Raw genomic sequence first — 72,089 nt, forward strand, 5'->3', positions numbered from 1 at the left:
CATGTCTATACAAGTGCCAGGTGCACTGCTAGAAAAAACAATCTGCGTACAGGAGAAGTGCCAGCAAGACTGGCAGCATTCAGGGGGGTGGAGAGCGGGGACCTTCTGCTGCCTCTCCTGAGGAAATGGAGTGAGGTTTCATTCCAAATGAAACGTGAGGAGACTGGCTTTGCAAACTTAATGGGTCACATCTTCTGTCTCGTGAAGTGGTGGGGGTCTCTATGGTGTTTTGACTAGTTTGGCCAAGGAGCAGCTCATGATCACCAAACACAGAACTTGCTTAGCTCAGCTCACTCTCTCTGAAGCAAGTCAAAAAATAGCAGAAAACAGCAAATCATTCCTCTCCTTCTAAACCTGCTGGGTGGAGTACTTCACTCAGTATTCATTCCAATTTCTATTTACACACACAAGAATGTTTCCTTACTCTGGCTCACAGAATTGGTCCTCTCCAGTTCAAATTACAGCACACTTGAAGCTCTTGTTAGATCGTATCATCCATAGCGCCTTGTGAGAACTTACAGCATCCAAAACACATTCAGAATTGGAAAAAACTATGGAACAGGCTTCTCTACAACGATTTTCAGCTTGTATCCATAGAAATAGAGGTTGGATTGGGAAAACTGCGCTCTGTTATTTTAAATAATCAAAATGCAGTGATTACTGTAAAGTATGTGCTTTGTTTTAAGTGGTCTGACACTCATTTCCATAGAAACAGAGAGAGGATAACAGCCCACTTGTTTCAACTGTCCTGTGGGTTCTGTCTGTGTCAGAATGCAGGAATATAAAGCTTTTAAAAATGTGGGAAAGGCCTGGGGTTTTGCTCTCAATTTTTTTTTATGTTTGGTTTTGTTTTGTTTTGTTTTAATCCTCAAAAGCCAAAAAGAACATTAGGAAACTTCTTGGAAATTTTATTCTGGGAGAATAGAATGAAAATGACGAATATCAGCTCTTAAAAAATTACAGGGGAGAAAGCAGGAAGAAGAAGCAGTAGGATGGGGAGAAGTGTACACACACAGACAAGTGAGTGTGTGTGCGCATGTGTGTGTGAAAAAGTATTTCTGAGATATTTTTCTGACAACTCTTGTTATTCTACATTAGATCTAGTGATTTTTTTCACTAATAGAAGATTTTAGGCCATCTAACTGAACTATTTTATTTCAAATTACTATTTTCACATTCACTTTCTTTATTTCACATTGTTTACTTCTTAACTGAAACATTAATTTTATTGGAATTTCCATACACTAAGCAATGATATGAGTTTTGAATTGGCAGTTTGGCTGAAGTTCAGGGGAAAATGAATAACAAGGAGTAAAAGAAGTTAAGTGCTCAAATTTTGGCTTTGATTTTTTAAAATTTCCATGTAGCAACACAATTCCTGCATTTCTGGCACTGTTAAATGATTTCTCCCCAAGTTCAAAAGAGAGAAACTCTCTGAAGCAGGTGTGATATCTCTCTTGGATTCTAACTTCTGGATTTTCAAGTGATTTTTTTCTTTGGGGAAAAAATGAATCCAATTCCTGTTGCTCGTGAGGGAAGGACAAGGCTGAGATTCTGGAATTCTACATGCTGAACATGTCTGGATTAGTTATATTGTCTTCCAGCAACTGAATATTGCCAGCTTGTAGAAGCAGCTTTCAAGGCTGTAGCAAAGAGGTGCATTCTGCACATCGTGATAAACACTTGCTCCCTTCCTGCCTTTGTGTTTTATACTACTGTCTCCAAGTTTTCTATTCACACACCACCCATCACAGGGGATAGCAGAGATTCGCAAAAATACTTTTTATATTTTAGGGTACTTGGTTTTTAGGTTAATGTTGAATAGCAAAGTAGCCCCCATTCAGCGGGAAAAGAAAAAGAAAGTGTATACATATATCTCAGTGCCATTCTACTGAAAGCATGTCTTCAGTTCCTGTCAGCCACAGTGTCCATGAGTTTTCCTTCTCCACAGGAAGGCTTCCCTGGAAGATGTGTACAAGCCGGAGCACCCAGCTGCCTCTTGCGCTGTGCTGTCCTTCAGCCCTCCCCGCTTCACCTCCCTGGAGGTTACCTGCATTTCAAACCTCTCCCAGTTCAGTCATTCCACTTGGAAACTGCCTTTGCCTTCGGGTTATACTTGCACACGGCCAAAAGCATGCCAGGCTCATTCCTGCGCTTTGGGATAGTCTTTTGCTTTCAGCATCACCAGGCTAGAAAAAGTTACGTTATCTCACTGGGAAGATTCACAAATACTCATCAGGCAACAGCCCTGGCAGACCTTCTGATTCAAAGCCTTTCAAGCACAAGAATGGGATACTTCCCAGTGATTTTGGATGCTGTCTATATTCTTCTGCATTGATTGCGCTTCAATGACCCCCCACAAAATTTGTTTGAATTTTAAAACCCCGCTGTGTTAAGAGAATCTTCCCCCACAAAACCGGGGGACAGACAGTAGAAAAGGTTTGACTGCAGCAATTTGCATTAAGTGTCCTTTGCAGGCTTTGACTATTTCCACCCATCCCTGAAAGAGCCTGGGAGACGGGCATTAACGGCCAATCATTAGGCAATGGCTTTTTGAGATAACAATCAGGCTTGCCTAGTATCAATGAGACCTGTTAAAATTAAGTCTTTGCCTTGCAGAGTCACTTTGTGTTGTCATGTGGGATGCGGAGATGTGATACAGCAGGTCCTCTTCCCCTAAGCAGTTTTAATCCCATCTTCTCATAATCTCAAAATTCTGTTTGTCCCTGCCATGGCATCCTGGTTATCAAACCAGCTGTGCTAATTAAAGATGCCTTCCTCTCTGTCTTGCGTGTTCCCACACCCCGGCATTCATTTCTGCCTTTGGCGGGACTGACCTGAGACAGCAAGTGCAGGAAGTGTCCAACTGAATGATCACCCTGAAGGCAAGGTCCAGGGGAAAAAGGAGGAGAGTAGGGGGAGACAACCACAAGTCTCCTTCCAGTTCCCCAGGTGGAAGGCAGAGGGTAACTGGCTGAGTTCAAAGGCAAACACTGTCCTTATCTGAGGCAAGGGTTTCACCTGCAGACCTACTGTTTTCTCTGCCCATCTGTGTTTGCAGTTGCAGATGTTTCAGAGTGATTTTATACTGTTATTTGGGAATCTTTGATCCCATTTATCTCAGTTCAGTAACACTTGATGGAACGTCCCTGACCTCAGACAGGTTCATGTGAAACCTGTTTTGCTCTTATCTGCCCAAGACTACGGAGGCATAGTCTGATATATGTGATACCCCGTTATTTTTCTGGGTGTGAAGAGGGACAAGGTGAGGAATAAAAGTGGGTTCAGATTCTAACATGAAGACCAAGTTCGTCAAAGTTCAGTGTAACCTCTGAAAAGAGAGGCCAGACTTTGGAAATTCAAATCTGGATGCATTCCAACTTCAGTTGGAACAGGAGGAGAGGAATAGTTTTAACACAATTAGTTTGGTTCTGTTATAAATCTATATTATAGGCTTGGCTTTCTGCAAAATGTATGTTATATAAGTAATAATGTTGTAGTAAAAATATAAGTTTTTCTTTTATTTCTTCTATTAGTAAAGAAAACTAAGCATATTAATATTCGCTAATATAGTATGCTTAAACTGTCTATTTAGCCAAAATAACATCCAATAAACATATAAAAAAGACTCTGCTATTTGCTTAAACTGTCTGTTTGGTCAAAACAACATCGAGTAAACATACAAAAAAACCTCTCTACTATTAATATACCAACTATCAAACATCTACCATCTAAAAAAAGCACAAACCAAAGCCCAAACTAAAATAACAAAAACACAAACAAAAAACACACATACTCTAAAAAAGCAACCCCCCAAAAAAAGCCATACAAAACAATTCCTAAAAAAACTAATTTATAAAAAAAATGAATATTCAACAAACTAATGCAATAAAAAAGCATCTAAAGTATAACTTTAATATAGCAAACTGTAGACTTAGCTGAGTGCCAAGTCACCCAACCAACCCTATGTTGCTTTTTTAATCTCCCTTATAACTTTATTAAATTTATTTTTAAATTGTACATTTAAAAAAAATCTCGTTTTTCACAGTTCCATCATCTTTCACCTACTCACTCACGGGCTTTTGTTCTTTGTTTTTTTTTTTTTTTTTTTTTTTTTTTTTTTTTTCAGGAGAAAGATCAGTGTGAACATGCATAGCAGGATGTAAACAGTTGGATATTCATGTTTACCCACTTTACACCCCAGCACAGCCCCAGGAAGAAAAGATGCTTTCATTCCCCATTTCCAGAGTTGGTTCTAAGCTCTCTTTCCTGAGGACAGCTCTTACAGGAACTGGGAAATGAGTGTCCTGATTTATCCCCTTGAGTCCCTCATACCTTAAAAGAAGCACCAAATGACATTTGAAGGTAGTTTAGCAGGTAGTAATGACAATTTGTTGGAACTTCTCACCGGTTCACTTTTCTGTATCACAAAAGATTACAGGGAACAACTTGAACTCTCTCAAAGTAACTTCAAGATGTTTCCCCCACTTTGCAGTGAAGGTTTTAAGCCAAGCCTACACACTTCAAACTCAAGACCCGCTGGAGTCGGAACGCTGCGGGGATGAGGCAAGGAGGTGCCACCGGTGTGAGGAAAGAGAGAAGGTCCTTTTGCAGCCTGGAAGAGTCAGTGCTGTTTGCCCACCGAAATCCCTCACCCAGAGATCCTGCCAGGCGTAGGTCCCAGCTGGGTCCCCTCAGAGACCCGTGAGCCGAGGTGTAAGGGCTGCAGCGGCAGACTTGGCAGGGTCGGGCACGAGGGCCGAGGGCGCCTGGAGCAGGCAAGGCAGGGAAGTTGGGCTGCGGGGAACAGGGAGTGATGGGGAGCACCTCGCACCTGCCTCGGGAAAAACACAAGCGGGGAAACGCGGTCACGAGTCGCGGTGTGTGCAAGTCCGTGACAGTCCTCCAACCATTGCCAGGCGAGAACGATGGGGGAGACGGTGAGATGGAGCCTCTAGAGCAGAGGGAGGCGCGAACTGCTCGGAGAGGGGTGGGGAGAGCCGGGGAGGGCGGGCGAGGTGCAGCCGGCTCTGAGTCAGCCCGGCCGCGCGATGTGCGCGGAGAGCAGCGCCCGGCACGGCGCCGCCGGGAGCCCGCGTCCCTTCCCGTCCCCTCCCCGCCGCCCCCCGCGTCCCGAGCGCCCGCGCCCGCCGGACCCGCTCCCGCCGCGGCCGCTGGCAGGGCTGCTCCGCCCTCGCCCTCCCTCTGCCCCTTCTCCTCCTCCGCCCGCGGGGCAAGGGCAGCCCCGAGCGCGCCAGCCGGGACCGGCCGCACCGTGTGAGGCGGCGGGGCTGCCCCCCGCCCCGAGCCGCCCTCTCCCGCACCATGAGGGACGGGGATGCGGGGCAGCGCCCACGCCGCGCACAGGCAGAGCCCGGGCGGCTCCTCCGCCTCCTGTCCTGCGCGGTCCTTGTGTGCGGGGCGGAGGTCGCGGCGCTCGCCCGACCTGAGGGTACGGGGCGGGCACCGAGTGACGGGCTCCCGGGTGCGGGGGGCTGCGGGGCTCCGAGGGGCCGGGCGGAGGCGGACGCGGCGCGGGCAGGGTCTGGCGGGGGCTGTCAGCCCCCCGCAATGCCCCGGGGGGACCCGCCACATCCAGGGCAGGGGCCGCGGGCTCCCGGCCGGAGCGCTCCGTGTTCGTTCCCCCTCTGCGGGGCCGTGTCCCGGGCCTGCACCCCGGGGAGCGCGGCTCCAATGCGCCGCGAAGGCAGGAAGCAGGAGAGGGTTGAGGGCTTCCAGAGGGGCCGGGTGGGAAGGGACACGAGGAGCCGAGCGGTCGCTGTGCGGTGGGAACGCTGGGCGTGGATCGGCCAGGCCCTGACCAAAAGTGCGTGGAAGTCCCTGGAAAGGTTCCCACTTTATCCTGGAGACTTGGAGTCGGGCACTGGGGAGCGGACAAGTGCTGCACTTCTCTCTGCTGGGAGGGAAGCCTCGTAGCACCGGGATGAGGGGAGTCTCTGCCCAGGGAGCTGAGGCACCAGCTCTCGCCCAGAAATCACAGACGTGATCCCTAGGAAGGTGCTGCATCACTGCAAAGTGAAGTGACTGCAGGAACTGGGAAAGTATCCTTGTTTCCAACAGGATGAGGAAGAAATCTCTATTCTTTGTTTGCGAAAACTGCACTCTTGAACCTTTTCTAGTGCACCAGGACATCCCACTGCTGTTAGAAAGTTATTTAGAAGAGCTGTTTCTATGTGTCACAGGGAGCACAGCATATTCCTGGCAGCTGGAAGCTTAAGGAACTGCCTCTAGGGCAGAAAGCAAACCTTACCCGTATTGAACAGAGCAGAACTTCCCAAAAATCAGTCGAGTGCACTGGAACAAAGTTAATATATAATTAATAACCAAAACGTGTTGTTATGCATTTTGTTTGTGTTGATACAGTTCAAAATGCTGGTCATGGTTCTGTAGAAAATATTTCCTCAGTAAGAGAAAAATACAGTTTGTAATTTTTAAAATTCTGTCCAGCTCCAGAAGCATGAAAATTTCTAAGCAAGCAGCCACGAAATATAAAGACCAGAATTATGTGCTTGGATAAGCTACATTTCTCATCTTAAATTCCTTTCACATGTAAAAGGCTTTTAAATGCTTGCTGTCTCATTCTTTGGTTTTTATACTTAACTGCTGGTTTGGGATGTTAGTTTTGGAATCACACGGTGGTTCTCCACAATAACATAAAACAAATGTTCAAATTGTCCCTTTCAACTAGCCACTGAGTTAAAAATTATCCCTTTATGTAGGAAAGTTCCTCTCAGAAAAGTCTGTTCATTTTTCAGATGATGTTATTTAGATAAGGTTATCCGAGATTAATTTCAGAAGCACAGCTGTCTTCAGTATTCCTTGTGCACTGAGCTTTCCAAATAGGTAGAATGACCAGAGAAAAAAGTTATCTCACACCTGAGATCAGTATTAAACATGATATGCAGAGGTTTCAGAAAATAAGACATAGAGAAGGACAGCAGATTCCAGATTTCCTACCAGACTGGGAAATTCCCAGGCCAGAACAAAATCTGCTCACATTTTAAGTTGGAGATCTAATCCAGAATGACAGAAAAGACTAAAATGTTACCATAACCTTTTTAAACAATGCATCCAGAGCATAGGGAGAAGTGTTCAGCTGCTTCAAAACCAGGTGCTGTGGACCAGGAGCTGCCAGAGGTGAGACAGAGCCCTGCACTGCTATCTCCAGGCTGTTTAACACTGTTAAAGAATTACAAGCTCCGTAACAGCGGCTTCGAGAGGAGTTTGTGGAGTCGCTGATTTTCCTTATTTGCTCTCTCCCTCAGCAGGAACAGCAACTCAATTTTCCTGAACTCTGCTGAGTACACATGGCCGCAAACTTGGCCTGTTTAAAGCGCCTTGCAGCTGCCAAGTGCAGTGAGGCCTCCACCCCAACAGCCTAAACCCTTTTCCTCTCTCCTCCTCTCCCCACCATTCTGCCAGCTTTCCAGAGTTCCTTCCTAGACTGGTGCTGGCTTCCAACACCTGCCCGTGTAATCTCTGTTGTTCCCTTAATGCAAGTGTTAAATTGTGCCAGCAGTTCCACCCTGGCCAGAGCCCACTTGTTCATCACCAGCCCCCAGTGTTTGCTTGTAACAACCCAGAGATGCTCCCTCTGTCTGATGTTCTGCAAAGGGGAGCAGGGAGGACTGTACAGTGAAAAGTTATTATTACTATTTATAAGTTTGACTTGTATTTCTGGTCTATATCCTTTCTACTACCTAGAGCTGCAGGTTCTTGCTCTCATCTGTCTAGCTTTTAACTATGAGTGAAAAAAAAACCTTGGTGTGTTTGTTTGTTTGTTTTAAGAGAGACATTTGTTCACTGTGCCGTAACATTTCGTGCATTGGTATTTTCTAGGGAAGAAAAATGTTCTGAAGTTCTGAATGACCAGCAGCAGTTCAAAATTCAACTCTGTGAGAACAACTCAATTGAGTTTCTCTTATTGGAAGTAATGTTGACACAATAAAATCTGCATAATCTATATTTCTCTAGCAGCTTGAAGCAACAAACAAATTTAAAGGTTGGACTTGATGATCTTGCAGGTCTTTTTCAACCTTAATGATTCTGTGAATCTATATTTATTAGTTCCACTGGTTACTGAACGCTGAGGTGCACTCTGAGGTCTGCAGTCCTTTGTGTGAATAATTTTTCAAAGTGGAATCCAAGCAGTCATGCCCAAATTTAAACTGAAAGCTGAAGGTTTGGAAGAAGAGAGATTTAGTCCACGGTTCTTTCCTTAGACCTTGATGAATGTGAGTGATTCTACAACTACAGAATTTTTTTCCCCTCATGCCTGTTCTTCAAAACACACTTCTTACCTAAAATATTTCTTTATTTTCTCCATGACCACTAGTAGCTTCCACATTTTGGATCAGGTTCCATTCCAGGGGCTGCTGTGAGTTTTGCTGGTTCTCCAGTCTGAGGGTACTCTGGGCTCCCAGGACACTGTCAGAAGAGCCATTTTTCAGGACATCAGGGCCTCATGACAGCCATTTCCTCACAACTGCTCTGTGTTCAAGGACTAGTTCCCAAAACAGGTGAAACAAGGAGCTGGCCAAACCAGCCAACTCCTCTCCAGTATTTCACACTGTAGGTGTGCTGGTGCTATAGAAAGCCCAGGTGCTGAGGGACAGCTGGCTTGGCTGGGGATGGAAGCATTTTGTGGGTGCCTTCCCAACAGCAAGGATCACTGCTCCTCATCTCCTCATCCCCTTGCTTCTCCAGTGGGAAAAGACCTTAGCTCTCCATCCCATCCCCACTCCTTCTCCCACCTTTTCCCTGTCTTGAGAATTCTCTGTGCCTTAATTTCCCACAGTTGACAAAGTGAACTGACCCCTTGTCCGAATGGGAACAAACTCCTCTCTGGCAACACTGAGGAACACCCACTCACCCCCTTTTTAATGCTCCTTCCCTCTTTTTATGTTCTCCTTGCTGCTCTGAGCTCAGGCTTGACCTCGCCTCCTTGGCTCATTCACCAGTCTCCCTTTCTTTACCTGAGTCCCAGCCAGCTTTTCTGGGCAGCTTTCAAGAAATGTGGCTGTAACTGAAGATCAAAAATGAAGTAATTGTGATTGCATAACTCGGGTGAGGAATGACTTTCTGGATGTGAACAGAAAGCAGCCGCTGCTTAGGGGTCGAACCTTTTAATCTCTGTCCACTGGTGTCAAGTTTTCTGTCTTTTCTTGCAAATCAGTTCAGGCAGAACTGAGCATCACTTTAACTCCACAGACTTGGTCTCCTGACCCAACCACAGAAACAAGTGGGTCTAATGAAAAAGCAAACCAGTTCACCCAAGAAATATATTCTGCTCCTGTGACCTTTCTGCATTAAAAGTTTCCATTAAGTTCTCCTTGCCTTTTGCCCTCCCTTTGGCCCCGAGCAGCGGGCGGGCGGGCGGCAGCGCCGGCCCCGAGCTCACGGCCCGGGGGACAGCTGCGCTACCGCTCTCCGCCCACACGGTGGCAGCATTGCCGCACGGATCAGGCGGGACGGGCGGGGGGGCAGCTGCACTACCGCTCTCTGCCCACGCGGTGGCAGCACTGCCGCGCGGCGGCGCGGAGCGGAGCCATAAACGAACGTGCCCAGGAATGCCCTGGCGAACAGCCTCCGGAATAAATGGCCCAAAAGACCCCCGAGCACACCTGCGAGAACCCTGCCAGCAACCAGACCGAAACAAAACAGCCTTTCGTTCAGGCTCTATTTCAATATTTTTTATATTTCTGATTCTGATATTTATATTAATCATTACAGGGTATCTTTTATATTATGTACATTATACATAATGTGTTATATTATGTATATCATTACATATATTGTATATATTATATATAATTATATGTATAATTTCTGAGCAGCTCCTTTCCATGCTGCCCTTCCCAGCACCATTCCCTGGGTGCCACACCCACAGACACCAAAAGAAGGAAGATCAAAAATCAATTCACATGTTGCTAGTCTGAGGGAGAGTGGGGGAGGTCTAAAAATCTGTATTTATTTTAGAACACTAGAGCAATTTCTTCATGACCTTGACTATCAGTGAAGGGCAGTAAAAGCTGATAAACACCTTTATTACTACCTGCAAAAACATGAAGTTTTAAGTTTAGTAAAGATCAAGTTTTGCTGCGAAAATTGAAGAGGTGGGATGTTGGTGTTAGTGCTTTAACCTTCTGACATTAGAGGGTATTTGTGCAATAAATTCATTACTGAAGCAGCTAACTTGAAAATAAGATTTTTTACAATAAAGTTGACCAAAAAAGAGAGTCTCAAAAATAAAATACAAGCCGCACAACTGTTTAAGAAAAAAAAAAAGTTGTCTTTGGTGCGTATAACCTGCCAGCCCTCAGGTTTTCAGTCCTTACCATTTATTTTTACCAAGGTGATGATTAAAACCTTGTCAAAAGCTCAAAAAAAAAAATCCAGGACAAGGCAGGTGTTTTCCCAAGCACCCTCAGTGTGGAGCTGTGTCAGCCACAAGTGTTTGCTCCCGCAGCCCAGCCCGGAGCAGGCTCCAGCTGCTGCCCAGGGGGGTTACCAAGGGACTCACCTGTTTGAAGCTGTAAACGCAGGTGGCCTGCACTGGAGTGCCAATAAATGTGAAATGTGTGACTCTCACCTTGAATAGCGATCGATCTTCTCAGGGGAGCCCCTCACCCAGGATGGGGGGCTCTGCCACGGATTTCATCCCTCTGCATCTGAAACAAAGTCAGGACAACAGTCAGAGTGCTGCAGGATACCTTGACAGCTCCACACATCTTGTGGCAATCTAGGAATACCCTCTACAGTCTAACGACACCCCACATCACAAATTTCAAGCCCCCAGGACTATTACCCTCGTACCCCTACACCCAGACTGAGCAGCAAGGCAGAGCAGCTCCGGGCCAAACACACACCAACACCCGTGACACAGCACAGGACAAACGAGGGGACGCAACAGGGACAGAAAACTCTGGCAAGAAGAATGACCCTGAGGGTCCAGAGAACTTGGAATGAGATGACCAAGGTAAGATGGAAGGTGAGCTGGCCAGGCTCAGAGAACCCTGCAGGAACAAGATGCCATCGGGATGACTTATCCCAAGAGACGCAGAGATGGATGCCCAAGAGTCCTGTGGCAATCCTCTACCTATCTTCCCCTTCGTACAAGTCCTAATCTGCCATAATGGATCTATATGCCACCAAAGAATGCAATGTTGAATAAAAAACACATATAAATACCACCAGTTATCAAATAGCACTGCCACTATCTATACATAAATATATATATATAACTAAAATATATTAATTTGGGCATTAAGCTGACGATACAAAATAAAATAGAAAATGTCCTAAAATGATATCTTATCGTCTATCATCCTACCCCATATTCTCTCTCAACTATATTATCTAGCACAAACAAACAGAAATCGAATTTTTTCCTTTTTTAAATTAACTTCTCATTTATTAGCCGAAACGAAAAATTTTGCCAAAACCGTTTCTTCTTCTTCTAAAACTACTGCACTTTACTCCACGGCAAAAAACCAAACTAGCACCAAAACCCACACGCCGCGGCCCGAAAAGACCCACCCCCACTGCAATTCCCCCTGCCCCTGCCGCTGGATTGACACAGCAATGAAGTAACGTGGGCCCGAGGGTCTCACGGGAGAGTGCAATCAATCCATCGATCAATCAGTCCATTGATTGAGCGCTGTTTCTAGAAGGGGCCCACGTTATTATTTAAAGCTGTGGCTCGGTTAAAGAGCAATACCAACAAAGCCCACGGACGAAAAGCCTGCGGGGTCGGGGCTGGATTTTTTCCTCTCTCCTCCTTTCTGTGACTTTTGCGAGCACACTCCGAAGCTGAGAAGCCACAAGCGTCTCCCAGCGCCCCTTGCCGGGACTCGCTCCCGGCCCCGGCGGCACCCCAGCCCCGCGCCCGCGGCGGACAGAGCGGCCGGGACGGGCAGAGAGCTCCGGGCCGCGGCTCCCGGCCGGCCGCCCGCCCGCCCGCCCGGCACAGCTCACTGCCCTCGGCTCCGCACGGCTCGCACCGGCGCCCCTCTGTCAGTCCCTGGCGGCAGCGCAGCCGCGACATTCCCGCTCCACCGCAGGAGAGACGGCACCGCTCCCGTCCCGTTCCCTCCGCGGGAGCCCCTGCTCTGGCCCGGGGCAGGGGCAGGACGGGAGGGGCCGTGTGCTTGGCTGACAATCGCTGTCTGTTCGCACTGCAGAGTGACGTGACCCGCTCTGCTTCCTCCCCACCCCACACGGAGCTGCTTCTATTGCCTTCACACCGACCATCCCTTCCCACTTCCTCACGCCTTGCGGCTGCCGGCTGAGACCAACCCACCCCAATGGATCACTCAAGAGGTTTCATACTTTATAGATGTGACCCATTTAATGTTAGGTGGTTGGTTTTCTTTTTTAATCTGCTGCTCTAAATATGCATAAATATCTGTAAAAATAATGCTTTCCTTAGTGCACTGTTTGAAGGTACTAATGATAAATTTGTTCCAAGCAATTTATTTTATGTAGTATTTACTAAAGAGTATAAGCAACTGTTAGCTACCCTTTATTTTTTTCTTTTCCCCCTCTGCTAATGAACAGAAAACTGCAAAGTAAATATGGATCAAAGGATGTGACTAACACTTTCCTATTCTTTCCAGGTTTGCTAGTCAATATAGCTATTCTTACTAATCTAAAAAAAAAAATTGTTGTTGTTTTAATGGAGTCAACAGTAAAGGGCCTTAATATCTATAAATTCATGTTTGATAATGTTTTTGACACTGCTTGCAAAAATTGGAAGTTTTGCTTGTAGGCAGCAGGTCTGTCCCTGGCTCATTTTTTAATGAAGTCTGCAATTGAGCTGTTCATGCTTCCCAAACTTTAAGTATTCACTTTAAAACAAGTTGCATTGGAAGTCTTCCAGTGATTCAGCTGTTCCTTATTTTGTTATATTTTCTGTTCATGCTGGATAATGAGGCTGAGAAGATCAGGCTGATCTGTTTGAATATTCAGACTTCCTGTGGTGGCTATACAGCTGGATCACGCCTAAATGGAGTGTGGACAAATTTGGCACCATGAACCATACCTTTTATCAGAAAGTGCACAGTTATTTGGAATGTGAGCTGGTCTCTTTCTCACATATGACAGCAGCTAATAGAGTTTCTGCATTGTGAAAAACGAGGGTCACTTTCTATGTAAAATTTAAGAAATAGATTTAATAAAATAATAAGACAAGATTTAAAAAGTGAAGTACGGCCAGCTGGGTGACTTGGCACTCAGCTAAGTCCACACACTGCTATATCAAAGTCATACTTTAAATACCCTTTCTATTGCATCAGTCTGTTGAATATTCATATCTTTCCATAAACTAGTTTCCATATTCCAGGAACTGTTCTGCATGGCCCCTCCTTGGGTCCGCCTTTTTAGGGCATGCGTGTTTCTTGTGTGTCTTTATTATCACCTCCAGTTTGGGCCTTGGGCTATACTTTCTTCAGATGGTGGATGCTGATAGTTGGTATCTCAATAGCAGGGTCTTCTTTGCATGTTCACTGGATGTTACCCGGCTAAACAGTCAGTTTAACTATTACCACTATGTCTAACTTTCTTTATTAATGGCAGAAGTAAAAACTTATATCCTTACCACAATGTTATTAATCATATAGCACACATCTTGTGAAAAGCCAACTTTATAATACGTATTTATAACATGCATCTTGCAAACAGGAAAGTACGTGAGAAAATAGATTTCTGAAAGCTGTCCCTAGTGTGTACAGGAAGGATGTCACAGGTGCTCAGTGTGTTTGGTATCTGCTCCAGAAAGGCAAATGCATGCCAGCATAGAGATAATCCTGGGAACCGTAGTGCCCTGCTGCTGGTTTTGCCTGTGCAGCATATGTGATCTGCCTGTATCGATGTCAGTCCTTCTTGCTTCATCTGAGTCATGTTTGCACTCTTAGTCACTTAAAGTGAATAATGCCCATCAAATGCAGCTGTAACGTAATAGGGAGCCCTCTTGGGCATCTAATAGGTGTGGTGCTACTTTGCTTCCCTCCCCTGCCAGGAGAGGTTATTTCATGTCTAATAATTAGCTCATCTTTCATGTAGTCAGTCCTTAAGTGTAAATTCAGCTTCTCCATGGGAAGATGGAAAGATACATTTACCAGAGGCCTGGGAGCCCAGGCAAACCACTTAGATTAATGGGAAATAGCATCACCCATCAATGTGGAAAGTAAATCTTCCTCAGAGTTTACACTGCTGTGTATTTTGGTTTGGTTTGTTTGGTTGATGATAGATATGCATTCTGACAAGTGCAGGCTGTTATTTCTAAAGAAAATTTCCTCTTTGGTTGTAACTGCAGAAGGTAGTAGTGGTGCTTCTAAAGTATGTCATTCCTATTTAGGAATTTGTCTGGAAGCAAATGTACTGTACATATTTTACAGTGAATAAATAGTTGCTTAACATTTTTGTCAGTTTTTTGTCTATTAATAAGCAAACAAATATATCTACTTAGATATTATACAAACAGTTTGCAGGAACAAATTTTAGTGTCTGTGTGATGAGTTTGGTTCTTAATATTTCTGTTGATGGTTTATTTCCATTATTAATGAGCTCTTTTTTGCTTGAGTACGGCGCAGGAAGCATGTATGTAGAACAATAGACAGCAGTTTGCTTAAAGGCTACTGATTGTATTTATGTTTGAATACTGAGCTAAAGGTAAGTATTCTGGAACATTGACCAAAAAATGCAATAATCCTAATTCACAGCAGTAGTCATGAGCAGCAAAGAAAAGCACGTGGGCAGAGTCTGATAAGTTTATTCTTACTGGAAATAGGTACTTGCCAAAACTGTTTTTGTTCTGGGGCCAACTCGTAGGTCCTGCAGTGGTATCACCCTTCCTGTTGTGCCAACTGCTTGTCCTTACTTTGAGTGGATGACCTAGGTGACAGTGACCGTGGCAACTGGCATGGCATGGCTCACAATCATCCCAGTCTCACATCACCAGCACCCGGAGAGGGTTAATGTGGCTCTTGCAATAAAGTGACAAATAGCAGTGGGCAGTCAATGTGGTTCTCTCTCAGAGAACTGGCCTCTGGCATCGGGGCATGCAGGTCACAGTGCCTGAAGTCATCACTGCTGTCACCAGCGCTATCACTATGGCAGTTTTGTACTGGCCCGCAGAACTGGCAGCTGCTCTGCCACAGCTCGATGTCCCTGTTGTGTGTTGTCACCCTTGCCTTCCATGCTTTCTGTACTCAGGTACAGACCAGCTGCAGACAGCGGGCCCCACGTTCTCTGGCTGCACCACCAAGAGGGGCCTGATGTGCTCACAGAGCCCATGTTGAAGTTACTACTGACTGATTTAAAGAAAAAATGAACAAAATCCTATCCCTCTTTTTGAAAACAAACACTCCACAAAATTGAATTTTGTTTTCTTTTTCCCCACGGATGGCGTAAAGAGTTTGTTGTTAATAAAATACAGATTGATCAAAAGGACTGAGGATCAGATCAAAGCTTTCTGACTTCCTGGGTCCTTGCCAGGATCAGGGGCATACCCTCTGAGCACCAAGTTATCACTGTTCCTGTAGGGCCTGGCTGTCTTGATGCCCTTTGTGAGGCACAGTGCAGAAGGAATGGTGACCTCATTGCCTGAGAGGACCCATTTGATGGTACACCAGTGCCTTTCCTTTCCTGAATGTCTGGGACCATGTGCACAGCTCTGCACGTGCTGCCGCCCTCTGTCCAGCCTGCCACAGGCACAGGCCAGGTGTCCTTGTCAGAGAACCTCTGGGACCATCTCAGCAAAATTGGAATTGAAGGGGACGAACACAGACAGATGGGAGGAGTGCCTGGCTCTAAACTGAGGGAAAACTTCAGCGGAATTCCTTTGTGCGATGGGAAGGGATAGTTAAGAACATGCTTGGTGTCCCATGAAACGACATGTGCTGCTTTCACCAAGCATTTATTTGAGCATTATAAAAATGTTCTGTACTTACTGCCAAGTGCTGTGGGTCCTCAAAACATGACTGGCTCCCAGGCCACAGGTCAGTAATGACAAGTTTATCAGTACCCTTTTGCAATTGTTTATCCAGACAATTGAGCAAGTTACATCCACAGCGGCGCTTCAGAACAGCATGTTTCTTTTTACTGGAAAGCAGAAAGGTCTAACAAAACCTTTTCTTTCCTCTCTCCGGGATTTTTTTTCTCCCCCTGAATGTTCTGCTTCTCAGAAAACTGAGAAGATTCTTATTTTACTTTGTTTATGGAGATGCACAAGATGATTTCCCTGATTTTTCTGTCTTTCCTTCCAAGGAGAGTATTTAATGTAGTGTGTCATTCTCTAGTTTTTGTTTGTTTGTTTGTTTTAGGAATAATAACTGTGAAAGTGAGTTTAAGAATGGACTGCCATGGAACTCAATGTGTTTTTATTCTGTCTCATTTCCATAGCTAACTTTGCTGCCCCTCTAAGTTGCTGAAATACAGGGCCATGGAAATACAGACCATAGCCCTCAATACAGTGAGCTTCAGCTCCCAGGAAAACTTGCCTGAAAGTGAATCAACATGGTGTCTTGAGAGGGCTTGTAAGGGTTAGGGTGAAAGTTTTAGAACAGAAGCAGAAAACTGAAAAAAGAAGTGAAAGTACTTACAAAAAAAGGCAACTTATAAAGATACATTTTACAGTCAGACTTGAAAAGAAATACAATTAAATAAAATATGAGTATTCTTGAGCCAGCTCACACTAAATGCTGTTGCAGACTTCAAAGATGCTAGAGGCAACCTCTTCAAGCCTTTACTTATACTGCTGAGAAGAACTTGCCAAAAAATACAAATATAACTACGATAAGAACGTGTATTTGAATTTAACATTACAGATTGAAGAGGTTTTCTAAACTAATAATAATTTGCCTATTTGTTTACTAAAAACAGCTTGGAATTCTCACATATGAGTGAAAATATTGTGCTTCAGGTTGTTTGATTAGTGTAATAAAAAATATATCTAGAAGGTTTTCATACTCTTTTGCACAAGCTTTAGGAGAAGTTTTAGGATGGAGCAATGAGTGAAAGAAGGAAATGAGGAGAAAAAAGACCTGCTAAAGTCAGTCAAAAAATTTCAAAAAATCCTATTTCAAGATGTGCAAGGCCTCATCAGTTTTACTGATAATAAACCTGGGCCATCTACAATGCGTCTTGTTTTCCTTCCTTCAAGCTTACCTCAGTAGGTGAGTATCATTTGCCAAAACAGCTTGCTTAACTTTGCTGATAAATATTCTTTCCATAAACAGGAAAAGCTTAAGAACCTGATTCATGTATTTATGGAATATTTTGAGTTGGAACGGACCCACAAGGATTGTAAAAGTCCGACTCTTAAGTGAATTGCCCACTCATGGACTGAACCCATGACTTTGGCAGTATCAGCACCTTGCTCTAGCCAACTGAACTACATTTGATCAAGAACAAAACCTGGACATCATTTGTATTATTCTCATGATGTGCCTTATAAAGTACGACTTTTAAGTCACACAGCTGTCATATTTCTCCAGGGAGTCAGGAGTGTTTGCGCGGTGTTTTGTATGACCCTTAGCAAAGCGGTCCGTCTGTAAAGCACAGTGCCGAGGTAACGGGAGGGCTACAGTCTGATGGAATACAGCCATGCTGGATGTCTAACAGGGCTTGTTTGATTACTGATTGCTTTCTGTGCACACTGTGTGCTCTGATCTGCATGGGCAAGACAGAAGAACTGGGTTTGCCCGGTTGCTGAGCCAGGGATGACTGTACCTCCCTGCTCTCCAGCAGCCCCTGGGGAGCAGGTGGAATGTGCAGGAAGGCAGACACAGCCCAAGGTCTCGCAGCAGCAGTTGCTCTGTTGCTATTGGAGAAGCAGAGCCGGATGAGCCACAGCCACAGGGAGAGACCTGAGAGTCTGGAAGGTGCTTTCCACAGCCCCGAAGCACTGCGGGGTGGCATGAGCATCTGCAAAGATTCAATGGGCTGTAGTGGGTCCTCTTGGTACAGATGTTATGTCGCTGGCAGCATAGAACAAATGGATGCTGTAGCCGGTCCTGCAGGACTGGACAACATGGTGCAGTTTTTCAGCAATTTAACAATGAATGGGAACGATTCTCTAATTACCACGGGAGGTTTGGTTTTTTTTTTTGTTTGCTTGTTTGTTTTGTTCAGGTTCCTTTTGCAATCTGGGACAGATCCAATCTACTTCTGCACCTTTGAGCAGGGATCTTCTCAGTGCCACGGAGCTGTGCATCGCTTATTCTAGTGCTTCCCTGAAAAGAGTGAGTGTTCGCAGTTATCTGTGCCCTCCACTGTGAGTACAATGCACAACCCCCCTTTCTAATAAAGGTAATCAAAGTATTGATTAAAAACCTTCAGTTAGTCCATTTCATTTATTCATAAAATGCTCAAGACTCTTGTCATAAGGATGGAAAAGAATTAAATAGTTGAGAGAATTCTTGTCTGTCTTTAAGTCTTTATCCTGATATTGACTGGAATAATTATATTTGCATACTGGAGTAATTTTTTAAAAAATAGATTGTTAATGAAATTATCAGTAAGTTACTGTTATCTTCTTCAGGCCACCAGGGGAAAAAATGGTTCACTTAGTGATAAGCATTCTAACCAGTTATCATGACCTTGTATTTTCCAACCTTTCTTTTACAGACTTGTATCTTCAAAAATTGTTGCTTTTATCTGTGGGTTTGTTTTCCTTTTTTTTCTTTTTTTTTTTTCTTCTTGGTCAAAACCAGAATAAAAACTAAGATTAGTGGTGGAGTTAGTTAAAAAGAATTTGTAATATAATGTTGAGATAAAAGATAAAAGTTACAATGGAAAAAGTATTAAGTGAGAAGAAGTAAACTTTTGATTGGGATGGGAGTGGCAGCGCACTGTCAAAGATTATGTGGATTGAAGACTCTAGAAAGTCTAGTATGTGCCTTGGGATGAATAACAACTGCCATGCCTACCTCTTGATTCCATGTTAGGGCCCAAAATGCAACTGAATGTTGTGAAAGTATTGTTTAGGAAACATAAAGAAGAAATAATTTTCATGAAAGACTTTGTGTCTTTAATATTTTTGATTCTTCTAAAATTACCTCAATAAGGTGAAAAATTAGAGCAATTTGATTCCCTCTGTTACTGCATAGCAAAAATATTTTGTTTTCAACCAATGTTTAAGAAGAGCCAATGTTAACAATAGCATCCTTTGTGTTCCTTAGAAATAGCAAAGCACCCCAATCGTGGCAGGTGCAGGACATGTCAGCGAGCCATGCCCTGGAGACTTTGGGCAGGCTCGAAGTCCTCTGTGAGAAGACAGGGGAAAGGGATAGCTGGAGGAGGAATCCTCAATCCCCAGAGCAGCTGGAGGTGGTCACCAATTACTACATTCCGAACAAACCGTGGTGAATTAACTCTAGTGGTTGCTACAGACTGACAATGCCATCTTGCAGCTGCACCGTGAAGAGAGAAACATTAGTTTGAGCACAAATGAGTAGTGCTAGCAGACCAGAATTCAATTAGATGGAAAAACTGGAGCCAGCTGCTCCCCAGGCTACCATCTGCCCTGCAAGAGACAGGAGGGTTTGCTTCATGTATTTTTCACCCTTCCAGTCACTTGCTTGCTAAAAGCATAAAACTTTTCAACTGAAAATCTGAGGCTCCAGTGCCTGCCAGATGTTTGCAACATTTATCTGTTCTATTTCTCAGATGTTTTATTATCTTTATTGTGCAAGCAAAACCAATTTGTGTACCAGCAGTCAGTGATCCATATCTTCAAGCTGTTTTCTTCTTCCAGGCAGATTCAGCCACATAGACAGGATTCAACTCAAATAAAAGTAAGTTCTCATGCTAATGGCAAATTGGGGTGACCCTCCACTCCTCTGAGTCTTCCCATCTGAGTCAGCTGTTCCATTTCTGCTCTATGGCTCAGAGCAGCTGACATAGCTGCACAGGATGCACAGGAACAGAGCAGTGCTTCGAAGCCGTGGTCTGTTTACATACCCTTGTTATTAATGCCTGGGTAAGTGACCAAGTGAACACATATTATTCTTTTTTTTTGCTTTTATTTGAGATAGTAAAAGTGTTAAAAGAAAGGATAAAAGTGAGTCTGAGGAATATGATTGCATGCTGTCCTGTCCTTGCTACCGAAGGTCAGGCACTGAAGGAACGTAGTAGAAACTGTGCCCGTTATAATTCTGCTCTGACAGGCCAGGAGCCACCAGCTGTCTGGTGCAGAGCACAGCTCAGTGCTGTGTGGTGGATATTGCTTCTTTCATACCCGCATCATTTACCTACATGTTAAAACTCCTAGGACAGGTCATGATGTAAACATTTCTGTGCATTCAGTCTGAATGTTGAACCCTTGCAAACAGGACAGGAATTTCCTTCTATAGAACACATATATAAATAACTGGAATGAGGTTCTCTGTATTATGGCCCTGTCTCTACAAAAGGAACTAACGCTGTCTTTGTGTTTAAGGAGATAGTTCTGACAACAGCGTAAAGCAGCTGTTGAAACAAGGAGGTAGTGTGAGTTGATTTCACCAGAGCTAGGGAGAAGAACCACCTCCTTGTAAGATCCACAGAAAAAGAATTAGCTTTATTGTAAAAAATATTGCATCCTGATTGAGCAAGCTGACATAATATTGGTCTGAGTGCAGCATTTGCTCGTCCTTTTGTGTATATCAAAGCATTAGAGAGGGATAAAAATATTTGTTGTGAAGTAACCAGGGTTTCTAAAAGCATGTCTCTACAGCTGCTACAGCATGAAAAGGGACAAATAGAAATTATTTGTCTCACAAGGGTTCAGACAAGTCCTACTCAGTGTCCTGACCCAGGGTCTGTGATTTCCTTTTGCTCTGCAGGAGCTCGGGTGTTTGGAGGGGAAGGAGTCTGCTTCTGCCATTGCCATGACTGAGGTGGGACAGGACAAGGTGGAGGAGCATGATGGCTTCTGGAGAAGACGTAGTCAAGCTTCTTTTCCCAGTGTGCAGTAAATCCACCAACATATTCGTGTCTGAGTGGTAACAGGTTGGCCTATGAGATGTCTTTGGATGGAGATGTTACATATAAGGGCTGTTGCAACAGCAACCAACTTTATCATTCTAGGTGATTTAATTTTACCCTGAGTTATTTAGCCAAACCTGTCTGAAGAGGTCCTTGTGCTACAAATTGCTGAAAGCTGTGAAAGTACTTAGGAAAGGCATATATTCCCATGCTTTCTATATTCCTGATAAGACATAACTTAAGCCCCTGCCAGAGATACATGGGATGAAGCTTTGAGACAAAATGTTACAGATGCTTTTATGTTGGTGGTGATAGGGGTGGGTTTCTGTGTAGTAGTAAAATAGATTTGAAGCTATTAGTTAATCAACTAAGAAAAGCAGACCCTAAAACTAGGATCATCACGCACAACTATCAAAACCTTTCATTCCTGTAGTATGGAGAGAGAGAAGTATCATTGTACTGGAAATGCAAGCTGAAGATAAAGCAAGGTCTTAGGGAGAGCAAATGTGGTCCCGCTGCGACCAACTGGCCAAACAAAAATATTTTTTGACAACCTCAGCTCCTTGATAGGATTATTTAACCATCAAGAAAATGTCCAGATTCTCATTCCCAAGAAGACAATTATTAAATTAAATTAAATCAAATCAAATCAAAGAAATTAAATGAAAGGACTTGTGCTTCATCATTGCATAATTGTGTTTTGCATCTGAGATTTCTTGTTCTGTGGTTAAGTTTTGTAATAGCTGATAGTTTGAAGGAAAGATTTAAAAATAATTTAGCTTGTTTCTAAAAAAAGATAAAGTCTTTTTGCCTTTATAGTAGGTCTAGTTTTCACTTTAGCTAAAAAAGATGGTTAGACACCATCTGCAGAAGCCATTATTAGCTAAGAACCAAATGTGTCTAGGCTTTTCCTGACAGGGTTTGTAAATTTCTAATGAGAGTTATTTAATTGCAGCAAGGAATCAAAGGAGAGATCCACAGTTTGAGCACCTTGAGCCACTACCTTTCCCCCATGGCATAGCTTCTGCCAAATCTGCTTATCCTCATGGTGGATGCTTGTTCTTTGGAGAAGAGAAACAGAAGACTATTCTGGGCACTGTTGTCAGCTTCATTTTTTTCACAAGCTGAGGGAGCTACAGGGCTACATCATGTCCTCCTGAGCACCCTGTGCAGCTTAATATTTTATGGTTCAGACTTACCATGGCTAATCCGCTTTTGACTGCTAGATCCAATTGCAACCTAAAGGATCAGTTTTAATTAAACAGAAGATTAGCAAGAGTAAATTTTCCCCTGAGATTTTAAAATTCTGTTGTGATTTTTACACAGTGCATTCTAAGGCAATATAAGCAGCATTAATTTAGATTTTCTGCTTTAAATGCTATCAGGGACTCAGTATAGATTGAAAGGAAAAGTGTATTAGTAAGCACTGGGTTACTTCTATAACAACCTTTGTATCAACTGCTTACTGTTAAACTGAGAAAATTGGATTTTGCTTCATGAAACTTTCATGCAGTTTTCATGAATTTCCGAGGGACAGATCAACAGATCTTCCAATGCATATCTAGCTGATGAGACAGAGTCAAGTCCTTTTGAGTCCTAAGGCCTATTTACTCTCTGAAAATCCACAGCATTTTAAAAGAAATGTTTTGATGCATTGTGAAAAATCTGTAACTTCCCTGAACAAAATCTTGGCTAGATACCAAGTGCTTACGTTCTGGTAGTTCTGGAAAGGAAAGGAGGTTGTTTGCAACTCCATCCCTCCTTGACCCATTCTGTATTTGTCTGTCTGTCTCAGGCTTGTAAGGATTGCCAGCCTTGGCAACAATTCCTTGCTGCAAAATCCTCCTCTCGGCTGTTTGATAAATTCTTAACCTATCTTGGCAATATTTAGGGAAATATCCACTAGAGGTCTCAGCTGGCTTTCCTCTTACACATTCTGTCCAGCCTATTGAATCCTCTCCAACTCATCGTGCAGATTCCTGCCACCTGGTTCGGCCCTTTTGCTCAGGGGCCCTTTGCTGTGATGCCTGATTCCTTCTGTCCACTACAAAGGAGTCCCAGTAACCTGCAGGTGTCTGATACAGCAGAGCTCCCTTTGAGTGCCCAGAAAAAACTGTGAACTGGTCATCACAGAGGCTTTAACATCCAACTCTGTCCCTGGGGGCTGTGAGTTGAAATGACACCTTCTCCCATCTCCTCCCCAACACATCCCACTTTGTCCAAGCAGCCTGGCAAAAAGTATTGCAGCATATATTTAAGAGCCTTCTGCAGATGAGATGCATGCTGATTCAGGGTCCTGCTGAGTCAGGTGCAGTCACCAGCTTTCCAAGGGTTGCAGCAACCTACCATGTTCTATATAGCAGCAAATCTCACTTGAGGCACTCTATTCTAACATTACTGTAAAGGCAGTTTAAATGAGACTATGTTAAGTAAAATGAAGACAAGCATTGTGGCTCGAAGTACATAATTGCAAAAGCATGTGTCAATCTCTAAATAGTGCAAACTGTATTGAATTACTATATTATTACAAGAGAGCTTGTTGGAGGATGCAGTCCTGGGAACTACCAGGTGAGCTGCTATTTTACATCATAGAATATCCTGAGCTGGGAAGGACTCACAAGGATCTCAGTCCTGCTCCTGACTCCATAGAGGGCAACCCAGAAGTGAAACCCTGTATCTAAAAGCATCGCCCATCCTCAGCCTTCTCCTCCTCTGGTACCCTCTTCTTCTAACTCTTCTTTTTGACACTTTTAAAGATTTGTTCTGATTACTTTAAAGTCATCAGGATACTTTTAAAACTCATCACAAGTATTTGGCAGGACAATATAAGAATCCAGTTCTTTCTCTCAAGCAGATTTTTTTTTCTCCATGAACGTATGCTTTTTAGCAAAAAATATGACAGAAAACCAACACTATGAAATGATAAGCTGACCATACCACAGAACAGAAGTTGAAGAACTACTTGTATGTTGCATGAACTTGGTGCAGTTTGTAGGGAAACTGGCGGCAAAATGCCTAAGACTTTATGATTTGTGTTAGACCATTTAGTATCTCCTAGCTAGGCTACAGGAAGGTAACTTGGTTGCAAAGCACTGAAGGTCTGAAATTTGTCTTGCGTTTCTCTGGATGCACTGTTTGGTGCTATTCACTTGAACATTAATTACCTCTAACTCCTAAAATGCAGCCTGGCCACGTTGTGAAAGGAGAGAGGAAGGAAAGAGGAGCATGGCTGTCTCTGCTCCAAACAGCCGGTGAGCAGCAGGCGTGGATGGGCAGGAAAGGGGTGAGGGACAGCAGGGGAGGGCAGCTGGAACCGGACAGTGACCCTGGCTCTCCTGCTCTCCATGTCATGGAAGCCTTACAGGAGTCTCTGCTTCAGAGCAGTGTCACAAGTACACGAGTGCTTTCAGAAATACCTGGGATTTTAGCTACCCTGACTATGATAGTAAATTAAAGGCAGTAGAGAGATTTGGGGAACGAGATGATGGTCTTGCAAGAAAACCTTTTAAAGAGAAAAAACAATGAGCTATGATGCTGCAAGTTTAGGACAAGGAAAAGTCTTCTTTCTCCTGGGGCTTTGTTGACCCCAAACAGACCGGCTTCTGCTTTATTGGAAATGACAGTGCAATGATTTCTCCTAGTACCAAAAGATAACAGGGGTCCACATATTTTCCTGTGTTTCAGATTTTTGAAGGGGAAGGGTCAAAGCCTGACAGTCTAACTTCCATGTAAAGAGGGATTGTAAGAAATAATGGAACCATCCGACTCAAGGATGAACAGAATACAAAGCAGAGGAGGCAGCAAAGCTTCCTTTAGAGAGAAACTGTGTCTCACTATTCTGTTACAGTCTGGGGAAAGAGCCAAGGAAAAAGGGGCTTCATTTGGTGTTGCACTTCAAAATCCTGAAAGTCCAAACAGGAGGAAGGGTGGCTGGTGGTAGACTGAGGGGAAAAAAAAGCCCAAGAATGGGAGAAAATCTGAACTGTCATTGCTAAATATGTCACTTCACTTACTTTACAATCTGCAACTTGCATTTGGATCCTTGTGAGAGTTCCAGTATTTATATGAAAATACTTCACAAATCAAGTGAAATGAAGCCAGTGCTGGAACATTAATCAGTGTCTCTTAAAAAAAAGGCTCTACTTTGCAGAAAATGTAAATTCTCATGAAGACAAACCTTTTTAAAACCCAAACAACTCACAGAAGAAATCCTAATGTTTGACTGCCTTCTGTGTCTGATTCCTATCAGTCGTAAAGTAGATTTAGTCAGAGGCTACCAGCCATTTGCAGGTATTTCTGCTGCTTGTGGTGACAACAGCTTTGCAGCAACCCTGGAATTTGGCGCTAATGTTCTCTTGCCAGATGTCCTACCTGTTGCTTTGGTGGCTTGCTGTTGAGTTGTCAGCTACTTAAAATACCTTAATCCCTTGATACATAATTTGCTTTTCAGTACTCTTTTCAAAGTCTCTGTTCAACTCAATTTATTTCAACTGAGACCTGAAGAGCAAATCTACTTCTCCACCTGAAGAGCAAATCTACTTCTCCGTTCATGTAATTCTGTATCTCTCTGAAGGTGTCATAACAGTCAGCAGTAATAAATAATGAAACTCTGGCACAGAAATGTGCAGGCTGATCCACAGACGTTACTTCAAAGCCAAACTGCATTTTATTTGATTTCTTTCTGTCAGTCTTCACATACTCTGCCAGCCTTTTCAGTCTTAATAAAGCATTCTGTACATTTTTTCCTTTATCATATTTAATGTAAAAAAATAAATGCCGCATGCACTAATGCCAGTGCACCCCATCAGCAGTCAGGAATATGAGACAAAGCAGGGAGGTGAAAAACAAAGACCTTTCAGTTCAGTGCCCTCTTCTCTCTAGGAAATTGAATCCTGGCATTTTAAAACAGACATTCTGGGCCTTAATTCCCCTTTCTGCATCTGCTTCTTTAAGAGTCCTGTGTAATACCTGCTTCTTACCAAAAGAGGTCAGAATGGTAATTGATCATATGGCAGCTCTGCAAGCTGTGACATAGAGCCGTCTTTCTTAGATTAGTCCAGCTGATGATTCAGAAATGTTCTTTATTCTCATTCTGGCTTTAAATTTGTGTTTCCCTAATTTCTGAAAACAGAATGTTTCCATTTCTTGCCAGTTTGACCATTTGGATTTCATGGGAAACGATGTCAAATGACTTGCTAAGATGAAAACTAATAAAGTCCACTACTCAGCACAGAGCCAGTGGCCTCAGCACAGAGAGCAGTCAAACTGCTCAGGCATGGTTCACCTTGGATAACTCACAGATCCTTGGAATTTGCAAAGTAAGTGCCTCTATTTTGGACTGGTTTTCATGCTACAGACCTTGCTAGAATTAAAACTGGATCTGTAACTTCAAAAAGAGAAGGCCAGAAATTGGAAATAAGTAGGAGATAGCTTACTAAGGAAAAAAAAGGTAAGGAAGTGAAATATGATGTAGTTGGATTTCTTATACCTTAATTTAGTATACAGTGATAACTCCTGTCGTTTGTTCATTTAGAAATTAATAATACGGTTGTAGCCAAAAGAGAAACACCATAAGCTTCACAAGATTGTGTGAAAGGAAGAGATTAGAGAATTATAGGGAGGAAAAAACCAAAAAAGGGCAGGAGAGATGACTAGAAATCAACGAGCCCGCCATGGACTTGGTCTGCTGAGTATAAACCCTTACCCAGCAAAGATACAGAGAGCATATGGTTGAACTGTATTTGTATCACAAATAATGATAATTGGTATCTATAATTTATTGAAGCCATTAAAAATATCATTGCATTATTATAATTTAAATTGTATCATCTATTACAGACATTATTTATATGTGCATTTTGTATAATCTATATGTATTATGTGTAACAACAATCTGTATAATAAAATAAATTCCTAGTAGTGTGAAATGCTCATACTGTGACTGTCGATACAGAAGTCAATCTGAATAACATATAACGTGAGTGGCCTTGCTAAATTCTGTTTAAAGCTTCTGCTGGCAGCAGATAGTGCTGCTAGTGTTCATTTTACTCTTATAAATGGAGAAATTTGCATAACAATTTCAGTGTAACAAGCAGAGTATAAATATCTCACTGAGAAACTGTTAGGTAACAACTCAACAGTGATTAACTGAGGATGTGTTACTTGTTCTGTTGAGTAATCCAGGGTGACAAAAATGCTTCCCAGTGGGTAATGTTACACTCAGAGTGTCATTAAATATTAGTGCTACTTTCAAATATGAGTGCAATTATTAAATATTAGAGCTAGTTCTCCTGGATTCCTTTGAAAAGTAATAGACTTTAAAGTAATAGAAAATGAGGTCGTTTTAACCGGATTATGGAATGTACTGAGACTATCTTACCAGCTTTATTTACATAGCATACACAAACACTGGTTTTGTTTATATATCCCTGTTTAACAAAATGGGATGAAAAACAAAACTAAGATTCCTTGATTTATTCTGACCAGACTCCACTTCATTGACATCTCTGTCAAGGAACTCATTTTCCATGAGCTTTTGTTTTTTTTCTTCGACTGGTACTGTGAGAACAAGTTGTGACTATCTCAGAGGTGCATTGTTTATGCTAGAATATTTTGTGTCAGATTAATTGCAGTTATGCAGCTCTTCAGAAATTCAGTGCAGAACAGTTTTGCTGATGGGGTGGAGAGAATATTTGACTTATTTCACATTATGTCTTGATCAATAGTGCAAATGTGAAAACTTGAAATAGTGCATGTCTCAGGGAGAGTGGGAGCTTCAGATGAAATTTACTAAAGCTTTGCTGTCTGAGAAGTTTGTCTGAGGGTCAGAAAGAACTCCTTTGTGTATTTAACCTCCTTCCCAGAAAGGGGTTTAAATGAAGGTGGATCCTTCCTTAGCCTCAGATTTTGGCAGCCGTTTAAATTTAAGGAGGCACTTTGTCCCGTGAGTTGTAATGATGGGAAATCAGATATATTTATATAAAAATGAATTATTTATTAAGACAAATGAACAGACATAACAGGTAAAAGATCTTAATCAGAATTACTATGCACTATAAAATTAAACTAACTACTAGTAGATTATAGCATCACCTAGAAGAGTGCACTGTATCAAGATACCTATATTAAAGCTAGGAAAAGGAATAATATTGATTAGGAATCGAATGTAACTTCCTGCCAAAATGGCAATTATGTGCACAGATTCCTTCACTTAACCCCCAGCAGGTAACTGTGAAACAATTGTCCCTACTCTCGGGAGAAACTCCATGGCTTTCCAGAAAAATGTATAGAAGATTTGTGCTTTGTGAAAGTTTGCTGTGGCTTTTATAGTTGTAAGGTAAATGGCTGTCACTCAGAAATTCAGCTTATCTTCCAGATCTCACTTCAGAAGTAAGATGTTCATTGGTAGTTGAGATGCCAGACCAGTGTCAACCCTGGTGCCAAAATGGTGCCAAAATGACTCACTACAAGACCCTTTGTCCTGCTTGCGTTATCTGACTGGATAACAAACAATAGGTAAGTTTTTGTGAGGGGTAAGTTGTCCTGCTAGAGTGCAAGAACTTCCTGTATTTACCTACAAGCCAGTCAAAGTAGGTTTGTGCTACTTCTAGTGGAATGATAAATATGGATGCCGAATTCCGTACTCCTAGAAGGGATGACACGGCCACCTGTGTCTGCATCAATAACTCAGGGAGGGAAAGTGCAAAATGCTCAGAGACGGTCAGTTTATCTCACACAGATCTGTGTGCCTTATTTGTCTGTGCATTTAATCCCCACCACAACTATGCACCGGAACCAACTTTGGAGAGAAGTGCTTGATTCTTCATTTTTGGATGTCTTTGAATTAGAAAAGAATTATGTTTACCTGAAGATATCTCCAGAAATACAAACACAGGAGCAACAAAGTTATATTTAAAGACCCTACATAATGCTGAAGTCTAAGCAAGATATACTGTAGTGACTGCTGCAGAATTTGTAATCAGTTGCTTTCTCAAGCGCTGTAGTGGTGTTGTTCTTGTCTGCATGAGTCTTTCACTTAAAATAACCATGCAGGATTGTCTTTTATAAGAAAACCCATGCCAGGATATTCTGTGTTCTGGACTTTAATCTTTGCCAACCAGGTAGATTCTCCCCATGTGATGAGGAAGCTGCAGGTCCTTGCAGCCACCTGGCCGAGTTTGCTGCCCTCCTGAAGGAGGGACAGCCCATACCCGTGCCACAAGCCATGCAGTGTCTGCAAGATTTCTGCTGCCATGACGGTACAAAGACTGTGATGCGCAGAGCCAGTGCCTCCTTTCAATTCCTGTCTTCTTGGGGAGGAAGCCTTTGGGAGAAATGTTTGGATTGGCAGCCAGCTCCCTGCTGTGTGATTTGCACAGAACTCAGCTCCACACATCTGCAATGTTTGGGTCATGCCCACGCTAGAAGTTGCAAGATCTCTAATTGGAAATCCCATCTAAGCTGCAGCAGGCCAGAACTGGACTCGAGGACACTTTATCTCCATCCTGACCCTTTATTTTGAAGATAATTAGAGACTGGATATAGATTGCTGCAGATCTGATTTTTGGCTCTTAGTGGTGCCTTCTCTGGTCTTCCTCAGTGAAGATTACTGCTTCCCTGGTTATACATACATTCCCACTCCCTGTGTTGCAGAGAATTTGTGTTTCAATCAAATAACTTTGCTTTAAAATAAACTCAAGCCTTAATATTCTAATTCTCTTTACTAAAGAAACAGCTGTTTCCTTTGGCCAAATGAATCTTGAATATTTTGATTTGCTTCCATACATATTTTGATTGTTCTATACTGCTATGCAATTCTTTCTCACAGTGTCCTTGACAGACTGAATGTGACTGTTTAGATTGTATCTTGTGTATATACTTGTTCATCATCCTTTATTCAATTTTAACGATCTGAAAGGCTGCTGGAAATGATTCGAGTTCTCATTTGTCCTAATTGCTGAACACAGTAATTGTGATGGGAGCTCCTGAAGACTGTCTTGTGTGTTACACTCTTATGGGAATGTGCGATGAATGGAGGTTTGCCCTTTTACAATACTTTCATTAGTTTCTTCATTTTCCTTGCTATTGTTGATTCCTTACAAATGCTCAACAGACCAACAATGCCAAGTTTTAAAGTATTTAATTTGTGTTTGAGGCATGGGTACAGGGAATCAGAAATCAAGGACATGTTTGGGTGTATTTTAAGCATGCATTTTCTTACAAGCATCTCAAAACCCTTCAGTCCTTCTCTTATTTGCATATATGGAATAATAGTTTTGTAATAGTGTCTTGACAGTCTTTTCATTACCCAGGCCTGTAGAAAACTATGACACCTCTTGGTGTCTTATGCATCTTATCCCTCTTACCCTTCCTTAAAATGTTTCTGCATATGTTGGGGGAAAAATCTCTAAAGTGCAGTCATTCCTTGTCTGCAAACGATCATGTCATCACAGAATCATGGAATGGTTTGGGAAATCCTACTGAAGCAAAGCCACAAGAACTGTCTGGTTCCTGCTATTCCTTTGCACCATTCTCACAACGACTTCTGCAGTTTTTAGGGAGCAAACAGACACTGGGTGGGCTGAATCCCTCTGCACTGGTAAGGGGACTCTTCCTTCTGAACAAGGGCTGCTCAGCATGTCTTTCCACACAGTGAAACCCCATAATTGTGTCCAGTGCTCTAACACTTTCGAGGATGACACACTATGCATGCACATCAAAACTGATGAAGAACTCCAAATATTATATCGAAATAAAGAGTACACACATATATATAAAACCTTAAAACAAATGTGGCTCTGTGTAATAGAATACCAGTAAGAATATTGAAAGAACATAGTTTCCTTTTTTATGCACTTTGTTCACAGGAACAATTATAAAAGGCATATCACATCTGAGTTTATTAAGACCTTGACCTAGTACGTGTCAGTCGTTGCTCAGGGGAGGATGGCAGATTTTCATGATTACCAACACTGCATTAACCCTAACTCTGCACCACCCAAAGAATCTTCTTCCCACTCCTGTATATTCTTGAATTTCCCAAATGGGGGGCCTTCCACCGTGTGAGTTTTCCCTCCCACTGTGGCTCCAGTGACAGCAGAATGCAGCCTCACCTTCCTCAGTGACTGCCTGGTTGTGTGAGAAGCGCTCTGTCCGACAGCCCCGGGGAATGAGTTACAATTAATGTCGGTTGTCATTCTTCCACCAGTACTCTGCTCTTTCATAGTATACTGCTGTTTTCCTTTAAAAAACAGACATTTTATCCTATTCTTGATGGTCAATTGCACCAGGATTTTAAAAATATCAAGGCATAAATACTATTTTACTTGGAAATTACATTGCTCAAGGTGATACAAAATATTGCTCTTGTAACCACGCTGGAAATACTTAATCTCATTTTGTTCTTGACCATCCTTCAGGGCCAGAACTGTCCCTCAAACTCGGTCTCTCAAACATAATATATAAATTAGATATGATTACTTATTTTGAAAGTGGCAAGCAGTAACATCTGCTTACAAAGAACCTCCTTTTCTTGCAAAGTTGAGCAAGATTGACAAAGAAAATGAAGGACTAAACCTCCAGTAACGGTGGTGGCTGCAGGGCAAAGGGTATTTGGTCTCCACAGAAACACTTGCAGCCTGCTCCTCAGGAGGACCAACAGAGCATGTCTCAGGGTGGCCCCGTGCCAGGGGCTGCACTGTATCCCAGTGGTTGTGAAAATGTGGGATTTTGTATAGCTGGCCATTGTTTTCTTGAATTTTGGATACTTGACTGCACTATTAGTTTGTGTGTTGCTAATATGGAAACAGGTGAGTACGGACTGCATTAGAAAAACTGTCCTGGAATTGTCGGGTGTATTCATATGCATGCACAGACCACTTGAAAGCCTTATCAAAGAGCTCCTGTGAGGTGGTATTTCACTGCACTCACTGTGTGACAGCTCTCATGTCATTAAAAAATCGGCTTATTTTAAAAACTGTTAAATGCATAAAACTGTATATTAAAGGCAAACATAGAACACTCTGAATTAATAAACCATCACAATTTTCAGAGCATTTTTGGATTATATCTTGCTTAATTTAGGAGAACTTAATATGAAGTTGCAAAAAGTGTGAAAACTGCCTCCTGACATGAGAAAACTGTGTTTGTGTTTGAAAATGGATTCTAGTTGTTTCAGGGACAGCTGCAAAGAGGATAACTTTTACAAGTCCCTCAAATTTAAATAGGGATGTTGAAAAATGCAGCGAGGGGACAAAATGACATGTTTTCTTTTGAATTAATTCAGGATCTTCTGCTGAAAAGATCTCTGACTGGATTTCTGGGCAACCTCAACCTTTCATCACTGAAGTAAATAATTTGATATTCTCACTCCTCACTTAGGGGACGATCCTCAGTTTGAAATCACTGAACTTCAGGAAGACAAATGGGTTTTTCCCTCTAAATGAAGGAGTGCTTAAACTTTGGACTATTGTGCCAAATGACAAATTCATCAACTTCTGGCTTGTTGCCCTGACTTACTTGTGTTTTGGCTTAACCACTCTTGTGAATCCATTTTCCTGCTCTCAAATACATAAAATCAAAGAGCAGATGTGCTGTGACTCATGTGCTTTGTTATATATGTTTATCGTAAGTAGAAGCCAAACGTCAAGAACACTAGATATTCCAAGAGTTGTAGTCTAAAAGTCTTACTAGAAAGGAAGTGGTGCCACTACTGTCCCCTTTACTCTAGATAGAAAACCATCATTCAGTACACTGAAGAATCAACCCCCAAATTACCTTATAATAAAAATACATTAATTACAACTTAGCACTTTTCTTAGATAAAAGAAAGTATGCAAGAAAGGCCAGATGTCTTCAGTGGTTTAATTTCTACTAGCAAGGGCTGTTAAAAAGATGAAGAAATACTGGATTATGGAAAAGAACCACAATGTAAAGAACCATGGCCACTGGGCTCTCTCTGTCCATCTTTCAGCTTTAGGTGTCTTTAAACTTTACTATCATTTTTCTGGAACAACAGGGAAGGCATTCAAGACTTTAGCATTGAAGAATCATAGAGCAGCCTGGGTTGGAAAGGACATTGAAAGATCATCTGCTCCAGCCTTTTGTGGGAAAGGGAGCCTGAAAACATTTTCCTATACCCTGTCCAGCTGCATGTTGATCCCCCCAACAGTGGGGACTCAGCCTGTCCCTGGGGAGGTTGTTCCAGTGAATGATTGTTCTCACCCTCCCTTCCAGCAAGACACCTCCCAGACCTTTGTCTGTACTGGGCTCTAGTGTTATTCCATCCCTGGTGCAGAATTTTGCTCCTGACTTCGTTAGACCTCACACAGTTCTTGCAGGCCCAGTGTTCCAGCCTGTCCAGGTCTCTGTGTGAGATCTCTGCCTTCGGATGTGTCCTCCTCACCAACCAGTTTAGTGTCAGCACACCTGGTGAGGGCGTTTTCCATCCCAAATCCTTTATGAAGGTGTTGAGCTATGTGGGACTCAGTATCACTCCCTGGGGGAGCTCACTTCTGACAGGCTGCCAGCCTGAGCAAAAGACATTGGTCAGTGCTCTGGGTGCAGATTACTTGACAATTTCTTACTCATCTCCGAGACCAACCATGCAACCTATGTCCTGCCCTTTTGTCCAGGAGGTGTCTGTGGGAAATGGTGTTGAATGTTTTGCTGACATCCAGGTAAACAACCACCACTGTTCCCCTGTGCAGACAGAAAGTGGTACCTTGTTAGAACAGAGTGGGATGGGATGGGATGGGATGGGATGGGATGGGATGGGATGGGATGGGATGGGATGGGATGGGATGGGATGGGATGGGATGGGATGGGATGGGATGGGATGGGATGGGATGGGATGGGATAGGATAGGATAGGATAGGATAGGATAGGATAGGATAGGATAGGATAGGATAGGATAGGATAGGATAGGATAGGATAGGATAGGATAGGATAGGATAGGATAGGTCAGTTGAAAGGAACCTACCATCGGGATCATCTGGTCCAACTGCCTGATCACTTTAGGGCTGACCAAAAGCTAAAGCATGCTGTTAAGGAGGTTGTCCAAATGCTTCTTCAACACAGGCAGGCTTGGGACATCCACTGCCTCTCTAGGAAGCCTGTTCCAGTGTTTGACACACCCTCCCAGTAAAGAAATCCTTTCTAATGTCTGGCCTGAACCTCCCTTGGTGCAGCTTTGAGCCATTCCCAGGCATCCTGTCCCTGGATTGCAGAGAGAAGAGCTCAGCCTCTCCCTCTCCATCTGTCCCTCTCAGGAAGCTGCAGGGAGCCATGAGGTTGCCTTTCAGTCTCCTTTTTACCAGAGTAGACAAACACTTTAGCTCATTAAAAGGAGCAAAAAATGTACAAAGTTAATACTTCATTATCCCTTGTGACACAGAGATGAGAAAAAGGCATATTAAATTTATCTAGATTGAATAGAATTTAAAATAAAATGCAAAATATTTCTTTTTTGAACAGGTTACGGTAACTTTATCTTACAGAAATATTGTTCATAATTTATACATTCCAAAAATCAGCATTTAAACAATTATCTCTGGACTTTAATCCTTTAGTAAAAACAATAAAAATCACTGGGAAGTTCTACCTTATGACCAATATTACATTATAAAAATAAAAATATGCATTATCAGATAAAGCACGACGGATATGATGACATTTCCAGGCTAACAACACATTTATAAAGGCCTTAGAAACTAAGAATTAAACTCTGTTATTAACATTCAAAGTGTAACATTTTTATTATTCGTCATTTTATCTTGATACTGTATGAATATTCATAGATGCACACCTTGATTGCGACCAATGACAATGGTAAGCATTTCTAAATTATTCAGCTACATATATTATCTATCTTTACGATGTTCAATTAACATTGGCTGAAAAAAAGAATTATTTTTCATAATTTGTATATTCATAAATATAATGCTGTATATATTATTACTGGTATTACTACCTTCTTTTACCCTCTGTACAAAACAGGAAAAAGAGAAGCAGTATTCATGAAGAGGAAAGCAATGAAGAACCCGGAGCAGTTCACCAGAATCCCAGCCCTTGATGTTTCAACCCCTCCCTACAACTCAGAGTCAAGGACTGACATGATGAGCAGGAGATAACCGGAGCCAGAGCCAGGTTTCCCACTGCCTCGTGGGCTTTATGTAGCCCCACTGTCCTCCCTGCAGATCCACACAAATCCCACGCTGCTACAGAAGTTTGCAAAGGAGGAGAAGGACTTGAAGGTGATAGTGGATTTGGGGCTGGATATGTCCCAGCTGCGTGTATTGGCAACCCAGAAACCGGCTGTGACCTGGGCTGCATCCCCACAGTGTGGGCAGAGGAACGGGGGATTCTGCCCTCTGTTCAGGTGAGGTCCCACCTGGAGTCCTACATTCGGCTTTGGTACCCCTGCACAAGAAGGACGTGGGTATTTTCCAGCACTTGCAACTTATTAAAATTCATTGGGAGGTTTTGCATGCAGTTTAGCTGAGGGGTGCAGAGTAATGTATTGGCCAGTATCCACTTTGCAATGAGGTAGGTCAGTTTGTAAATATTTTTGGTTCTCTAAGGTTTAATAAGTGAAACTCTGAGACACAAGACATTAGGAAAACAGTCCAAGTGGGGAAGAGAATGTGAGGTGACACAACACAGCCCGGTGCCACCTGTAACCTGTCTTCAGCATGGCCCATCTTCCCCAGGATGCAGAGAACAGGCAGGGTTTTGCTGAGACAGGTGCCTCAGACATGCAGCACAATGGTGTGCTGCAAGATTAGGCAGGCTCAGACTATGCAGATTTGATACTCATCCTTCCAAGAAACAGACTGGCAAAAGAAGAGAAGCATTTTCATAGCTGTCAGGCGGAGTTTGCCTCTGCTCTGACATGATCTGACGGCAAATGAATGTGTCTGGCAACGCAGTGCACTGCAGCACTTTGGGCTTTCCAGTTTGTGGCACTCTGCCTGTCCACTTCACCTGATCTTTGGCGTGATTTCGCTGACTCAAAGAACTGCACTCAGGTTCCTTGCTCTGCTCTTAGCCTACTTCAGTTGTCTCTTGAGGAATGTCTCCTTTTTTGTGGTGTGCCCTGGGTGCTCAGTACATGAACAAAATGATGCAGGGCTGCTGGGCATCCATGCTGACAGAAGGCAGTTCCCACTGTCCCTGTCACCAGATTCCTCGGACATCAACCTACCAGCTCTGACTGTAACTGCACAGGGAACTGGTCACAACTGGCTCCTTCACATGGAAAAAAAATGGGGCAACAAGGTGGAATGAGTATTATGAGGCTGAAGCAGGAGGTGAGGTCCACCTAAGTGGAGTAATTTACTCATCATGGCAAAAGGAGCGGCCTGTGGTAGTTGGTGCTGGACAAACACAGTGGCTTTTGACCATCACTCTGTGTAAAGCTGGGCTTTCTGCGTGTGATGGACACGTGCGGTACTGAGCAATCATAAGGCCAGCACCTTCATACTGAAAAATCTAGAACAAAACAGGGAAGTTCATGGATTGAGAGGTGCAACGTAAAATCCCTGCCAGTCCCTGCCGCTGTTGCTCACCAGTTTTCATGGGTGTGTTTTTCTGTAGGGATACGCAATTGCTCCTAATTAATATGTTCCTGAATTTGGTCTCTGCATTAATATACTTTATTTCTTCTGTGGAATTCTGACCTCTGTGTGAAGACAGCACTCCATATGTGTGGTCATTTTTTTGCCACCTCTCAAGTGCAACTACTGCTTGTTTAATTTTTGTCTTCCATTCCAGCACTTTCTGCTCTATTTCTTCATTTCTGCTTTATTTCCTCATGTAATGATTTTTACTTCCATCTTCTCCTTCCAGCATTGAAAAATTCTGTCTCCATTTTTTTTCAGCTTGTTTCCCGTTGAAGGTGCTAATAAAAAGTAAATGCAAAAGAAACTTCATAACCCACTGATGTCATGTTCTTTTTCTTGTTGACTCCATCAGAGAGGAATTGGAACACCTCCGTGAGGTTTTGTGTTGCCTAACAGCTGGTGTCTCACCAGTGTGGGTCTGTGATGCTGGGTGTGCTCATGTAAGCGCATTTCATGGAAAGAACCAAGTAGGGAAAATGGCCCATAATAATTCTGTAATAATTCCTCATTATCTCAATCTATATTTCAACAATGAGAACCTCAGCTCTTCAGATCATTCATGATTTTGCAGATTCCTATGCATTTACTATTTTTTCTAATGCTTTCCTTGCATGCATTTTCAGTTGAGCCAAGGCTGTGCATTCAAATAAGAGTCACTGAGATCTTAAAAAATAAGAAGTCTGTTTTCCATGCTAGATATGCTAATAGTGTCATGTAAATCCATGGCTGTAAACTGTATGTGTGTTTCTGCATGTGGCCTTTGAGATACTGGGGAGAAATTCTTCCCTGTGAGGGTGGTGATGCCCTGGCACAGGCTGCCCAGAGAAGCTGTGGCTGCCCCATCCCTGGAAGTGTTCAAGGCCAGGTTGGATGGGGCTTGGGGCAACCTGGTTTAGTGGGAGGTCTCCCTGCCCATGGCAGAGGAGTTGGAGCTAGGTGGTCTGGAAGGTGCTTTCCCACAGAAACAATTCTATGATTTTATGCCACTTGCAGCTCCAGGGTACTAAAAGGCAGCAAACATTTCTATAGGGACAGTACAGGCACAAAACCTGGGAACCCCTCGAGGCTTCTGAATACCTAGTCACTGCAACAGCAAGAGAAATACTTCCGAAAGATATCCGTGGGGGTCAGGAGCTGCCAACCTCCAGGGAGCCAGCTGCCAGGCTGCCCTGCAGATGGCAATCCTGCGCTGCGGCTGCCAGGCGTGGTGCCGCTCAGGGCTCCGGCTCTACAGTGTTACCTCGCATTTGCTCTGAAGCATGGCATTTTACGGCCTCCGTGAAACATGCTCCAGAGAAGATTCATAGGTGTTATTTACTTCCGTAAAATAAATGTGCTGATTTGCTGTGTTGCAGGGTCATTAATTTCAAAGGTGTGTTGAATACATGACAAAGCACACACTGAGGCGGTGACCAGGTCACTTTTCAGACCCTGCTGACTAAAGGCTTTGCCTGGTGGCCATTACACCTATACTTTGGTTCATGTAGCAAAGAGCAAGAAAATCAGTGTCACCAAAACACATACAGTTTTCTCTCTGAAATGTCTGTCTAAAGATTTTCTAATATCTTTCCCTCGAAAAACATCCTTCTGGGGGAGAGTCATGGGACTGAGAAAGGTGGAGATAGATGGGAAGGAAGGGAGGAAATTTCATACCAATATGTGTGTCTTATCACAACCATGTAGCCCTGTAACATGGTATTGCTTTTGCTAATAGCATGCCCTGAGCTCTGTACTGTTTACCAGGCCTCGTCACACCTGCTCTGCCCAGACCTGGTGTGATCTGCTTGCAGCTCCTTCTTATCCAGTTGAGCTGTGATAGCAATTTTTCTAAGTCATCATGTGTCTGTACAGCCATCATTTTTCAGAGCTGGAACTCTGGATGGACAGCCCCCACATCCCAGGCTGCTTTAGCAGGAGTACTGTCAGCAGGTCCAAGGCAGGTCGCACACTCTTCTGTGCAGCGCAGCATCTCGTGTGCATCCACAGGTGTGTGGCTCCCAGTATGAAAAAGTTCTTAAGGAACTGGGGAGAGTGTAATAAATGGGTTCCAAGGTGGGTCTGAACATCTGGAATGTGAAGAGCAGTGGAGGGAGCTGGGTTTGATTCCTTGGGTGACAAGGCTGCTAATGGATAACCTAAGCCTACAGGTACTTGAAAGTGAGGTAAGATTCTGTGACCTAGATAGCCAGACAGCATAATACAGAAAAGACATAAACTCCCCCTTTTCCTGACTTACTGTTTCCTTCTTTCCCGTTGTTTGTCTGTCTCATAGTGAACATCTGTGCTGATGTTTCTGAGCAGAATCCTTTCTGGTCTGTACTTGTGCTGCAAGTAGAAGAACAGGGCTGTAGTTCGTGCCTGAATTTCCTGGATATCACACATTAGAGCTGGCAGCAATAATAGCAGAGTGTTCTGCCCGCAGTATAGATAACTGTGTATAAATAACCACAACGATGGAAAAAAGAACAGAAAGGATGGGAATTTTCACGTTACCTAGAGACAAGTCATGAGCTGCTGTGTCTTGTATTCAGCTCATTAACTGCAACTGTCTGAGAGGGAAAAATGCACATGAATGAGCTGTGATGTATAAACCTCGTCCTGGCTAATGCTGGGCCTGAAAACTTGTGCAGTGATTTCTTTTTTCTGTGTCAATTGACACAATGATTTCTTGCTTTCACACCAATTTACAGAGACAGCAGATCACCTTCTGGAGCGGATATGCACAAGTGCTCTATTCAGCCTTTTCAGATTAAGCATTCAAAAATCAATGAATCCTAGACGATTCTTTCCCTCAGCCCATGAATATGCCTGGTCTCGGGAACAGAGACCCTGTTCAGAGCATAAATGCAATCTGACTGGAAACAGGATTTTAAACAATTTTGAGGATCAAGTCACCAAGAGGTTAGGGGAGGAATTGTTCTAAGAATGTCAGGATGGGGACTAAGCCCTCTAATGAGTCTACCTGACAAAAGAGATGATCAAATCTCTTTAAAAATGGACCCTTTGCATTTATGAGGAGGAGAGAATGGTGAAGTAATATTGTGTGTTTCTCTGCCATCTCAGTACTAGAGAACAGGCAACCACAAAGAGCTTGGGCCCAGACTCCATGTACTGCCAAATTTTTAAAGGTTCTGATAAAATATGATATTACAAAATGAAAGAAAGCATTCGTTTCTTTCCTTCAAATTAATTTAAAAAACAAAGAAAATTGCCTTTTCCTGACCAATATATAATTCCAGGTTTCAGAAAGAATCTTCAAACATGGTCCTAATATTTCAAGTGAATTTGTATGCAGTGGCAGGAGTCTCTTGAAAACACTACTTCCAAAAGCAACCGTGATGGTGAGTGAAAGCAGAAGCATTTTGAGCGTAGAGGGATTCTGGAAAAATCACATTGAAAGAATTATTTTTTTTCTCTGAAGAATCTTCTGGATTAAAAAATAAATAAATAAAAATGAACTAGTTACAAATAAAAAAGTGATAAATTCATCTACCATGGGTCTTGGGAGTATGGGGAGATTCCTGCTGACTGAAAGCTAGCCAATGTTATTTCAGTTTACAAGAAGGGCTTGAAGGATGTCCCAGGAAACTACAGACATGCAAATCTAGCCTTAATTCATGAAAAAATTATGGAGAAGGTTATACTGGGCACTATTGAAAGGCATTTAAAGTATAATGGAAAATAAACATCAAAAAACCCCATAGCCACGAGTCCCTTGGAGTACTTTGGACCCCAAAATAAACAGGGACCTTTAGGCGTTTTTTATCCTAACAGGAGAACTGATGGCAAGGGAAGCATTTCTCTGTCCAGAATCTCTTCTTTCAAAGAAATTATACTCCCTGCAGAAGAAATATGGTCATAGCATTTTAGGTGGTGGTTCACTTGAAACTAGCAGTGAAAGTTGGGATGATTAAAGCTCAGAGAGACTGAAACTGCTACCCTAGGAACAGTGCTTTCCCCTTCAGTCAACAGATAAAACTGATGGTTTTCATTCCTTAATGCATTCTTTGATTCTAACATCTTCAGCTGCCTTGGATTTCAGACCTGTCTCTCTCGCAAGAGAAAGGAAGAACATATGATCTGTGTATACAGGAAGAACAGGGTAAAAGTAGGGCTGGATCCCAAACTCACACTGTCTCTGCCATAAATCTGTTGGGGCACATGGCTTATGCAGACTTTGATTTTATGGGATGGGCACTACTGAGGAAGAGAAATAGGAAGAAGTGGCAGTTACACATACAATAGTCACTTGGGGGCAATAGTGAGGAAATATATATTCTCTCCATCTCCTATCAGAAAGATGAAGGACACTTACTGAACAAAGGCAAGGGTATGAAATGAACACAAGGGACTTCATTATGCAACATAGGATTAGACTGAGGAAATTGCTGCTGTAGGAAGTTCCAGAGGTCAAGCAACTAACAGCATTCAAAATGTGATTGACTACTATAAAGAATATTTAAAAGTATGATCAAACATTTGTAAAAATCGTGGGAAGTGTATATATATTTTTTTTTAATTTTTTTTTTTTTTTTAATGTCAGGCCATAACCTCCATGGGAGATGAAGATGAGTTAAAGCAGTTAACAGAGTTCATAAATGAAGGGTAGAAGACAAAGCTAAATTATTTTGTCATCATCTATCATGGTGCATGAAATTCTGAAGTTAGTGTCTTGTATCTCAGAAATCTTTACTGGGCTAAAGTATTTCAGTATTGGGACACCAGGTGGAAAGCCACTGAAATCAGGGGAGGTTTCAATTCCAGCAATGTCTGAAGCCTCTGAAGTGCTGTGGAGTAAATGAAGTGAAGGCTTGAGTACCCCTTGCTGCTGAACTGTATAAAAGAGCATGTGAGAACCCCAAAGATGTCTGTCAAACAGACTAGAGTCAGGGAAGGGGTTTTGCAGGGACTCCCTTCCTTTCCAGCTCCAGGCGCACAGCACAGAGAGAGACAAAGAGGGATCTTCACACCACTCAGGACAAATACTCATGTCATTAACACCTCATCACCCACTGCAGCCAAGGACTGAAAATCCCTGGGCTGCAGAAGGAATTAGGTCTTTCTTCTCTCTTCCTACCTTAATTGCTTGGTTAATTGTACATCAAAGGAACATGGGCACCTAAGCATTGCAGTTGTCCAGCTGAAGCGCCAAGTTCGACATAAGGCTGCAGCCGTTGCTGAAACTGGGGGCGCTGGCGAAGCAGACACCGCTCTGGCTCCACTAGGTGGGAGCAGAACCAAACCCACCTTCATCATTGTTACCAGGCAGAGCAGAATAGGGGGTCCTTTCCTTTTCTGCGTTTTCTCCTGAAACTGGGCCCTGAGTTCAACTATCCGAGGATATTCGGGCACACAGGGCATCACCTAAGGGACTAAACAGAAACAGAAAACTTCACTGCCTTGCCATTAGCTCTCTCAAAGCAATGATCAGTATCTGGAGAAGAGGAAATGTGCTACTACGTGCTGTCTGAAGTCAGTAGTTTAACATCTCTAGAGAAGCTGCGTGTCTCATAAACTCCACAAACTTGAGGTCTCGACCACAGGTGTTCTAAGTTTCTTATAAACAGGCTCACCATTTTTAAGTCACCAGCCTCGTTTTTGCCTGTTGTACTATAAATTTTTGGTAATTCTGTATTTAAATTATTAGATAAAATCCTCACACCAAGCAAATAACAAAGTATTCCCTCTTATGCCCAATCCTACAAAATCACAATATACTCTGAAACAAACAAAGGCTCCAACACAAACTTAAAAACTCCACATTCATCAATGACCACCAACTAATAATGAATACAACAGAAAAGTATTTTCTTTTCAAACTTGAAAGTAAAGATAAATAACATACATATATATATATCAATCAAAAGGCAAATTGTATCCCTACATTTAACTTAACAACCTCCTACCTCATAACCTTTGACATTAATTCGACGTAACAATTCTTTATATTAATTAACAATTCATGTCAACTCCTTATATTGATTTTCTTAATAATTTGTAATCCCACCTATGAAAGGTGGCTTGTTTATAGCAACTATTCATCTTTCTACTTGCATATTTGTTAAGTTTTGTTTTGTAGCTTCTTGTTGTTACCCATAACTTGTATTTTCTAATTAATTTTGAAATAAATTCAGAATAGTTTTATGACTAAATGGCTGTCATTAGAACTTGTAATATCCCTGTTTTATGTGCTTGAATTTTCTTTAATGATGCTATGGACTTAACAATCAGAAAGATTTTGATTACTACAAAATAAGTAGTAAATTTCCACAGCAATAGTAGTGGGATTCATTTATTTTTTTTAAAAGAAAAGTCAAGCCTTTACATTTTTTAAGCTATTATAAAACTCCATTGTCTGAAATTGAGCTAACAAGATCAGCTTGGATGAAGGTTTGATAATGATTAATTTGCAAACTGCATTACACACTATGAAGGCAATTACCCCACCTGTAAAGCCATGAACTATACTCCAGGAAATTTTATGTGCCCATACAGACAGAACTACACTGCAAATTTTATTTCTCCAAAAGAAGCTGGTTATTCTATTAGGGAATCTTTTCAACTAAAACATGACAGTCATTCTGCAATTCATCTGTATGAATAATCTACAGCTAGATTGTAGAATCAGGTTGTGATGCTTCTTTGTAAAGTATTCCTCAGCAAAAAAAAAAAAAAGGTCCAGGGAAAAGAGCTTAAAAAAAAAAACCTTCAAGTGTTGTTCCTAGATATGTGCAAGAAGTATATTCTTAGAATAATGGACAAAGCAGGAGGAAACTGAAATTTTGGTATTTTCTGCCTTTCCAGGATTAGCCAGTTACGCTGTTCATGTGATGGTGTATTTTCAGGCCCTGTTCCTCTAGGTAGCCAGGCCACCACATAGGGCAGACTGGGTAAATAAAGTGCCAGGGAACATTCCCAGGAACACAATCCTCAGCACTGCCGTAATGCCACGGGCCTTTTGCATAGCTGTCCTCTGTGACACTCAGCATTGCTCCAAATAGCTCCTGGGCATGGGTCAGGAATTAGATGGATCAGGGGGCATCATCTGTGGCAGCTGTCCCGGAAAGAGGCAAATGTAGCATTGCCGAAGGGGTGGTTTTGAGCTGCAGCACCTGAGGACAGCGCCAGTCACGTTCAGCTGGGCTCTTCAGCTCCCCATGGCTCTGCCGTGTGACACAGAGGGGACCTGCCCGGGCAAGGAGTGAGCCGTCGGCACTGGATGAGGCGCGGATCCACCGCTGCCCCTGAGCAGGTGGTCCAGGTTCAACACACGGCCTTGGTTTTCCTGCTGGTACACTTGTAACTGTTAATCCATCCTTAGCCTTGGTTGAAATATCTCCCTCAGCGCGTGCCTTCTGTCTTGGATAGATCTCTAGGGATACCTGGGCCCATAGCAGGTAACTACAGTTCCTTTACCTGCGCTAGTCATGGGTCCATGAAGGACACACCCTTTCAAGCAGGGACTGATATTTCTGCCTTGACACAGGTGGTTTGCTAGTAGGAAACTCAGAGATATGGTTATTTTCTCTTATTTGGTTACTGCTTTTTTCAATTCAAAAAGCAGGAGAGAAAAGTTTTCATTTTCACTGCGACTTTTAAAGCATGAACTGTTATTGAAAGTAGTGTTACCTTGAGATAAATAAAGATTAGTGGGGACTTTTCCCTGAACTTTGCTGTACAATTGTGTAGCATGTTCCCCTGCTTTATCTTGTCATTTAATGTTCCCTAATACAGCTGCAGTGTAGACTACCAGAGATCTTCTAAACTACCTCAGCGAAACAAAGCTACTTGCATATTTCCTCACATAGTGTTCACAGGGTTTTGTGATCACAGGTTTCAATTTTTGCTGTTTATTTACACTGAAATAGATAAAGCACTTAAACCTAAAGCCCGGAAATAGGGAATTCCAGCTTTCTGTCACGTCTGCTGTCTCAAGTATAAAATCTTCAGTATGTTTGTTTTTCTGAAGTTTGGCGTGCCAATACCAAGAAAATGCCTGTCCATCTCTCTACAGTCTGTCTCTATACCTGTTGCTCTTCCTTCAACATCTGTAAGGCCTGGATTACTCTGGTACTTGTCAGGTTAACAAATGCCACTGCCACTTACGGTACCAACAGGAAATCCAACTTTGACATAAAACCAGCCAGTCTCAGTGTAAAGGCTGTTTCTTCCTTTGGGTAACTGATTCGATCAATAATCTCTTTGCTTCTTAGATTTGTTCTTCCTTTGTCTTGTGCACTATCATAGTCCTAGGGCTGACTGGTCTGCTCAGTAGAGTCCTCAATTCAAGACTACTTAGTAACAGTGTCCTCCCTTGATTATAAAACAAGAGGACTGGAAGCAAAAATAATTGATTCACACTCTTCAATTTAAATCTAGGTATAGTCCAACATTCAGGATCCACCACAGTGCACTTACTGGCACATGACTGGAAAATTACACAACAGGCTTTGATATCACAAAGAGAACAAAACAAAGGCAAGGATGAGAATGTGACACTGGGATATTAAAGTGCCATGACACAGCTCTCTTATCAGCCTCTTCTCTCTGATCCTGGGCTCCAGCCCCAGCCAACTGAGTGGCATCTACTGGGCTCAGTCTATTGTACCCAAGTCTGTCTTGTACTGGGGAACCACAGACTGGACCCAGTGATCGTATGGAGCCTTGCCCCCGCCAGACAGAGAGAAGCATCAACCCTCACCTGGCTGACTGTGCTCTTGCTGCTACAGCCCAGGGCACAGTTGGCTTTTTCTGCAAGGCACGGTGATGTCTCCAGCTTGACAAGTTCACTATGATGCTCAGACCCTTTTCTGCAGGGCTGGCTGCTCATCTTCCCTTGTGTGCGGGGTTACTGCATCTCAGACACAGCACTCTGTATTGCTGAGCTTAAACAAAGTCCAAGCTTATATCAGGATCAAGTCCAAAGACAGAATTAGTGAATGTTTCTCCTTGGTATTTTACAAGGGAGTGCTCAAATTCAGGGAGTGTCTGCAGCAGTCGTGCTGGATTGTTGTGGCTTAGCTCTGGCCAATAGTGCAGCACCACAGAGCTGCCCCCTCTCCCACAGTGTGGAGGAGAATCAAAAAAGAAAAAGAAAATCTTGTGGGTTGAGATGATAACAGATTAATGATTGAAATAAAATACTGTATGATAACTCTAAGGATAATAGTAAAAGCAAAAAATAATAATACTGTGAAAAGGAGAGAGAAAGAGAGACAAATAAAACCCAAGACACAAAAGTGATGCCCAGTACAATCAGTCACCACTCACTGACCTGCCCCCAGCCTGTCCCCCAGCAGTGATTGTCCCGTCCCCACCAATTCCCCCCAGTTATTTACTTGGCACGGGGTCCTGTGGTGTGGAATATCCCTATGGCCAGTCCAGGTCACCTGTACTGGCTGTTCTCCCGTCTGGCTTCTCGCTCCTCTTCTCACCAGCAGAGCAGGGAACACTGAAAGGTCCTCGGCAGAGTGAGCAGCAACCAAAACATCAGCATGTGATCAACGTTATTCTCATCCTAAATCCAAAACACAGCCCTGAAATATGGGCTGCTGACCTGAAAATCAACTCTGCCCCAGCTGAAAGGGGGACACACGTATATTCAGCTACTGAGCTTTCAGTTGTGGGGAGAGGAACCAGGTGTGCCGCAGTGCAGTTGCTGCCTAATTGCAAAATACCAGAGACATGTGATGAAAAACAATCCCCAAAGAATCAAAGTCAAGACTGTTTTTGTAATATATTCTAAACTTGCAGCTTTCATTGGTAAAAGTTTTACACAACATGCTGTGGTATGTGTTCTACTGTGGCATCTTTCTTACAGTAATATTCCTGTCTCCAGTGATTTTGTTATCTCAGTCCCTTCCATCTCTCTCTATTCATTTTCCTCAGAAAACAGAAAGCATGTTTTCATTCTCACAATCCATCTTTCTTTAGGGCACAACTGCTCCTATTAATCTCATTTAAATATTGTAATTAATTGTCTCATCAGATAATAAAATCTTCTTAATTTTGAAGGACTTTTGTTGAGTTCAGAAAGCAACTGCATATCTTGTAATTCTGAGGTTCAAAGAAATCTGAATAAAAAACCTGACCAATCCAGCACCATAGGTGCAATTTATAATTCACGGTGCCTTCTCTAATTCTGCCTAGGCAAATAATGTAAAACTGTGTTACTCCTGAAGTGAACACATAGTATCTCCAAGGTAAACAGATCGGATACTGGGGACAAAAAGGATCCCAGAAGAGTAGTCACATACCCCTACAGAATGTGTGACATACAGGATAAAATTCTGTTTCAGTCAGAAAGCCTTGAAGGGCATTATTCCTAGGCAAATGAAAGAAAGCAAGCGTTCCTGAAGAAACTCTAACAGGCTGCTTGTCTGGTTCCTTCCTTACAGGAGCTGAGGACCATTTAATCGTCTCTCATCACCTGCTGACCTTCTCCTGGGCTGCCCCATGACATCATCCCTCTCCTTTTCGCTGTGCTCATTTCTGCACTTCTTGGGTTCTCCTCCATGCCTCATTCCATGTGTGGCATCAGTCTCTGGTTGTGCATCAACAATCACCTGAGAGGTCACTTTCATTCTTTTTAAATCCATTACTGATATATAATTTTTAACTTGTTCTTTTCCAATTACTATAGGCCTGGTCATGATAGCTGTGCAGCCTCTTATTAGCAGTTTGAGCACTAAGGCAGATCTGTGGATTACTTTGTGTGCATTTAAACATTATTGCTTGGCTGTTATATCCACTTACTCCGGCAGTAGTTGTTAAGATAAGCACGTGAACAATTTAATGTTGTGTAGAGAAGGAAAACCTGTGAACTTGCATTAAAACTGTAGAATGATGTCTGTCATTGAGGTAAATACACAAATTACTTCTCTTGAGGAAGAAGAACAACCTAAGTACTAGGCTGATTCTTGAGGGCAGAGGATGCTCAACAAAGCAAAGAATCTGTTCTACATGTGGTTCTGGTGGGTTTTTTGTTTGTTGTTGTGCTTTTTTTGTTTGTTAGGTTTTTGGTTTTTGTTTGTTTGCTTGTTTTTAACTTATGCTTTCAGTATAACAGCTAGCAAAGGTCCATCACAAAGAAATTGAGGACTTTGCTTATTACCATTTGCCACCCTGGAGTTCCTGTCCAGAGATGGTGTATCCATCTGAAAACTATCGAATTCTAAATCCAAGTTGGAGTCCTTTGGAGGTTTGTGTTGTTGCTCTGGTTCAAGTTTTTTGGTAAACTGGGAAACAAATAATTGCATTCTGTGGAAACTGACAGGAAAGAACACACACTAGAGGGCAAGCGTCTGCAAATGTCTGTGCTGGTAAGCCTACAGTAAATAGGGAGCTCCTGGAGTTTTGGGGTGCGGGGTTGGACACGGTGTGAGGGAGCTGGGGACGCTGCTCTGGATGGAGGCTCTGCTGCCCTGGTCCAGCTGGAATCCCTCGTGGTTCGGCAGCACGAGCAGGAGCCCGGATTTCCTGAGCCCTGTGTGTGAGGGGAGGGGCACTCACACTAGAGAAGGCATGGAGCATTTTTCACAGATACCATATTCTTAATTAGCAATTAGCTTTTGACTCCACCATCTAATTAGATAAGAAGTGATCTGATTAGATTTCAGGACATTAATTCATGTTGTGTCTGGTTGCTCATTTAAATGCATTTGGCTTTATTCCACAATTGGAGAATCCTTCCTAAATTTCTGAACTGGATTAGAAACCAATGTAGTCTGCCAAGCAGGATTTTTTAAATAACTGACTTTCATGCTCATACTTTTTTGTTTGTTTGGGGCTTTTTTGTTAGCTTGTTTTGTTTTGATTTTTTTGTTTGTTTGTTTTAAACTAAACTCAGAAAACTGAACTTATTAAATCAGCTAGTTCAAGGAATTTTGTAGATCTTATGTATTTGCTTGTGACTTTAAAAGATTTGTAACATAATTTAAATAAGTATATAGGTCAAGTTTGAACCAGTGTCAGTATTTTGAGGTGTTGAGGTTTGTAATCCCGCTGTCTAGTCCTCTTTGCTTTTTGTTGCAAAGAGGACACATGAAATAAGAAAAAAATTACTGTTTAACAGTTCATACTCTGGTGGAGAAGCCAAGTTTCCTACAGGAGAGAGCTCTATATCAGGTCAGAGCAGCTACTCTGAAAAGAGTTGTGCTCTCTCTACACCCATCTGGGCTTTCACACCACGTTATCGCATCACATCCCCACATCATCACATCACACAGATCATACAGGTTTTTGCAAGAGCTTGCCTCAGCACTGCAGGAACCTGCCTGTTTAGGAGCCATCAGAGCAGGGACCTTACCAAAATCCAAGTTCTCAGACACTAGCTCATAGTGTCAGGAGCAACCAGAGCATCCAAAGGGCCTGGAGAGTTTGCATCACACCTCTATGTCTCCAAAACCACAATGAAGCATTTTGAGATGTACTTGTGAGATTTTGAAAAGCGGCCCTGGTGATAATCAGGGGGCTCCCCATGCACAGGAATGGTGTGAAAATTTCAAAGGCAACCAGGCTCCAGTGTGTCACAGCCCCCTGCTCCATTCCCAAGAGAGGAATTGTCATTTTACTGAGCCCAGGCCTTTACCTTTTACCTTTCTCACAGAACCCAGCCCGACATAGAAGCAGCTTATCTCTGCTTACTTAGCTACTGCTGGGGACTAGCAGCAAAGATCTGGCATTGAGGTTCCCAAAGACCCTGTCCATCTGGTACTTTAGCAAAGCCTTTTCTGCCATGTTATCCTGTGCAGAATGTTGGGAAGATACAGTCTTGTCCTTCACTTTAGAAATACACTCTCACCTTTGAGTCTTGACAAGTAAAAGGTGGGGATCTTCTGGGCAGTGTGTGCCAGACTTATGCCCACATTTAAAAAATCAGAATGTTCCATGACAGTAACAACAATGCTAATACCAACAATAATAACTATTATTATTGTTGTTGTTATCATTGTTGTTGCTGTTGTTTACTATTATTCAGACTGGAATGGAGATAGCACAACTCATTTCATGCAAATAGGCCCAGTGAGGTCACACAGGAAAACCATATGGAATTGGGGTGGCTTCTGGAAGAACTCATTACATAAACGAATCAACAATGCAAACATGAGTGTTTAATATAGACAAAAAATATGGAGACTAGCACTTGGCCTACTAAATATCATAACACTACCCGATTCAGACTGCTTCTCAACCTATTTGCACATTTTAAAAGTTTATTTTTAAATAAGTTAAAATGATCTGTTTGGTTCCTCAAAGGAGAGAAAAAAATTGTTTCAGTTTTATTCAGGAAAATTATGGTATATGATAACACTTTTGAATAAGTGTACAATTTCCTCTTGCATTGAAAACATGATAATGAAACTGGAAGAAATTCAAAGGGGATATATTCAGGCGTTATGAGTTTCTTATGTACCTCCACGGCTTCACACTGTCCATGTGAAGGAGCACAGGTATGTCAACCTCGGTCAGTGACTCTAAGGAATTATATCAGGAGCGATTTACAAACTTGTGTCTGGAGAAAGGAGTGCCTAGCTCAAAAATCTTCACAGCTTTATTGACTGCATGCAAATGCACTCTGACTGATCTCTAAAGAACTCAGTGGAAAAAGTGTTCAGCAGTTATTTGAAAACCAGAAAGAGATGTGTAAATAAAGTTGAAGTGTCAAATAGACACAAAAGAGCTCATTCTTACCTTGCTGCTCTTGACTAAAGTGCTCAGAAACTTTGTGGGGAGCTCTGAAGTCTCATTAAGGAGCTGCTGATCAGAGCACGAAGCTGGAGCTACAGGTAGCAGGACACACAGTATTGAATACGGGCACACTCTGAAACATCCGGCCTGAACTATTTACAACCCATCTCTGGTTTGGTTTTGTAATAGATACATAGTATTAAATTCGTGGATTAAAATTGTGTGTCTTAAAACTTTGCAGTGGAATGTAAAAACCCCTGAATTCCTGGAAACAGTTCCAGGGCATCTCTTTGCATTCCACAGTCTTTTCACAGTCCAAAGGTGTTACCTCGACATCTGCCAGAGAGATAAGCGGGAAAGGGCCCGTGAAGCATGGGCTGACCACATCTTCACAGCTCATCAGGAGATCCGATCCCAATCCGGGCGGAGGGCGGCAGAAACCTTCCGACAGAAGATTCGGAGACTTTTCATTCAGACGTCTTCTCCATTTCTCAGGAAACTCTTTCAGATATCCCTTGCGGACACCAGACATTTCCATGATTATGTTATGTACACGATGTCATGTTCTTCGGGTTCTTTGTTACCGTCTTGTTTTCGCCTCAGGGTAGAACAATGGTCTAAAACATCTCCCCCGAGACCCCGAATTTGTGGACAGTACTCCGGAGAAGCACCCTTTGCTGCTCCCGGGTTGTCCACCCAACATTCGATCGATGTTGTCCTGATTTATCGTGGCGTTTCCCGAAATTGCTTTTCAAATTTGTTAAATAAATCTTTGATTGTGGAAATTGTCTCTGTTCATTTTTAACAGTTTTATTGTAACTGTCGATCTTATTCTTTGCCATCCCCGAGCATGTTGTTAGTCTCTGGTACTCTCTGCTACTTTGCTCTTGGGTCACGCAGCCTGACAAGGAAGGCAGAGCAGCGCTTGTTTCCCTGTGGATGCCCGGGGAAGGTGGGTGTGACACCCGGTGAGGTGTGACACCCAGGATGAGCCCTCACTGCACCAGGACCTTGTCACTGGGCGAAGGGCACCAGCACAGCACTGAGCTGTCACTCCAGGACTAATTGTGCTGTATCACTGGTTGAAGACGAATTTTACCTTAGGTTTTAGACATGAAACTTCAGGGCTTGTGTTGTTTTGCACAGAGGATTGTATTGTCCAGTGAAACCGCAGATTTACAATGAAAAATGAATAAAATATTTTAAGATATAAAATATATAAGATATCTTATGTTTCAAAATATCCTATTTTAGACATGATTAATTGACAGGACAGGAAATTTGAATGCAATGTCTTTCCATATCTCTTTATCCAGTACCTTTGGGGAATAAAAGTTCATAGCAGCGCTGAATAACTGCATCAATGGAGAATGATAAAAGCAAACACTGCCTCCCTGCCCCCAGATAATGACCCCCTTCAAACATGTGTGAGGGCAGTGTGAGGGCGGGCTGTAGTGTGGCCTCTGATGGATGGTGGGCCCCAGCCCTGCTGCCCCAAACACTGTCAGCTCCTGGAAGAGCGATCTGTACCCTCCCAGGACGTGCATGGGGGACGGACGCCCTTGCTCCTTGGGAATAACCAGGCTTAGAGCTGATTGCTACATATGTGGGGTTGTTTTTCTGACAAAAGCCCCTGCTCCTTGCTACACTGTTGGCATTACGTAGTTTTCAAGGGCCCACATTCATTTTCCACATGAGTGTTTCCAAGTGTAAATTTGAGATTATACAGACGCCCATGGATTTCTGCAGCTACAAAGTGTATTCTTTACTACAGGCTAAAAAAGTGGATCTTATCTATAAAACTCAGGCTGCCAAAATGAAATCACAAGTAATGCAAAGACATGCTGCTTGGAGCCTGTCAAAACCTATTTGCTGTTTGGGGTGGCAGTCAGCTTCCAGCAGTAAGAATTTGGTGGACCTTTATTTCACCTTCAAGGAGCCTTACACAGCTCAAAAGCCCAACTGCAGAGAACATCAGGGAGAAAAACATACACAAGTGTGAGTGCAAGTAAGGAAGAAACACACACTGGGAAAGCAGGCGTTTATGAAGCTTGTCGGTGGCCAGGGAATAACTGTGGAAGTGCCTTGAACAAAATTTTTGCCATCTGCCTTACATTCAGCAATACTTACCTTGTAACTCTTTGTCACAGGGTAAAGTAATTGCTCTGGTAAAGCAGGTGCATATGGGTTCTTTTACTGAAGTGACAGAAATTAAGATGCCTGTAAGAATTTAGCGCTGATAATCGGTGTTGTCATCTTAAGCTTCTCATGGAATCACTGTCACAAGTGAAGACTTTAATTGCGCTATATCATTTTCCATCCACAAGTGACAAAAAAGAAAATATATATTTCTTTTTTATAATGTTTTTGCAATAGGGGGTTCATTTAGTTTGCAGTTTCATCTTTAGCCGTAGGAATGCCCTACATACAGAGCATTTATCAAGCACCTTTGATGTGCTAGTGTGACCACTGAAGAAGTGACCTGCATTTCACAGATAGAACTACCCATCTTAATAAATTTTCATTTATTTATGCTATTTTGTGATGGGGTTTGGGATGGATTGGTTTTGTTTTAGTATCTGCAGTATTTCATTTTGCCCTTGCTCCTAAATCTCATTTATAAGCAGAATGCTTCCAGCTGAATTAATAATCAAATAGCCATGCATCCCTTTTGGCAAGAACCAGCTGGGTCAGACTCTGTCTAGCCCATACGGGTGTTAGACATAGCAGATATCCAGTTCTTCCCTCCACTGTGAAGCTCAGCAGAAGTCACAAGCAGGTGTGGGAGGAGCTGAGAGCCATCAGTGTGGAGAGCGCATTCTTCCCCTTGGATTTGGGCTAGCTCTGGGGTGATGCTGCCAGAACAAGATTCGCTTTCTTCTTGTGCTCTTGATGTCCTGGGCATCAACAGGCTCCATTGTGTCTGCTGTTTCATTTGACTCCTGGTCAGCTGTGTCCAGGGAGGTGTCCCAGTGCTGAGGAGCAGCAGCTGAAGGACCTGTTGAAGGTGCTGTTGCTGTAACCCTGCTCAGCACAGCAAGGGCTGAGGAGCTGATGCGGTAGGGTGATAGGGAAATCTGAATAGTCACTTGACTATTGGCACATAGTCAACGCTTCCTCCAGCCAAAATCAAAGTCTGGGAACCCCTTATTCAGTTGCTGATAAAACCTGGGATCTTAAAACATACCGGTGGTTTTATTTTTCCTGCAATGTGAGTGTCCTGGTGTGCCTAACCCCTTACAGAAGGTATAGCAGCAGCGCTGGCAGTCCCAGGGCACACAGCAGGCAGGCTGATGGAAATGCCTCCGTGAGGTTTTGTGCGGGGACATTTCTCCCTGACCTTTTCACTTCTCCTTGCTAGAGCAACTGAAAAGCATATTTCTGCAGATGTGATACTGGGCAGCCCAGGATGGAGCCATGTCACTGCCACACACCTCCAGCTGCCAGCTTTCAGTCACACTGGGGCGGCTACAGTAGTGTGAATGGTAATATACAACTGCTTTGAATCTTCAGTTAACCAGCCTACTAGATGCTAATGACAGTTCACGTTTTCCTGCCTCATATTGCTCCTAATCAATTAGAATAACAGATTGCCACGGAAGACTGAATTAAACTACCTGTGACGTTAATTCCATTTTGTTTTATGTTTAATGATATAAAACTGCTAGCAGCTTTGTAGTTATGAGTGATGGATTTTTGTTATAAATGTATATTATAGGGTTGGCTTTCCACAAGATGTGTGTTACATGAGTAATAATGTTGTGCTAAGGATATATGTTTTTATTTTATTTCTGCTATTAGTAAAGAAAACTAAGCATAGTGGTAGTAGCTGATATAGTATGCTTAAACTGTCTCTTTGGCCGGGATAACATCCAGTGAACATGCAAAAAGGGACCCTGCTATTGAGATACCAAATATCAGCATCCACCATCCAAAGAAAACATGGACCAAGGCCCAAACTGGAGGTGATAATAAAGACACAGCCAAGAAACACGCATGCCCTAAAAAGGCAGACCCAAGGAGGGGCCATGCAGAACAGTTCCTGGAATATGGAAACTAGTTTATGGAAAAATATGAATATTCAACAGACTGATGCAATAGAAGGTGTATTTAAAGTATGACTTTGAAAAAGCAGTGTATGGACTTAGCTGAGTGCCAAGTCGCCCAGCCGGTCATACTTTGCTTTTTATCTCTTTATTGTCTTATTATTTTATTAAATCTATTTCTTAAATTTTACATAGAAAGTGAACCTTGTTTTTCACTATTTTCAAGAAAGCAAAGCTGTTCCAAGTTTCTTTAAAAAGCAAATGAATAGAAGGATATTTAGTGGACTTTTTTCCTTGGAGCTTTAGGTCCTGCCTGGGAATCTGGCGAGGTGAAGAATAAGGCGAGGAGAGAAGCTTCTTAGTGCCAATTTTTTTTTTTTTTCTGATTATTACTGAGTTGTTGTGCTACTTTGGAAGAGAGGATGTGTATGCAGGGAACCTGTCTGTACCTAAGAGGCAGCGAACAGAAAGAACACATAACTTCCACACGAGGTGTTTTTCTGGCATCACGTCAGCTCCGAGGATGCAAAAGGATGTTCACAAGACGTAGGTCTGGTCGGTCACCTTTACTTCTTAGACAAATATTCGCTGCTTGTGGACGCTGTCACTCCGCCCCCCAGATTATACATTGATGGTCTGTTTAGAGTGTGACTCATTAAGAATCTCTCCTGCTAGAAGAAAACAAAAGGGGTTGGATATTCACTCTCTTTAACTAGAGTCACAAGTGATTATGGCTCTTCATAAAACACTTCAGAAATAGTGATGAAACCCTTTAGAAATAGTGATGCATTGAAAAGTGATAAACTGGCTCAGGAAGAAGTAAATTTCTCAAATGGCCCATCAAGTGATGAAGTCAAGATAAGACACTTGTTGAAGACAGAGGCTGATAAGTGCTCCATAGATAGAAAAGGACTGTCCTTTTGTCTTAAAAAATAAAGTTCAAGAGGAAAGGTTTGAGGCTTTGATTTGGTGCTCTGTCAGGGAGTTGGAAAGAAACTGATTTTATACACTGTTGTTCCTATAGTTTATGTTGGCTGTAGTTTGTGAGTTCTTTGATTCACCTCATACACTGATCTTGTTAAAAGATTCTAAAAGGATTATGCAAAGATTTAAAAATACGTTTATTGTCTTTTGCTGCTGTTGCATGTTTTGCTGCCCCAGCGGAGGCTGCAAGACACAGCTTGGGACTCACGCTGCTTTTGAGAGGTTTCTCAGACTCCAGGTGAGTTCAAATTGTTCAGACATCAGTTATTTAAAGTCAGATCCTAGGTGCTGAGACAGGAAACAAGTGACGGTCAAGACTGGCTGTTGAGATCACTTTTTTGAGCACCACCGAGTGCAAACAAAAGCTTTTCAGCCCTCGGGGATTCCTTTGTCTCCCTGGTGCTACACAGTAGCTCCTGGCATGTAGATGCTAGCGAAAAGGATTCTCTTTGAGGGAAGACCCAATACTCAGATCCTTTGGCATTCATCATTTTTCAAGTACCTTATATTATGTTTTACAAACTTCACTCAAAGATTCAAGTTTAAATTCAGTCATGCTTTTCAGCTCTAAGACCTATGGGGGCTTCATAAGTTTATTTTTAATTTATTGGGGATTTCTACTTTCAGGGATTTTCACTTTTTATAATACACTCTGGAATTCTCATGGGGTAATCTACTATTTTTTAACAGTCAACATAACTATAACGATATAAACATTAGTAGGTCAGTAACAAACTATAAGTACACAGCACTTTGAATCCATCTTTCCTAATAAAAATTCTCTTAATTTGTCTCTCCTGGCTAGATAGCTCTAGTCAAAAGTGAAGGAGCCTATCAGTGCATCAGAAACATAGGAGAGAGAAAATTTTTCTCTGACAGTGTCATTTTCACGGAAAGCTAATATTTCAGTTCTGGAAGCAGCCACTCTCAGTGCTGTCATTTCTGTAATTCTGATGGGAAATCTCATGACAGTATTTTATTTTCAGAACCCAACTTCTGGAGATGTGGTCTCATAAGCTGTCATACTTTTATTTCACTTGTTAAAACTTGAGACATCAAAGAATATTTTAGGTCCTGTATAAAATTATTTAAACTACATAATTATTTTAAATATTTCTGATTCTCTTTATGCCTATGTCTTAATGAAGTGTGAGTTTAAATTGTGATTTTACATTCAAGGGGTGATTTACTTTATAGTTTAATTTTTCTTTTTAATGATTGTTCAGAACAATTTTTCATTCTGACATTATGTTACAGAGTAACACATTATCCAGTATATTAGTCGATCATGTTCTCTGTTTGGAAAGATGCCACCATCTCTTTAAATGCTTTGAGCATGCAAATTAAACTTTCAACAGCTCTTGGCCAGGTGATGGTCATTGGCACAAGGAAAACCTCAGGATAAGGGGCAGGGGGAGACACCAGGAACCAGCTGCAATTTGCAGGGAGTGGCTGGTCCTCAAACCAGCAGGCTTTGGTTGTCTCTTGCAATCCTCTTCCTCCCAAGGCAGTTCTTCCTGAGGCACGATGTGCCCAGTGGGTTTTTATTTTAAATACAATTTGCAGGTGGGTTTCCCCAGGGTCTCCGGTGCTGCAGCAAAGTCAGTCCTGCAGGACACCTGGTGCAGGATGGTTCTCATCTTGGCCCAGCCTTGGTCATGAATTGCACACCACGAGCTTTGTCTGGCACTCAAGGATCCTTTTCTGTGGTGGCAAAGGAATAAAAAATGAAACTGCACATGTGCAGCCAGGTGAGCCACCCTGCACGCTGAGCCTTGCTGAGCCAGGGAAGGTGCTGTCTCCAGTTACTGCCGTCTTCAGCATCTGATCCAGCAAGAGCCTTGGCTTTTGCGACAGTTGTTTCAAACACCAGAAGATGAAGAAAGTGAAGCAATAAAAATACCCAAATCTTCTGACAGCTGGTGCACTCCCACGGGTGACTTCCCTTGTGCAGGAGACACACTGTCACACTCTGTCACAGGGTCACTTGCCTGCTGCAGTGACCTTCAAGTGCTCCAGCCACCCATCAAGATCATACTTGTTGTTAGCAAAAAATAAAATTCATTAGAACTAACAGAGATAAATAATTTGAAATGGAAATGTAATTGAGATGAGATGATGAAGAAATTAATATTGAATCTAATGAGGTAACTTAAAATACTTCAAATTAAGATTACTTTGATTCCTTACACTAATTGCCAAACTTTAAATATGCAGCAGGGTTGAAATTTGGGAAGACAATGTTGGCACCCTTGAGACATCCTTCCATGGTTGCATTTGAGCAGCCAGACAGTGACATGCCGTACAAGGCCGCTCAGCTTCCACAGCCTCACTCAGCTGGAAACTACAGAGTATAGAAAAAACCACTACCAACAATTCTCCTGACCTCCACTGGTCCAGGACGTCACTATTCATATTTAGTGACATGTCGTATTTAGTGACAACAAAGAAATACCTGACAAACTTGTTCTCCAACCACATGAAAAAATATTTTATTTTCAGCTAAAACAAAGTAGTTAGAACAAGAAAATTGTTTTCTATATATACCTTTTACCATAATCCCTAAAGATGAATTATATAGGAAAGGAATATTTATGGAGAAGATTTTCTTTAAAGCCACTGTTTATAATTCTGCTCTCAGCAAAAGATATTCCATGTGATTTGACCAATTTTCTGAGCCTTTTTCTTTAAACAAAGTCAACTAAAAAACTCTTGAACTCAACTTCTACATACTACCCTAAGTAGTTCTGTAGGCAGGTGATGGACTGGGAAGGTGATGTGCTTCTGGTATCTCCTCAGGGAAACAGAAGGCACAGCTCATCAGAGGTCCTGACACAGCAGTTTGGCCAGCTCGGAGCAGCGTGGTGAGAGGCTGGTGCCTAAATGTCTCAGGTCCTCTGTGGATACAGCACCTGGCACAGTGTGATGGGCTCCCAGGTTATGGTCACAGTCTGTAAAAGAGGAACATGGGTGCTTGCCCTGAAAAAACTCAATTCCAGCTGCCCGTCACATGGGGGCTTGCTGAAAGTGAGAAGGGATCATCAGTGTGTGATCTGAGACCAGCAAAGAAATTAAATATCACCATTGTGAAGTGTTTAATCACTGCTCACGTTTTGTGTTTACCTTTATGTTGACCTCCCAAGAGCCACTTGAGCTGCACTGACTCAAGCCTCTGGGCTGGCTCATGGACTCACGGCGTGCAGAGCGGCAGAACCTGGCAGGTGCTCTGGAAGAAGCTGCTCACCTTCCAGAGTGTGGGAGGGTATTTCTCAGTTATTTTCTGAGATGCCTCGAGGCCCAGCAGCAGCAGCAGCATCAAGACTAAACTTTGCAGCCTCAGGGCTGAACCACTGGGACTAACCTACCTTTATCTCAGGTTAGGGGGGAGCTAGCTCACAGAAATATGGGAAGGCAGTTCATTTTCTTTGTTCTAATTGCCCTTTCATCATGAAAAACTGGCTTCTTCACTTGAGAGAGTTCTCCCAGAGACTGAGGACGGTCCACACAGTCCTTCTGTGTAGGAATTCCACTGTCTGGTAGAATTGTGTCTTACCTGTAGTTTTCAGCAGTGCAGCTGTAGAAGATGTGCAGCAGAAATACCATTGTTTTTCTTTTCTGCTGTATCCATGGTTCACATAGGATTTCTCATATGATTGCAGTTCTCTGGTCCCTCAAGAGAATGGAACTTGAAGCCATGTCATCTTATCATGCACAACTTCATGATACAATCCCCTTTCTGTGGGGAAGGTGGAGGAAGAGCAACCTCTTCTCACACAGCGCTCATGACTATTGCTTCTCTTGGCAAGGATCTTGATGGATGGACTGTGGCAGCCACAAGCATCAAAGCAGGAACAGAGAAATGTCTCAAGGGCCAGCCATGGCACCTGGCACAGCCTTGCAGAGGCCAGTTTGCAGCAGGTCAGACTAAGATCCCCTGCCATCCCCTCATCCTGCTGCGTGGGTGGATCCACGGGTGGATCCCTGCTGTGTCTGGTGGCTGCTGCTGGGGTCTGTGGCATGGAAACCCAAAGTGGGGCACACCTGGGACTTCTGCATCCCCTGTCTCCTGCCACAGCTGTCTGTGTGGCCAGGCACAGCCCCTGCTTCCCCGTGGCACTGGTGGAACTGGGCCAGTCTGCCCCGGGGGTGGCTGACCCCGCTGCTGTCCCCAGCAGAACCCCGCCTGGCCCAAGCACCTTGCCTACCAATACTCCACCACTGCAGGTTGTCTAAAATAGCAATCCTCACTTATGTTACTGTCCTGGGTTGTCGTGTAGGATGTGCACAAAGTACTCTATCACCATCTTCATGAACTGTTGAATCCAGTTGTTGGAGCAGCGCTCTTCCCGGCCCCCTCCCTCAGGGCCATTATCTTCTGTTAATGGCCCATCAATGCCTTGCCCACGACTCACAGGTAACTCCCTCGGGAGCTATCTCTGTTTAATGGGCCATCAAGGACCCCCTGCATGACCCATCATCCCATTGTGAGATGCTCTGCAGAGAGGGAGGAACCAAGCATTCCCTCCTGGACATAATCTGGGGTTTGGGACAGTACAAGGGGCGCTTACCCACTGGATTCCCAGAGGAACAGAGCTACCAGACCTTTCTACAGGATCTCTGCTTCAGGAAGACCACCTCATCTGGACTGCTTCCATCACCCTGCTCAGGCTGCATTCTGACTCTGCCAGTGGTCTTTTGTATTATTGCATTTGTCTTATTTTACCTTTTTTTTTTTTTTTCCTTTCTTCCCATTAAATTATATTTCTGACTTGGAGACTCTCACTTGTTTTGCTTGCAAACCACTACAGTTATTTGCTCTAATTGGGCATTAGGCCCTCTAAAGGACAGGCTCTGCTGCCAGGGAACGGCTACAGGTGCCCTGACAGCTGCAACAACGGCTCTGTGTTCTGTCCCATAGCCATCTGCTATCCTTTCAGTGCCCTGGGTCAGAATCCAGAGCAGCAATAAATTAATCCCCGCATGTTTTATGGAAACACCTTCCCTGGAGGATTTGCTGCTGCTCAGGGGCTGGTGGGTTTTATCAGCCCTGCAGAGGCAACAAGCCCCAGAAACATCCCCTGGAGTGCCCTCAGAGCTGCCAGGGACTGCCTGGTCTGAGCCTGGCATTGTTATCTGATTGTTCTTCTGTCTGAATTACAGAGCACAGAAGAGCTGTCTTGGGGATTTTCTGGGGACATGGAAAATCTCTAAGCTTTGACTGACACTGCTTTTAGAAAGGTGTGATAGACTTACTGTGGGAAAATGGATTCCTTGCACTGTAATTTTGCAGTTAACTCCAATATGATTTTTGGTTGCATCATATACAATTCTGACACAGATGCATGGTGTGCTTTTACACACCTTATTCGTCAGTCCGTTACACTTCTGCCCTATTTTATCAGGAGAAAAGAAATGCTCTTGTGTATTTTCACTATGATAAAGCTTTTAGTCTACTGTTTCCTTTTTACTTTCCTAACCTAATGTTCAAGTGCATTAAAAAAAAATTAACAAATTACTTCGGTAGGTTTCATGTGACCTTGTTATTTTCACAAATACCCAATCCAACAATTTGTAATAAATACCTGCAGTCTAAAATCTCAGGTAGCTGGCAGCTATGTCTCTATAAATAGCAACCTTTCCATGGTACCCTCCAGACTTTCTTAGCCGCTAGAAGACTTTGGTTAAAATAGCTGGTATTTTCAACATCTTTCCCTCTGCAGATTCTCAGAGCTTTGCCTCTGGGAAACAGAGGTGAACAACAGTGTGATGGAAATTAATAGCTGATAAACCAAATATCAGGAAAATATTGGCCCTTCTCCTGGTCCTTGATTCAAAAATGAAACCTTTGCTTATCTTGAGCTCTTATGTGAAAAACCTCATAGTCCCAGTGGAGGTGATCTCTATCCACACCAGATACAGCTCTGGGCAACACAGAGAAATTCAGCAAGACTCTCCTAAAGCAAGGAGGAGCACAATAATCTGACTGATTTTGTCTTTTGTCAGGATATCACTGAAAATAGCTGATCCAGGGAAAGAAACTGCCAAGTACTCTGGAGAAGGCAAAGCAATAAGTTTGCCAAATGCCACGAGTGATTCCAGGTCCAGTGAGGTCTCAGCTCACACCGTGGAGAGTTGTTCTGCTGTGTTCTGAGCACTGCAGGTCCCCAGCTGGCTGTGGGGTGGCAAGGGCTGGCCCTGCAGTGGTGACAGGGTTGTCAGCAGCCCAGTTAGAACCCTGTGAGATCAAGATTGTTTCCACAGATGCCTGTTCTGATAAAAGCTCCCCAGCTGACTGACCACAGGCACACGGTGGTCTCAGCCTGTGCTACTGAGTGGTTTATCAGTTTGCCTCTTCTGAATTTCCTCCCTGGGAGAAAACCTGGATTCAGAACCATGGGTGACATGATGTCACTGGGGCAAGTGGGCTCAGGGACACAAAGGTCCCCATGGTGTGTGGGAGACCTCTCCACTAGCCCTGGTGCACAGCAACCGTGTCAGCTACCTTTGAGCTTTGCTAGTAATAATAGGAAAGAAAAGTACTGCCTGGTACAAGTAGCAATGTACAGCTAAACATGCATCTGATTTTACACTTTCAGTGTTACACTAATTGACAAATACAACAGCCTGAAGGTTGTTAAACAACCTGAAGTTAACTTCAGATACCTTAAATTTTATTCCTAATAGAGGAATACCAAAGGGTTAGGGTTAGGTTTACATCAACTTCAGTTATGCAAAAAGCAGAATTAATCTGTTACTAAAGATTCCAAAGCTTTGAAAATGCACTTAAAAATTGGCTCATTGCCATATTTAATCCTAAATTTCAAAGAAAGTGCTATCATGACTCACACCTGCTTGTATTGTCTAGCATTGTTCCCAGAAAGACTAATCAACAGATTCGATGCAAAAGATTAATTGCAGTCCTCTCAGGAGACAGTTTGTTTACTAAACAATCAGCCATATGCAAATTCCTGACCTACCATGGCACGTTTAATGGCTTCTTGAGGGAGTGTAACAGTTTGTTTATGTTTTCACACAATTACTAAAGCTGACAAGTTGCTTTTAGGGAAGAGGTGGAACTTGGAAGTGGTTGAATTTTATTGTCCAGTTCACTGAAGGAAGATGCCTTCTGTTCAAACCGAATGGAGCTGGCTTCTGCATTCACTTTAAGGATAAAAAGCCACGGGAACCCCTTTTTTACACTGTTTCCAAAGAGCACTTTGCTGTGCAGACATTGTATAAAAGCCAGTGAAAGGACTCGCAGCTGGGAAGCTGCACTGGGTGTGCACAGGGTGTGAACTGGCTGGTGTAAACCAAACATGCAAAAAGCGACAAGTGAAAGATGGTGGGCTCAGCACAGTTTGGGGAGGTCCTTCAACACCCAGTTTAAGGCGCGGAGTAAGTGATCAGCAGGTGTTGGAGATGGATTTTGGTTGTCGGTGATGGGAATGGGGGTCCTGCAGACCCCTGTGTGCAGACTAAGCCAGGAAAGTCCAGCCTGCCAGCAGAGCAAAAAGCCATCAGGGGAGAGAGGTGTCATCAGACACTTTAAATTTTTTCCCCCAACTTTAACTTTCTGTAAAATTGATTTAAAATTAAATTTCATATGAAAAGACAGCTCATGGGATAAAAATGGCCAAGGACTAATTCCCTGCAAGAGTATGGGACAATGTAGCAGAATAACGACTCATTTAGAATTAACAGATTCAAAAATTGATGCATTATTCACTTGTTTTTATTTGTAGATCATGGCGTTACAAACCATTGTGTGGTTCTGGTTTAGGTCATTGCACAAGTGTTTGGTTGTACTTTTCAGCCTCCTGGAGGCCCCAGTGCCGATGTTGGGGGTCCCTGAGCCTGGGCCCCTCCTGTGCCCCAGGGCTGATGTTGGGGGTCCCTCACCCCAGGGCCCCTCCTGTGCCCCAGGGCTGACCCCAGGGTTGCGTGTTCAATCCCCGTATGGGCCGTTTGCTTAAAAGTTGGACTCGATCATCCTTGTGGGTGCCTTCCAACTCAGAATATTCCGTGAGTCCAGACTCTGTGATGCTGAAGGCAAACTAACGGGCTGGGCACTGCGGGGGACCACTCCACCCTCTGTTCTTAGTCTGTACTTTGGATCTCTGTGTGACTCTTACTCCAGAGGACTCTCACACAGTTACAGCCTTTGCAGCTGGTACTCTGTCTTCCTGTTTTAATAAAATATAGATAAGGCTGGACACTTTTTTAAAAAGCTAAATATATTATATGAGTTATCGGAGCAGTTATGCTGTCACTTTACACGGCAGTTTTATTGCCATCTTAGCAAGTGTCATTTTAGCATAATTGCTTCTCAAGTAATATAGGATGGTTGCAGATATATATTATGTAGTCACAGGAAAACGTTAATAAAGAGGCTTTTTCCAGCCTTTTGAGGGATTTCTTTTTCAGGCAGTGAAGCCTCACTGGAGCTAAGCTAATTAATGTCAGCTTTAATGTGGAAAATATTTCTATCTGTTGCTTTGATACCAGGAAACGTAGGATGATTTTTCTTTTTAACCCTGAAGAAAAACGATTTAGCAAGCCAGTTAGTCTGAGGTATGGAGATCTTGTACCAGTCCTGGTATTTTCGATAACAATTCATGAACCTGGATATCTATAGGTGTCCTTTGGAGTTTTTGTTTGATATGTTTCTCACTGTTCTCCCACATCCAGAAGACACTTGCCTCAGGATCTGCCCGGCCTGGTTCACTCTCCTGGAACCCCCCATCGCTTCAACAGGTCCTGGGGGAGGTGGGTCCCTCTCTGTGCTGCCAAGTTGTCCCCTTCCATGAGGGAAATAGATGAATTTTAACCACAGCAGCATCCCTTTTAAACTGGTACCAACTAAGAAGTAGCTGCCAGTTGACTGAAACGTGGTGTTTTGCTAAAGTATATTTATGTGTGTGTACAGATGCCAGGAAGGCGCAGGCCTGCATAGCATGAAAATGGTGATGCAGTGTAATCCCCCTCTCAGGGAACAACGTTACTGAGTGAAAGGTAACAGCATCAGTAAGTTTTGGGTACAATCAAGCACAAATTACTGCATAGTTTGTTATTATCATCAGCTTCACTCTCTGCTTTCAGCATTTCACATCAATCTTAGTGCAAGGAGACAGACAGCTGGGGCATCTGATGACACTACATGAAAATGATACAAGCCAGAGAGAATAAATGTTTTCCACCTATCTTTCTGTCAATGGCCTTGGGAAAGATCAACTGCAGATAAAAAACATTCAGCTCCACCAGGCATCACCACTTATATCTGAGGAACGTGAACTCCAGGAGATGAAGGAGTTTGGATTGACCTCATGCAGTGCTCTGGGGTGTTGAGGTGGGAGGGTTATTCACCACATTAGGACCTGGCCCATTGACTCCACCACCTGCCATGCTCTACCCCACCTGTTGGGGAATTGCTGCCAACCATGCCTCCCGCAGCCCTTGGTGCGGGCACCGGGACGTGCACACCTGCGGGCAAGGCGTTCTGCGTGTGCCCCAGGGGTGTCTGCCTGCCTGGGCAGCCAGTGCTCCCAGGGGGGCTGCAGGAGGAGCAGACCCCACAGTGTTCCCACTGCTGGTGCACTGTCTATACCCCACGGCAGAAGGTACCACAACAGAAAAGACAGATGCCCAGAGGTCTCCCAGCTGCTCACATGGGAAAGGTTTTGTTTCAATGGCTGGAGGACTGTAGATAATTTCAGAGGGATCAGGAGGTTTGGTCTCTAGCTTCAATTTCTCCCCTACCAGTAACATGGAATTGCCTTCTCCACTGTAGAAAAGAAGGAAAAAAAAAATCAAAAATTGCCAAATGGAAAAGACCAGTCATTAAGGGGGAAAGTGTTGTATTTTTCTAAGCTTCATTTCATAACATATAATGACAATTTGAAAGCATGCTATTGGGAGGAAAGGGTTAAAAGCAGAAGATTTGACAAAGAGGGAATAATTTCCCTCAAAATGCTGTTGCAGCTAGGAATGCTAAGAATGTTGGTGTGGGAAAACTCTACTTATTATGCCTAATCTTCATTCTCTGCCTGTTTTGAGAAGTAAAATTCCTGTGTAGAGACATCACTCTCACAGACATGCTTGTCTCCTGCTGGGACAGAGAGAGAGATCGTAAAAGCACAGCCTTGTGATAAACTGTGTGAAGCCCTTTAATGCATTTAGCGCGTGGACAGACAGCAGTTCCCCCTGCTGGGGATGAGCTGAGCCTGACAGAGCCTGTGAGCTGTGTGTCTCTGCCACCCAGCGTTGTTAGTGTGGTAATGAAATAAACGCACTCAGCGTTTCGGCTGCGATCTGGTGGTTGCCAAGGTTACCTATGTGTCGGTTCACACGCAGGCTGAGAATCCTCCTTTAGGCATAAACTCAAACGTCTGAGTTTGACTTCTGAGTTAACTAGAGCAGTCTCAAAAAACTGCTCTGAGGATAACTTCTTCATTTCCTTCGACACAATTTATCATGTGTTAGTTTTAAAAATAATTAATTTCAATACCTTATGGAATGATTGGCACAATGTGTGGTACCTGTCATCACCACAACCACTGTGGAAGGGACTCACCAGCTGGTGGGAGTATCAGTTCCCTTTAACTTTAGCAGGGAAGGGAAATACAGGAAATCTCAGAAATAAGATCTATTTTCTTAAGTGTTTCCCTATGCAAAAGCACTCAAACTGGTATTTAAACGTAAAAAGAGCTGCAGTGCCTTGTTTGGCAACTGGGAAGGCATAAAAGGATGGTATCATAAGGAACACGTGCTCTGGCCTTTGTTAGACAGCACTACCAAAATGAAAATCACCCATTTTGTCTTGTCTTCTGGGGCTAATATTGTGCTTCAGTGTAGCAAAGGGGTTTTTTGCTCCTATCCTTAAATGTCCTTTAAAGCCTATGCATTAGTGCATTGTCTAAAATCCAGCTTCCTCAGCCATCAGGATGGCTGACCAAAGAGACTTCCGTGGGGAAGGACACCGAGGGAACTCTCATCCCCATCTTGTACCACCCTGAGAGTGTCCCCATGTGAGATTGTTCGTTTCTCTGGTTGGAAGAGCCTTTTTGCCTCCAGGCCCAGTGGAGGACGGTGAAGGGGTCACTGCGCCTCCCCTCGCACTCCCCGCTCTCCCTCAGCACTGGAGAGGAGAAGGCAGGACTGGCTCCCAGTTTGTGTTTGGGACTAAAGGAGGTCCAAGCAGAGTGGTCACACAGCAAGGGTGAGACACTGGGAGCTGCATCCCTGAGCTAGCCGCATACAGGGACTCAAAAACGAAAGAGGGAAGTGGACCAGAAAATGCCGTTTTAGTTCGGAAGTAGCTGCTGGAAAATATGGGAGAAGCAAACTGAAGGGAACAAAGCCAGGAGGTCAGTGCTGTGGTAGGGATGGAGTTAAGGCTGGTGTTTCAAACAACACATTCACTGGTCTTAGAGGCAGGAGAAAGGAAATGGTTGAAGTATCTAAACTGAAGCTGGCAGCCTTGAAAAACTCCTAAGGAATTAAGAATAAACTCACAGACTCCTGTGGAGATATAGCTTGTAATATTATTGCCTTTATTTTCCCTGTGGACTTGCATAGAAGAGGTGTTGAAATGCTGAAGGACAGATTAAAGCATTTTAAAATATTCTCTTCTTTTTTGCAAAATTACACAGGCCATTTCTGTTACACGTAAATTAAATGTTTTGCATTGTGGTAATGCCTAAACCGACTGCCTGTTTTGTAGAAGAACAAGTAAATACAGACATGAGATTTCAGACAAGCAAACCCAAACCGCACCCTGTGTCAGCTGCCTTTCCCCCAGCTTTCGAGCAGTCTCGGGCTCACCCACGCTGGGATCTTGCAGCAGGGTGTGATCGGGGCCGGGCAGCTCTGCTCCGCACACCGGCGCTGCTTCCTGCGCTGCCCCAAACCCAGAGGGGACTCAGCTGGAATGCCCTGTCTTCACAAAGGTGGGCAATGTCAAACCCTCGGGGGGCACCAGGCTCTGGCATCACACAGAAACCACTTCAGTGCTCCAGACCACATAACACGCTTCTGGTGAGACACGTGTGCCCTTAAAGGTGCGCAATGAATGTATCTTCTGAAGGACCTGCGAGGTTTATTCCTATCTGCACACATAAAAAGCACAACATTAACACTTTGAGCAGTGGGACAGAGAGCGAAGCTGGTCTGGGTTTTTCTTCTCTCCTGCTTTTACAGCATTACTGTTTTCTTTACAATGAGATTATTTATATGAGCAAGCAATTGGATTACTGAGAGCACCCAGCTCACATTTCCTCTTTCGAAAAGGCCTGTGAAAATCTTTATACCTGTGCCAGGAAAGAAATAGAGATGCCATAAAGTAAGTGTCTAGCCTGCTATCTCTACAATCTGATTATCCATGTAAGTGCACCTAATGCTCAAAAGCATTATATTTCCCTTTTCTTTATCTAGCTGTTTCTCAGAAAGGTCTTTGTATCTCATGCGTTTGAAATATCAGCTGGTGAGGGATGTCCTTCATGGCAAGTAATTAGCTTTGCGAAATGCTCTGCCTCCCTCTTCTCAGAGCTCTGTCCCTGGGGTTCCCCCTACAAATGTCACGGACCCCTGCTTTCCGTGTCTGTGGTGAGGGCAGTGAGTTTGGGGGTGTTCATGCATGGCTGTGTGTGGCTGGGTTTGGATATTCCACTAAAAGACAGGAAAACAGCAACTCTGGTAAATTTCTTGGAAATTAACTTTATTTTGAATAGTTTGAATGCTACTTGAATAAGAGAGACAAAATCCTGCCAAATCGCTTGTCACACCCCAATATTCTTTTTTTCATTGCTATTTCTTATTGTACAATCAGTTTGGGCCCAACTCTAGTGGCTTCTTTATTCAAGAGAGAGCAGTGGCCAGCAGCAGCCAGGAAGGACACTTGTGACTGAGAGGGTAAGAAAATGTGCTCTGTGCCAAGGTTTCAAAGGATCATGGTGGGGCTGCTGCAAACCAGCCAGAGTGAACACAGAGAAGAGACTGGAAAAGCAGGGAAAAATGAAAAAAAAAAAAAAAAAAGGTTATTGAATAAAAAATAAAATGAAAAAATGATAAGAATGGAGTTGCAGAAAAAAGTCCAAAACTTGAGTGGCAATACTGCTGACGATGACAGGAAGTGAAGTAGTGGCACAGTCAATAAAACTGAAGGTGTGCAGATGAACAAAACCATGCTGCTTCGAAAAGTCTGCTGGAAATGTTTAGCCTGAAACAGAGAGCTGAGGAGCACATAATCACAAATGAACATAGTTTCAACTTTTTTAAACCACGTGATTCTTTGGCAAAGTGAAATAAGTAATTAAGTGCAATGATACATTCAGTAGTTAACCAAAGGGAAGTGTTGACCAAAGCTGAGCAGAAATAGTGAGAAATGAAAGAAAATGTGTTTTCTAACAGGCAAAATACCAGAAGGAAGTAAAATCTATCATTTCTGCTCAGCGAACTAAATAAACCTACACCCAAAACTGAATAAATCCCGAGCCACTGATGGAAAATGTGTACTCAGCTAGCATGTGGAACAAAGTACTGCAGACAGTGGGAAGAGCACAGGAAAAACCAACCTGATGTCTTGTGGGCACAGCATTGGCACCACACAAGGAAGCAAAGAGGAAACCTAAGCATCATGTCAACAAAACAGTAGAAATGTGTGACTACTGCAAGAGACATTGGCTTTAACTGGTGATTATTACTGGTTTGCTTTATTTAATGTTTTAGCCAATAAACAATGTCATTCTTTCTCCATTTATTTACCTATGCCTAATTGAAGAGGATTAAGTGAGCAGTACAGACAATGAGGCTTACTGCTCTGAGGTTATTGTGCTAACCATGGAACTGATATTTTACAGCTATGAGGTTAGATTCATTAACTGCCTTCCCCTGAGCAAAGAAGTACATTTTCTGCGTGTGAATCGACTCAAAATGAATTCAAACTGGTACCTCAAATTCATTGTCTTTCATACAGAGAAGGAAAATAAAATGCATTTAAGTATTTTCCTTAAATGTTTGTTAAGAGTCTGTTTTATCAGTCTCATGTATGAATTCCTTTCCACTTTAGATGCGCATATTTTCTACTTTGGCTCCGTTTCATCTTATTTGCCCCAGCAGGAATGAAACCAGAACCCAAATCTCTTCTCATACGAAACTGGACTGAAAGCCAATAATGTTAATCACTCGACTGCCAGTTTCTGCAGGGTTGCTCTGGAGAGCTGCTCTTCTTGCCCCGTGCTGAGCTGGGGGGAGGAGCAAGAGGGAGGGAGAACACAGGGTGTTCAAGATGCCCCATGATATATGAACATGGGCTCTTGAGTGAATCCCGTGGATAAATTGTGACCAGCTGAATTCTACTAACGTATTCTTTTGTCTGAGTAAGTTTGTTGATATGAGGAACTAAGACTGAACTAAAGCCTTAGACTGAAGTTATCTTAAGTCTTATCTCAGACTGAACTTGTCTTGAGCTCTTGCTTCGTTATGTAAAAGGCAGCCCTGAGGCCACTGGAAACTGGGAGATAAGGAAGCCACAACTTAAAGTCAGCTACTGACCCACTGTGAGACAGAGGAAGAGTCCAGTAAGGAGCTAGAGGACACCAGACCAAAAATCCCCTTTGGACAAAGAGTTGTGTGCAGGCTGTGTGAGGTGTGGGTGAAGATCAGGTGCATGGACTGCCAGGGGATAAAGGGCCAGGGATTCCTTCGTTTGGGCTGTCTCCCTGGAAGCACACATCTCCAACTGTTTTTTTCCCACTCTATCAATCAAATAAATTGGATTAAAGCTCAAAAAACCCTCCTGCAGAATACTCAGAGCAGAGAAACTTTTGTACCAGTGACCTCACCTGCATCGCCAGAAAGACCAGCTGAAGGTCCATCTCTCAGGGCACCCTCACAGCAGCACACTCAGACAGGGTGCTCGCAGGGCTCCCGACAGTGCACGTGGTGGGCTGGTTCAGCAGCAGAGGGCCAGGCATTAGTATCTGCCTTAAACACTCCGTGTCCCCACGTCTCAGAGGAAGTAGGCAGGTGTTTAGACCACGTCTTTAAACATTCTGCTACCCACAGCTAGTGGAAAGTATTCCCATTTACCGATTTTATTCCAGTTACTTTAAACAGGCATTTCAGAGAGCGCCTATAGCTTTAGGGATGCCTGCTTTTATTTGTGAAGGGAATGATGGTGCTTTTCTCCAGGATGCATTTTATCTTGTCAGTAAACGTCACAGGGTCACCAGCCTGCTCTGGCCCCAGGTTGTGAACACCGCACAGCTTGTGACATGTGATGTTCATGCAGATCCTTTGGAACAGTCTGAGAAACTTTAAATGCAGTTCAAAAGGGACTAGAAGAGATTAATTAAATGAAAATATTTAGTATTTTTATTCTGGACACGGCAGCCTCTGCATCTGGCACAGGCCAACCAGCGGCCCTGGCCGCCACATGCCCCGAGCCAGCGTCTGCTGCTGCCAGAGAGGATTTAACTCCACTGGCAGAGCAGATTCATTGGATTCAACTAAAAGCACTTTAGTAATGAAACAGAAAAACTGACAGGGCTGCTTTTGGAAGCAGGTCTCCTCTGAGGGTACTGCTCCACCTCGCTCACCAGAATCTCTGCAAAGCTGTTTGCTTCCTCTGCCAGGGAAGGTTTTCCCACAGATGTTGAGATAGCCTAAACAGCAACTAATTTGAAAGCTGAAATGGAAATGTATTTATGGTTCATGAGGTACAAAAGTCCATGGAGACCCCAGACAAGGCTAGATTTATTTTTACTGCTAAGAGCTATTTAGGCTTCAGGTTGTTTGTCACCAGCTTGCAATTCTGAATATTTTGATTAGTGCTTGAAATCTTATTGGTTCGCAACATTACTGCCTGCAGGAACAACGACAGTGCTTTGGAAAACTCATGTTTATAGAGCTTTTAAAATATACAGTCTGCCTCAGAGAAGATTAAAGTGTTGCTTCTTTCCTTATCCAGGAATTGACAAAAATGTAGCAGAATATATTTCAGCAGAGGGAGTAGCAGAAGAAGCAAATATTATAAATTCCAGAGCCAAATATTATGATTCCTTGTTCTCAGGTACCCATGAATTTTCCAGACAGATGTGTGGGCCAGGCTTTCCCATGGCACTATCAGTTCGAATGACTCATTTCTGGCTGTTATAAAGGACTACTAAAAATATTTTTTCATCGCTACTCCTTGTGCAGATGAGTGGTGAAGGTGGCTGTGGAATTTACACATATGGAACACCTCTGTGGGAAGAGAAAATAAAATACCCAATTTTTTATTGTTTTGTTGATGGAAGGAACTGCTGAAACCATTGAGAAATATGTTTAGGTGGAGATGTGTGTCTCTCCCACAGAGAAGGGAGGTGGAGACGTGTGAGGTGTTGGCAAGGACCACCCACCCGTGCGAGGGGTGGGAGATGGCAGTTTGTGCTTGCCCTCACAGAAGGGGAAGTCACACGCCTGAGCTGCTACAGGCTCTGGGAGGCAGCTTGTTTTCCTTTTACACAAAAGACATTAAAGCAAAGACTCGCCTCTACCTCAGTTTTCCTCCTGTCTCTGCATGGCTGGTAGGTAAAGAGAGAGACAGAGAGGGAGAGACTGCACTGCTAGCAAAGAGTCAGTGATTTCAAACTGCCAGGTTTGTGGTACCTGGGTGTCTGGTGTCTGTTTTCCAAGCACCAGGCCTTTGAGGGCATAATTGACCTCCCCTCCTCTTCCGAGCCGCTCAGGGAGAGGCTGGGGAGGATGTTCTGGAAGAAGCAGAGGA

General features: G+C 43.1%; 2 long non-coding RNA genes across 2 annotated transcripts; both read right to left on the bottom strand.

The window, feature by feature from the left end:
• Nucleotides 1–7,847: 7,847 nt before the first annotated feature.
• On the bottom strand, nt 7,848–10,712 carry LOC136291874 (uncharacterized). Its single transcript, XR_010721797.1, has 3 exons — nt 10,613–10,712; nt 8,322–8,448; nt 7,848–8,196 (listed from the first exon to the last, which is right to left on the bottom strand). It is a non-coding gene; the product is annotated as an uncharacterized lncRNA (long non-coding RNA).
• Nucleotides 10,713–35,718: 25,006 nt separating this feature from the next.
• Nucleotides 35,719–46,131, bottom strand: LOC136291875 (uncharacterized). Its single transcript, XR_010721798.1, has 5 exons — nt 45,947–46,131; nt 45,310–45,493; nt 41,856–41,980; nt 38,845–38,933; nt 35,719–36,886 (listed from the first exon to the last, which is right to left on the bottom strand). It is a non-coding gene; the product is annotated as an uncharacterized lncRNA (long non-coding RNA).
• Between the last annotated feature and the right edge of the window lie 25,958 nt (nt 46,132–72,089).

Source organism: Chamaea fasciata, unplaced genomic scaffold, assembly GCF_029207755.1.
Source record: "Chamaea fasciata isolate MVZ Bird 193981 ecotype frontalis unplaced genomic scaffold, bChaFas1.0.hap1 SCAF_7, whole genome shotgun sequence".
NCBI classification, from domain to species: Eukaryota; Metazoa; Chordata; class Aves; order Passeriformes; family Sylviidae; genus Chamaea; species Chamaea fasciata.